The sequence below is a fragment of the Tympanuchus pallidicinctus genome, unplaced genomic scaffold (assembly GCF_026119805.1).
Source record: "Tympanuchus pallidicinctus isolate F22 unplaced genomic scaffold, pur_lepc_1.0 scaffold13, whole genome shotgun sequence".
Taxonomy (NCBI): domain Eukaryota; kingdom Metazoa; phylum Chordata; class Aves; order Galliformes; family Phasianidae; genus Tympanuchus; species Tympanuchus pallidicinctus.
The window spans coordinates 15,088,382-15,151,676 of record NW_026294648.1 but is presented as its reverse complement, the minus strand read 5'-3'; the positions used below and the strand labels follow the sequence as shown (position 1 = coordinate 15,151,676).

The window sequence follows — 63,295 nt, the reverse complement described above, 5'->3', positions numbered from 1 at the left end:
CAACATCCTAAGAAGATGATGCAGCTTTCATCCCCGAATGGATTTCTACACTTATTAGACACTCCTGATAGAAATGCACAAGTAACACACATCCAATTAGTTCATTTAATAGTCTTGTGTGATGAGATTGGCCTAACCGCCTGAGCACAGGATTTTGCACAAATGAAAAAGCAATCCCATAAAACCCAAATTTAGCTATTTGGAAAGAAAATCAGCAATCTTTTGAGAAAACCAATCGCTTTTCACTGTGTAACATAAGCTCACAGTGTGAGGGGGAAAAAAACATTAAAATAAACAACGCCACCACTAAATCTAACAATAATAATACAACCAGCTCAAATTATTCCTTATTACTCGATGATGTTCATTCTCAGGCTCTCCAGCAAGCCTCCCCCTCCAGCTGCCCTACTTGCACAGGTTATAATGTCTGGAGGGGGAATTAATTAACCCAGACCGCTCACTAGCACACACATGAACCTACTATCAAAAAACCTGCCTGGGAATGCTGGCTTTGCAGGCAGCTGTATGCACTGCTGCAGATGGAATCCCTGACGTTCACTTCTAGATTTGAATGGGAATAACCTGACATTTAATTCTGGGACAATAGCAAAATGTCAACATCTGTTGTGACTGTGCAGGACCAGTTGTCAAAGGGGGGCACATCGGCGATACCAGCCTGTCTGGCAGCCATAAAAACACAAATTGCCCTATTTTTCCCTTCTCCATGGCCATGCATCTGCAGATTTAGAAAATGACCATTTCCTTGGGAAATCTACACCTTACTGGGGGGGTTTGCATGTTCACAGGTTCACTCTAGAAAAGCACCGATCACAGCAGTCATTGGGTGTGACATGCTAAAGCCACAGCCCACATCCTGGCCCCACAGCATCCAGGGAGGGATTTTCCGGTTAGCCTTCAGTCTTTGTGCCTTGCCCCAAGGCCGCATTTCCCCTCAAAAGCTTTGCAGTGCCTGCACCAAGCTCACACAGCTCTGCAAGGAGATTTGCTCAGGTTTTCCTTGGATTTGGGGCTGGCATCGAGTCAGACTCCTGGAGCAGCAGCAAAGAGCTGCAGAAAATCAGCATACTGAGCTGGTACCAGGAAACAGAGAGAATGACCCTGCTGTCCCATAAACCAGGAATTATGCAGATGTCTCTTCACTCTGTGCTGGAGGTAGCAATGAGCTGTTTGCAAAGGGACAACTCCCACAAAAGGACAAAGACTTCTTCATGCCCTGGCAAGCAGGATGCATCCCAGAGAGACCATCCCACCACACCTCCTGGCTGCACCGTTCCCAAGATAACTGATAGGGATGTTTTACCTCAGTCATTATAACATTACTGATGTTTTGGAGTTAATAACACCTGTTAAGTTCTTCCCCACCAACAATCACATCCCTCCACCAAAGGATTTGGGCTTTATCTTCTTTTATTTAGCTTGGGCAAAGCTGACTGCAGTGCTGGGGCTGATGCTGCACACATGGGCACCTCTGTCCCCATTCACCGCAGCCTGACTGGTGCCCGGCTGCCCCGAGCGGGAGTGAGGCTGTGCCGGGGACCAACAGCAGCGAGAACACGAGATTTCTGCTGTATTTTATTTAGAAACAGCCTGCCCTCATGTGGCGAATGGAAAATGAGGAGATAGGAAAATTTGGAACAAACTGTGGCATGGGTGTGCTGGGCAGGGGGATCATGAGCACCGGGCAGCTAGCTGCCTTTGGACAAAGTGTCCCATAGCTCCTGTATCTCCAGCACCAAACTTCTCCTCCCACCTCCATAGCTCCCTTCTCTCCAACACCACAAGGCAGAGCCCGTAGATGCCCAGGACGGCACTGTCCCCACAGCAGAGCCATGTCCCTCTGCCCCATCCCCACAGCAGCAGCCTGGGGAAGGCAAAGCGAAGGCAAGCCCTCATCACCAACATCCAAAACAGGGAAAAGCCCTGTTTGTGGTCAGCTGAAAGGCAGAACATTTCTAATGACACTCTCCAAAAGTGAACTGTCTTGGCTTGGAAAACAATTATGCTCCCATCACAGCCAGACTTCTGGGCAGCCTCCTGGGGCAGCATTTGCTTATGGTGATGGGTAATGAAAGCTTTACCCAAAGTCACGACCCAGAAGAGACAGATCCAAGGCGCCTCCTACAGCAGCATTTCCCCACCCAGACAAACCTTTCTACCATCAGTGATGTGAACGAATCTTTCAGAGCAGAGTGCAGAAAGGCAGCAGCAGTGCAGCAGGACAGTGCTGAAGGAGGAGCACTGCAGGGCCACGGTGCAGCTCCAGCGGAATGCTCCAACCTAATCCGGACACAAACAAGGCGTGCCAAAGCACCTCCCACCCTCAAAATTCCAGAACTCTTCAAGGTAACGTACTTACATGTAACACCAAAGCTGCACATCGCTAGCACTGGAACCCCAGGCTTTGGGTGGGACGTGAGCACAGCATACACGGTCTCGATAGGATCCCACGGCCGCAAGCTGAAGCGAGAAATCCTCATGCAAGTCGGGTCGCCGTGGCACTTCGCAACTGCGAGGTACCCACGGAGACTCGGAGGAGCGCTAGAAAATGAAAGCAACAGGACGGGGGAATGTAACAGCGTTAGTCTAGATGGCGCTCACGTCTTTTTTTACAGCGGGAGAAGCGGCACGGCTCAGTCCGGCGCGCTCCGCACGAGGTTTTTCGCAAGCGCTCCGACGGGGCCGTGGGCAGAGCAGCACCGCACCGCACCGCACCGCACCGCGTGCGCTTCGCGAGGCCGCCCCGCTCCGCACTGCGGCACCGCCACGGCCCGGAAAGAGGGGAAAAGATCCATGTTGGCAGTCCTGCAGGCAGCTCCCCACGCAGGTCAGCAGGACTGACCTCCATCAGTGTCACATCCAATCCGAGCGCGGGGACGCGCACTGCTGCACTCCGACCGCTTGTAGGGGTTTGCTTTGGTTCGGTGCCGCCGATTCCCACATGCCATAAAACCCTTTGGCAAAGAAAATGTGAACTTCGCCATCAATGCCTCCAACAGCCCTGTAGTGGTCACCTTCTGATCCATCTGTGCTATCAGAACACTGAGTGCAGAACTGCTGGGATTGCTTTGAACAAAGTAACTTGGGAGCAGGGTTAGGAGAGTGTCCGAGTGTGGCCATGGATGTGGGTGTCCCATACAAACACCCTGAAACCCCAAAAGCAGAAGATTCTTCAAAAGCAAATGGTAGTTGAGAGATATTATGATTTTAACACATTTCCTTTAAGAGAAAAGGCGTGTGCCCATGGGATGCTCTGCTGGATATACACTGAGAAGAGTGGGAATAACTGCTCACATTAAACAGAAAGCACTGTGCAGCTGGAAGGAGGCAGAGCGACATAAACCATTCCTAACTCATATAAATAGTGCTGGCACACTGCTGCTAGCCATCCTCTGGAGCTCCCAGGGCAGAGCTGCCTGCGCCCACAAGAAGCCTCACCCCTGTGCAGGCATCTCCTGCCTATAAACACCACAACCACCACTGGTGCCAGCTCCTCCCAAAATCCCACTCTCAGACATAGCCCCAGTGCGGCTGCAACACCTCCTGTGGGAAAATAATTAAACCTGGTTAAAAAGCAGCATGCCAACACTGTGCTGGCACTCTGACAGCAGCAGCACTTGGTGCTCCACAGAGATTTCTCCACTTTCCTCCCTTGCTGCAAAGAGATTCCCAAGCACCCAGCCCTGCAGCAGGAGACGGGGATTTCCTACAAGAGCCCTCCCTGCCGAGCTCCACCTGGTTGCACCCAAACCCTCTGGAACAGCCTGCCACAAAGAGGAGCTGTGCAGAAGCAGCTCCCAGTGGAGCAGAGCATCCCGCTTCCTCCCATTGCCAGCACTGATTTGCAGCTGTGGAAGCATTCAGCTGCCTCTCAGATCACAGCAATCTGAGCAGCGAGCTCCAATGTACAAAGTGCAACCACTGCACTGTCCAGAACTGATTGAGATGCTCACCAAAAAAAGCACCTCTGCTGTTAATAGAGCCAACTGCAGGCTCCAACAGCAACCATCACCCTTACCCAGCTCATTCACCCACACCACTGAACCACCACTGCCCTGCTCACACCTGGGCAATGCCCTGTGCTCAGGGAACACCTTTTCCTTCTCTTTGTTGGGGATTCCAAGTCCAGCTCCCAGAAGCAGCAGGATGATTACAATGCAGCCACAGATCGGTTCTGGGGTACAACATCACCTTGAAACACCGGCTGTGAGGAAACCCTCACTCTGATGGCAGATACAGAGCAGGGCTGCCCCTCTCCACACCTCCCCACAGCAGCACTGGCTGCTCAGCATTCACATCCCCTCCTGGGCGTCCAAGGCTCATGTGCTCCCAGCCCTCTCTGTCAGGCTGGTGCTACTCCCTCCCTCAGTCACCCCCAATAGCGCACAGCCCCCCTGCTGCCCTGCTCACCTCCAGGCCACCAACATGGCCCTTCCCAATCCCAGGTGTTCTGCTCTGGGAAGGAGGAGCTTCCAACCCACTGGTATTGCCCACTGGGGCAGCTCTGCCACATAGCACAGGTGTGAACAAAGCTTTAACATGACAAAGCACAAAAACCCTGCTTGTGAGTTGTATCAAGCAAATCTCTCCCAGAGACACTCAATAGTTCCTATTAGCAGGTGAAATCCCAAACTCATTTCCCACACCACAACACAGCAGGTTCCAGCAGCCCAGCTGTCCACCTCCAAATGCACTGGAATTGCCCACCCAGCACCACAGCTCAGGCTTGGGTCCCTCCATGCTCACAAAGGGAAAGAGCACCCACTGCTCCAGGACGAGCTGGATTCACTTGAAGTTGAAGATGTTCTGCTGCTGCCCTGAGGACAATAAACATCCCCAGAAAAGTAGCAGCAGCAAGAGCTCTGAGCACCACATTTACCTTCTTCAAATTCAAGGAGGGGGGGAGGCTACTGTAACCCATGAGTGAACAGAAAAGGTCTCCTGTACCTTTGATGCTCCCCTGCTGCAGCCACACTGCACTCAAATACAAGATGAAACACGAGGTTTATGTTACAATGTCTTTATTAAGTCCACCACAGTCATTTCCACGTTATTACAGAAGCTCACCCCGATGGCCTTCCTTGATGTCTTTCAGGTGGCTTTCCTCTTTTTAAATAGCAGATAAACCTCAGGATCCGGGCAGACAAACCCCAGGATCTGGAGCATTCTTCCTTCCCATCCCTTTGGGTCGGCCATTGCACCACGAGAGCTGCCCACTGACAAAGCTGTGTCAGCGGATGAAGGTCTTGCGGTTTACAGATGGATACCGTGCAATTTTTCTCCTACTAAACTAATCAAAATTGCATCGTGATCCACCCGACAACAGCAAAACAAAGCTTACCGTGCTGACAAACACCAAGCAGTGCAGCCTGAAGATCAGTCCTCCTTTCCTCCACAGGCCGGGACAAGTGCAATACTCTACACACAGCTACAAGTAATGCAACAAATCCCCACCCAGGGAGGAACCAGCGCAAGGCATCTTCAGATCTTCACAGCAAGAGGGGAAGAGAGCTTCAAACCCCACTATTCACCACTGATTCACCACCACCACAGTCAGTTTTGCATGGATTTGCACAGCAATTTTAGCAAGCTGGGATGCAAACCTGCAAAACTGACTGTGAGCAGCACCTCTCCAGAAGGCATCTTCACCAGAAGCTGCCCCGAGCCAGGATGCACTTTATCTAACAGTACTGTAAGTGCCCACATTACAGTAGGTCCAATTCCAAGCTACCTGCACTATGAGCACTTTGATACTGCTAGGACACAGCTGCTTCCTGAGCAATTGCCTTCAATGAAACAAAATGAAGTGCTGTGAAATGGCAATCATTGAGCAGAGGGATGGCCGTGTGGCGCTGGGCGCGCAGGCAGCAGCTTGTGCCAGAAGGAGCATTTAGGGCAGTAGATTCTACGCTACGTCACTAACTGCACTAGATGCACCTTAACACAAGGAGCACGAGTAGGGCAGCACCACAACGCTCCCGTCGTGCTCCAGCGCTGCATCGCCGTGGTCATGCCAGAAGTGCTTATACTGCAGTAGGTGCTGAGCTCTACCTGCACTGTAAGCACTTTTGCACAACTCAAGGCCCATCAGCAGAGGGATGCTCCCACAGCAAAGTTGTTCTCTTCGTGGTGTGGCAGTACCTGCAAGAGAGAAGATGAGCATGAACAAATGGTGCATACAGCAGAGGCTTTCCCACTGAAGCCCAAATGCAGAAAGCAGTTCAGAGATTTTACACTGCAGTTTAGCAGCACACCCAGCGAGGAAGAGGAAGAAGAGTTTACAGCCAATTGCCACTTAATTTAAGGTGGAAATGGCCTTTTCCACTGCCTTAGTCACAGTTAAAAGGCACCGCCACAGGCAAGGACCCAGCACATGGGCAGAGCCCTGACCTCTCCCCATAGCCCCAGCTCTGAAGGGAGGGGGATGGGGGGCTGACACTCGACCCCGGGCTCTGCTCTCCAGATGATGCCGCACAAAGCGCCGGTCTCTGCCCATAGCACCACGTGCTGGAGGGAAAGGGGGGGGGGGAGAGATTTTAAATTTCCCTCCAGAACCATTCTGTCACCGAACCGCAAGCAGGACGCGGTGGGAGCCCCCCGCACATGCCACGGAGCGGCGGGCAGCCACGTGCAGGCTGCTCCCCCACCGACACCCGAATCCACGCCGTGTTCCCCCCCCCCACCCCCGGCTCGCCCCGCCACGTGCCGCCCGCCCCGTCCGGGGGCCGCGCGCGCCGCGATTAAAGAGCGAAGGAACAAAGCACTGTGGGAAATGCAGTCCTCCATTCAAAGCCCCAAAAACGCGCCAAGACGCCCAACCGCCCCCCCCACCGCCTCTCCGGCCGCCACCGAGACACCGAGCTCTCCACCGCGCTCCCCACCCCCCGCCCCGAGGAGCGGCTGCGGCTCCCGCCGCCGACTAACGACGAGGGCGGCTCCGCACGGCGGCAGGAGGCCCCTTTGTCCCGGCCCGACGGGGGCACCTCGGCCGCCTCCCGCCCCGCCGCCACCGCTCCCGCCCCCTCCTCCGCCCTCCCCTCCCTTCCCGCTCCCACCGCCCCCTCCCTTGCCTGAGCGCGGAGGAACGGAGCGCAGCGCCCCGACGGCGGAGGCACCGAGCGCGTGGTCCGGCTCCCGCCCGCCCCCTCCGCGCGCGCGCGCGCGCGCGCGCTCTCTCTCTCTCTCTCGTGGCGCGCTCCCCTTTCCGCCCCGCCCCCCTCCGGGTCGGGCACTACAGTTCCCAGCGTCCCCCGCGCGCCGCGCATGCGCTCCACCTCTCCATCCCCCCCCACTCCTCGCCGCCGCCATGTGCTCGCCGCGCGCGCCCCCTCCCCCACGCACCGGCCACGCGGGGGCGGCGCGCGAACCCCTTTCACCCCCAACTCCCCACAACCGTCGGACACGGAGCCGTGCGCCTTGCTGTCGCGTGATGGGTTGGGTCGTCCCCGTAGCGTCCCCTCATCCCCACATCCCGCAACGGGGATCCCCCCTCACCCCCCAAAGTTCCGCTCTCCCCCCGTGGCCCCATCCATTGTTGGAACCGTGTAAGCGCGGGGGGCGCGCAGCGGTACCGAACGGCACCGCCGAGCTGTGCGGCCACGCGGGCGGCCGAGCCCCGCACACTCCTACAGGTGGTGGTGTTGGGGGAGGGGGGGCAGTCACCCCGAGCCCCCCGCACCGCCCCACCCCCAACCCGCGCCGTGCTCAGCGCTGCGGGGCCCCGCGCTGCACCCCGGCCCGAGCGCAGCGATCGCGGTGTAACCCCAGCATGGGAAAAGGGGAGGGAGGGAAAGAGAAAAGCAAGAGAAAAGAAAGAAAGGCAGGAAAAAAAAAAAAAAAAAGAAAAAAAAAAGACGCAAAAAAATTAAAAACGATAAAAAGCAAGGCGTGAGGACGCGAGGGGCAGCGCCGGACCCGCGGTGGGGTTTGGGGAGGGAGAGGAAAAAGGAGCGGAAAAAGGGGAGAGAATGGAAAGATAAACACGGTACCTCGGAGCGCGAGCGGAGCCCTGGAATAAAAAGGGTTTTACGAAAGTGGCGCGAAGACAATATCATGTGATCCCAGCCCAGGGCGGCTCCCTCCGCACCGACCAGCCAAAAAAAGGGAGAGGAATAAAGGGGGAAAAAAGTACATCCGCTCCCCGCGCCATTAGCATAATTAATTGTGTCCTGCAGCTGCAGCCGCCGCTCCCCGGCCCGGCCTCCTCTTCCTCCCCGGTGCGGGCCGAGCCGGGCGGGCTGCGGGGCTGCGTGGTGCTGCCGGCCCGCCTCTGCTCCGCTCCGCTCCACGCGGGGCTGCGCGACCCGGCAGAGCTGAGCCGAACCCGCGGCCTCGGGCTCCACGCGGGGCTCCGCGCTGTGGGGCCGCGCACCCGGGGTCCCCGCGCACGTGGGGCCGCTCCCGCGTTACGGTCCCAACCCCGCGCCGCGGCCACGCGTGGCTCGGGCGCTGCCAACGGAGAGCGCGGCCCCGACGCGGCCGTACGGGGGTGAAAACCCGACGAGGAAGAGGCCCCGGCCCGGCTCGGCCTGCGTGCAGCCCGACCCACGGCTCGCCGCGAGGGCCTGCGTGGGGTTGGAGGTCCGCGTGCGGTTAAGTGGGGCTGCGGGCCGGCCCTGCTTTGTGGCCCGGGACCCCGGCCCTGATTGCGGCCCGCTCCCTGGGGTGAGGGGTCGGTGTGCCTTGGCGGGCGGCCTTCGCAGGAATGCTAAAAATGTGCTAATTGTGCCCTGCCGCGCCTCCCGGATTAGGGGTAGCCGTCATTTAGGAAATAGGAGCGTGGCTCCATCGATAGCGAAGGGCTTCGCCCCGCATCCCCCCGGCCCTTGGGTTCGGTGCGGCGATCCGGTGGTTCCTGGCATCGCCCTGAAGTTGGAACAAAAAGGTCCCCATGGAAACCGGGAGTCATCTATCAGTACCGCGTTCGGTACGCCACGAGAAAGGGGCTTTTGTCCCAACGGTATTTACTACTGCTTAATTTCTTTTTTTTTTTTTTTTTTCTTTACATTCCACAGCCAAGCCCTGCCATGTTTTCGGGCAGAGTTGGGCCACGCCGCCCGGCCTCTCCTCTCCCCATGCGCGTGTGAGTGAGGCCTAAAACAAAGCGGCCGTGTCAAAGTGCTCCTGGTGAGATGGAAGGGCTCCCGGAGGGCACGAGGGTTCTGAGATCCCGCCATGATTTCTTCTAGAAGCCGTGGAAACGTTTGGATCGCTCTTTGCAAACTTTTGTGTCGTGATATCTCTGATGTCGGTCTGAGCGACTGCTGGGTTGGAGCTGCGGGGATGTGTGCTGTCACGCAGTGCTCAGGGATGATCAGCATTCAGATTTACTTTGCCAAAGTACCTTCATGAAGTCCTGAGCTGAGAGTGTAGAAACAGAGCGAAGCACTCAAAATCAGTGTTGATGATTTAGCATGGAGTGTGTGAATGCACCGCCAGTGCCTCTGCAGAAACAGAACGGTGCTTTAATGGGTAATGAAAACTAAAATGTGCCAGAAACTCATGTGTGCACAACAGCGTGGAAAGAGCTCCCCAGTAATGGATGTTTAATGTCTAACTATAAAAAAAAACCAACAACTTACAGAACGAAGCACTGAGCATGTCACAGCACTGAGTAACTTCCTTGCACTGGGAAAAAATCATTCGCTTTGATAATTTTCATTATGTAATATTCTTAGTGTTTTAAAGGGCTTTGTCTGGCTGCAGCATCCGTCTGCCATGTGAGCTTAGCAGAAATGTGGCACTTTGCTGATGGTCTTTTCGAATGCACGTGATTTATAGCCCATAACGTGGTGCTTGTAAAGCACCCTGCTTGTTGGGGTGGGGGTTGTTCCAGGTTAAGGGACTCACTGAGGTGAATTTCCCATATAGGGGCAGAGAGATTTTCCAAACGCCCTCTGAATATATTGTGAAATGACACAACTCACTCTTTTCCTTCTACAGACCTGCAGAAATTTGGATTCTTTTTCCACAACTGAATCATGTGCATGCATACGCGCCAAGAAGGTATTTGTTTCCTTCACTGCACTTCTCAGCACTGCAGATAAATCTGTTGCATCTCATTTGGTTACTGATGCATTTCACACACACACACACCCCTCCCCAACAGCCCTGGCCAAGAATGTCCTCCACTTCTGTTTCCTTCCAGAGTCAGAACTACTGTCCAACCTTTTTCATGCAGGGAAAAGCTCGGTGAGTTGTGCGGAGCTCTCTGCAGGCAGCAAGGGAAAGAAACGACAACCAGAAGCAAGCCAGAGATGGATGGAAGGGATGCATCCTTGTGAAACAGAAAATCGGTTCTCCAAACAAACTGCTGGAACTGAGTGGATGGATGGGGAGATGTCTGACAGATTAACAACATGTAGCTGCTTTCTGAAAACCCTGGGATATCTGAAAACCTCAAGAAGGAGCTCTGCTGGAGTTGCAAAGTGACAGAATGAAGGCAGTACCCAAAATGATGCTGCAGCCACGTCTGGAGGTTGCTTCAGGTGGAGTGCTTTAACTCACTGCAGGTGAACATTGCACAGCTCAGGGTCGTCTTCAAGAGAAACAGAAGATGCAGAGGAGCTGAGAAAAGCGCTTTCATCGCTCAGCACAGATTCACCCTCCCAGTCCCACCTGGAGCAGAACTTTCCCTGCGGTTCCTCCAGCACAGCTCTGTACATCTGTGCAGGATTGGACTTACTGAGGGGTTTGCCTTCATTTCACCCGCTGCCCACTTCAGGATGCTCACATACCTGCAGCCACATCTCCTGCACTGTTGTACTGCATTCCGATGGAAAATACATAGAATGAAAATGATTTTCCTCTCGTGAGGACAGAATAAATAGAAATACTTTCAGATAATGAATAGAAATACTTTCAGAGAATGATGCAAGTTTTTCCTCGGTATCACTGAAAAAATTAACTCAGTTTTGTTTTCTGAATCATTCCTCTGCGTTTGCACTTCTCTGTTATATGGCAACTGAGAACAAACTGAGAATAAAAGTGGAGAGCAATTCTATTACAAAGGATTTCACCTTTCTGTCATTTTCTGTACTAAAACAGATCTGAAACTGATGTCCACCTCTTTAGTTCAATTTTTGTTTGACTTCATTGGAGAAACCTTAATATAGAAAAACAAGAGCTGGATAACCTTCGTTTCTCTGCATTTTGTGTGGGAAATACCCTTACAAAATCAACAAATCCTCTCCTAAATGAGACCAATCTACACATAAAATGGGAAATTATTTGCAATCAGAAACAAACAGCAACGGCATGGAGTTGAGTCTATTTTTCTTTCTTTTACAGTATTGATTGCTGTAATGAATAATGTAACATTTGCTGTGTATCTGATGTGCTGTGAGGGATCACCACAAACTGATGTCTTTTTAAGAGCTTTTTGACAATTTAATACAGGCAGGTTTATTAAAACAAGAATGCAAAGTTAGAGAGCAAAATCTGCTCTGTCTCCTATTTACTTTTGTAGTTCAGTGGATATGTAGAAGTGCTGAATTCTGCATTCAGCTTTCAGCAGGCTGAAATTCAACTTCTGGGCAGCAATTCCATGCAATTTCTATAGGTTTTGATTCTGCCACTTCCTTCCACTTTCACTGACATTGGGGCATTGAAAAAGTTAAAGAAACTCCTCCTTTCACGGCGCTGAGTTCATTGTGTATTTCTTCCAGGTGGGTAAAGTCCTGAAATCTGGAGATAAGTGCTCCAACTGACCCTGAAATCTGGATAGAAGTCGTCTCCCTGACAATGCAGCTACTTGCATGAGCAAATGACCCATGTTGTGTGCACAGGGTAGGGCCCCATACAACGAAGAAATGCTATGTTGAAAGTACTTCCCCTATTAGCTATCTCAGTAACAGCTTTTGAATCTTTTTTTGTATCAAAATCCACTGTTTCAAGATGGAGTTTTGACCACATAGTCAATGTGACTGTGTATGTTCTCCTTCAGGTCCTTACTAGATAAGTTTAGTCCCATTGGATGCACACATCTTCAGGCACACTGCACATCCTTCTGCTGTGTTGGTAAGATGGTGGATTATCCTTTCCCAAACCATTTTATTAAACTCTCTGATTTGAGACTGGCCTTTCTCATCAGATGATGTTTGTTGTATTACAGCTGCTCTCCTTCCAATCCAAAGGGGTATGTTCCTCCCAGAAAGGTTCCCCATTTTGCCAAATATTGCCATTAATTCAATTATTGGGATCTACAACGACCTCTTATGTCACACATATGTTCCCAAATATTCGTCACAAAGCACACTTTTCTATTTTGTAACACTGCACAACTTCTCCCTCTGGGAGCTGCCTCAGAGGCGTTATTTCCTACAGCTGGCAATCAGAACGCACTGTGAGATCTCGTGTCAACCTGTATTTTTGTAAGAACCACTATTGGCATTAGAGCAGGAAAGCATTCCCCACCGTGAGCCCCGTTCCTCAGCACATGCTCAGGCCCTCACCGCTGTGTGCAGAGCTTCTGCAGGCTCAATCAATTTGCAATCCCTGAGAGCTCTCCACCAAACCGAGTTACAAGGGCTGCTCTGTGGCTGCAATCTGTCAGATGCCTGATCCAAGCATGTGTGCCTTCCAGGTGTGGTTCAGCCCTGGGTCCCAGCACTGAGCAGAACTGGGTGCCCGCGCCCATCTCCTCCCTCAGGTCAGTGGAGCAGAATGGTGCTTGTTTAAACTTCTGCACAATGCATAAACTTCAAGTCATTTCTAGATGAGACGTCAATTTCCAAAATACACTTCCTTTGCACCCCCTGACGCTTTAGAAATGAGTCAATAAATTACTGTTTCACTGCAGGTGACGCTTAAAATTAATTCTTTTTTCGAGCCGTTACTCTGTTACTGTAGGATGTGCTACAACATTGGCTGCCTTTTTTCCTGCTCCCCCAGCTCCAAGATCTGAGAGGTAAGGACCATGAGTCGTCCTTCTGTTCCTTCTGTGCCACGTGGTCCCACTGTTGCTCTCTACCCAAGTTTACTCTTGGCTAAAGGCAGCCTGTTCCCCTTTCCTGGGCTGGGCACACTGCTGTGGCTCTGGCAGTGGTTTCTGTTAGACTGCTGCTACAAAGGGGCAGAGGTACAGAGTGGCACACGTGAGGCCATTGGCAGGACTTGAGGAGCACAACAAGAGATATCCGTGATAGAAAGCAGGGTCTGTGGTCATCACATATCTGACTCTTGCCAGCCGGGCTGGGCGGAGAGCACCACAGCACAGCATGTGGAGGAGCCCCAGCACAAAGAAGGGCAAGGTCTGGCTGAGCACGGTGGGATAAGGGGCTTTCCCTGATGAACAGAACACCCAGATTCAGCCCAGCCTGGAAATGAAGCTGAGAGCAGAGTTTGCGTAAGGAAAATCTGAGATGGTCATTTTGTGGAAAAAAAAATTTAAAATAATAATTAAAAAAAAAAAAAAAAACCAACTAAAACTGTTCTAGGAGGGGAGTTCTTCTCTTTATGAGAATGTGGTGGCAGTGTGTGGGTGAGGAGGGGAGCTGACATCCCCCCTGCCAGCAGCTCCAGCAGCAGCGTTCTCTTCCCCCCCCCGCCCCCCCAGCAGCCGGCGTGGCTCTGCCCCCAAGCTGCAAACGGCCGAAATACATCGCTGGGAGTGAAAAGGAAAATATCCCCAAAGCCTTGCGTTAAATACCAGGAGGGAGAGAAGGACGTCGGGCTGAAGCCACGGGGCTGCCACGCATCCCCAGCCGGAGCGCGGGCACCGCACGACGCCGTTAGGAGCGATGAGTTCGCAGCGTCTCAGCGACGCGCGGCCGCTCCGCGACCGGCGCTCAGCGGCGCTGCTCCGCACGCACAGATCGCTGCAGTGCCTCTGCCCTCCCACCGCCCCAATTCCCGCTTGTCAAACCCAGCCCTTTGCTGTTCGTCGGCCCCTTCCCACGTTTGCGCGAGTTTTCCCTCCTGCTGTATAAATGAAACTATTCCTTTTGAAAGCGGTGCTTCTGCGCTACGATTTCGTTGAGCCAAATAGCATCCAGCCCACGGAATCGATGCAGAAGATGGGCAGTTTTTCAGGCTAATTACACCTCTCAGGACAGCACGTTTCGTTAGTGTTTAAGAAGAGTTTACTGCGCATCTGGTCGCGTCCAGTTACTTTCTGGTTAAGCAGGAGCCACACGCAACTGGTTGAGGCAAATTTGCAGTTTACATTTCAGCGCTGTCGGCTTTGCAGAAATAAGTGAAAACATTCAAATTGTGGCCATTCAGCCCTGGAAACAGAAGCATTGCATCGTGCCTTTCATCACATCCCCAGTAATGTCTGTGGGGACAGAAGTCGCAATTACAGCCAGTGTGCAGGAATATCCAGAGGCTGAGAATTTGCACTAAAAGGAGTTGATAAAGAAGTGATCTGTTTTGCAGACAGTGCTCTTACATGTGCCCTTCACTTAACAAAAGCAGAGAAATCATGCATTATTTTCCTTTGCTTTTGATGGGAAGTGCAGACAAGTTGTGCAAGCACCTGGAGCACAAGGGTGGCTTTGGTTGTGTGGGTCACATGAGGAGTGCACACCCATCTTTGCAGGATGAGCCTTTAAAAGTACAGATCAACCATAAATATCGATGGGTACAACTGTCCCTGCTCAATTGACTCCCACGAAATGTGGCATTCGGGAGCAAAAATGCCTTTGTGCCATGAAGAAATAGAGAAGCGTTGACTTCTGCCTCCTGCAGGGCTGAGCTGGTAAAGGTGAGGCTGCTGCCGTGTGGCTCAATGCGAACCCGTCCTCCCAACCACTTTGTCATCACAGCCACGAATGATGGCCACCAAATACTGGCGTTTGGAGGTGTCACAAATATTTTTCTCCTGTAGAACCACTGGAACATACTGAGGAGATTTCAAGACCAAAAAAAAAAAAAAAAAGTAACAAAAAATGAAGGTTGTGCATGAAATGTACTGACACCTGACTTTATATAGCCTTACAGTGGATTAACTGGGGGGAGGGGAGAGCTTGGGAAAAAGCAGAGAAGTGAATGAGATGGGATGCAGAGCATCTCTGTTGAGGGGCTCTGTGCCACAGCACTGGGGTGCAGCCCGGCTCCCCGTGGCCCGAGCTGGGACTCGGCTGCTTTCCTCAGGGCTTTGTTTACCACAGACCTCAACATCCTGCCTTAGGAAGGATCCGTGGCTTATGAGGACGTTCTATTTATCTCACCCTTCTTTTTTGATGGAAATGCCTGAATTTTCTTGGAAACAGGGATTTTATTGTGGATTCCCAGTGCCCCTTGGAGAGGCTTATTTTTCTGGACAATGCTTTTCCTCAGTGTCAGTCCCCTTTTGATTTCCCAGTGGTCACAGGCTCTCAAGGTCGTGCAAAGTGCATCCTTTTGTTACAATAGATCCCGAATTTTGTATTAAAAAGCAGCATAAAAAACCTCTCCTCGAGGCTTTCCAAGTATATTTTTCTGCCATGTGCCTCTCTGGGAGATTTTGGACATCGAAACTCACAAATTGGGAAGACAAAAGTTGAAAAGCAAAGCGCAGGGTGCGTATCTGTGTTTGATTCATCACACAGAGCTGAAACGCCTGTCCTGCAGCAGGATTTTGTGTGCATCTGCCTCAGGGCTCCGCAGATCGCTGCGGCTCTGGGATGGCAGCCTGCAACTGCACATCTTCCCTTTGCACGTTTCTAGGAGCAGATGTTAATGGCAGAAAAGCTCGTGCCAACGGTGCGCATCGGTTCCCAGGCGCTGCTCTGACACAGGGCTGGGTAAAGGCAGCACCCTGCTTTCTCTGCACTGATCTCAAGTGGAATCAGAAGTCTTTGAACAACTCTTCAACAGCAATGTTCGGCTTTCAGCCTGTTCTGTGTAATGATACCTCAACGTCGTGTGAGGATCACACGGAGATGTTTGTATCTCATTTAGATATATTCTACATTGCTGCTTTCCCACATTCTGCAGTCCCCACTGGAAAAAGAGCTGCCAGCTTCAGCAGCACCTTTGCTTAAGTGAGCGGTTGGGATCCTTCTCTTCTTTGCTGGTTTGGCTGTTTTTCTCTTTTTTCAATTTCCTTTCTTTTTCTTTTTCTTTTTCTTTTTCTTTTTCTTTTTCTTTTTCTTTTTCTTTTTCTTTTTCTTTCTCTTTTTCTTTTTCTTTTTCCTTTTCTTTTCCCTTTTTCTTTTCCTCTTTCTTTTTATTTTCCTTTTAAATTTTCTTTTTGTTTTTGTTTTATTTTCATTTTCATTTCTATTTTCTTCTCTTTCTCTTTCTCTTTCTCTTTCTCTTTCTCTTTCTCTTTCTCTTTCTCTTTCTCTTTCTCTTTCTCTTTCTCTTTCTCTTTCTCTTTCTCTTTCTCTTTCTCTTTCTTTTTCTCTTTCTCTTTCTCTTTCTTTCCTTTATTTTTATTTTTTGTTTGCCTTTTTAAATTCTTATTTTCGTTTTATTTTTATTTCCATTTTCATTTACTTTCATTTTTATTTTTTTCTTTTTTCTTTTCTTTTCCTTTTTTTCCCCTTTTTTTCTTTTCCCTTTTCTCTTCCTCTCATTTCTTCTCTTTCACTTTTCCCTTTTTTTTTTCCTTTTTCCTTTTTCTTTTTTTTTTTGCCTGTAACACTTTCAGGTCAGCTCAGAGCTGATTCTCCAATTAAGCCCTTGCAGGCTGCTGCTTTCCAGTAACAACAGAGTTCGGAGGCAACAAATTCACTGAATCCCGCAGCTCTGACAAATCAGGTTCTTTCCCCATCTGCTCCCATTTGCCAGAATCCCCATTTAAATCTCCCTCTCTGATTCCCACAGAGCAGACGAAAGGATTTTCTTTACCCCGGAGTTATTTAATGCGCGAGGAGACGGGGAATCCTTCAAAGATTCTATTTCACCTCGTTTCTTTACGGAGAATATGGAATTTTCCTAGAAACCAAAAGATTCCTTTTCAGCTCAGGTCCCGTATTGAGCCTTTGGATGATGCAAGACGTCGGCATAAACAGCCACACAAAGGAAACTGGGATTTTATTGTGCATTCCTGGTGCTCCTTGAAGAGCTTATTTCTGGGGACAATGGTTTTCCTCCGTGTCACCACCCTTTTGATTTCCCAGTGGTCACAGGGTTCCAGGGTCGTGAAAAGTGCATCCTTTTGTTCCTCCCAGCCTAAAATTCCGTATAAAAGGAGGTGAAAGGACCCTAAAGTTGGTTAAGGCACGGAGGGCGTTTTGTGCAGCAGAACTGCAGGTTGTGTGCTCTGCTAAAATGCAGTTAAGATTAAAGTTTGGAGAGAAGATATCAGTAAACACAGCGTTAAAATACCCAGGCATCAAGAAATATCTGCTCATAAAGGCACAGAATTAATCCTGGAACAATTAAGGATCACCAAACAACGACGCATTATTTTAATATCCAGCTGTAATTTGATTTCCTAGAATTAATTTTCCAGTGTCTTTTTAAAAGAATTTTATTATCATCTTTTCTTCAAGTGAAATCATAGCTTTAAAGGAGCCTTTGCTCTTTGAAAAGCGTTGAAGAAAACTGAATTTCTGTTAGGATTCCTAAAAGCCCAACTTTGGAATTTTTCAAGAAGCAGACATTCACATGAGTTACATTTGTGTTATATTTGTGTAGACCGTTATTAAAGTAAAACTGCTTTGCTAAGTATTGTGTTCAGCTCCCTATGCTTGAATATTCCCACAGCACGGTTCCATCATTGTACACTTTTTGTATGTATTTCCTACACAGCAGAACTCTGATGAGAGTCACAGAGTCATTCAGGTTGGAAAAGCCCTCTAAGATCCCCAAGCCCAACCCCAGCCCACCCCACCGTGCCACCGCCACGTCCCTCGGTGCCACATCCCACAGCTCTGGAGCACCTCCAGCGATGGTGACCCCAGCACTCCCTGGGCAGCCCTGTGCCATTGCAGCACCACTTTCAGAGAAGTTTTTCCTAACATCCAACCTTGAACCTCTTCTGGCACAGCCTGAGGCAGCCCAGCGTCCCTCTGTTTCCCATCTGCACCTTTAGTTGTACCGGGGGGAGGTGGGCAGGGATGCTGACATCTGCATCATCTATTGCTGCTGAGCACCGGAGCCTGTGCTGCAGCACCAGAGTCCTCTGTGCTTTGGGAGTAAGGCTTATTGTGTCATTTAGAGATAGAAAATGAGGTATTCCCCAAAGGAAAATGTTATATTAGAAGTGTATTATCTGTAAGTAAATGTTGGGGTTCCGTGCATTAAAAATGTTCCACACAGCTTGAAATGGACTGATTCAGAAAAGTTTTGTGGCACATCAGGTTGCCTAATGCTTTTATTCTCCCCTTTTAGCCAAATTCCTGTGAAGAAGAGGCATCTGTGATGTGTGTGCGTCAGAATAAAGATATTTTGCTTACGAAAGGTGAGGGTGGGATGCATTTCCCAGCATAAATACTGCTGCTTGTAAATGAATGGGGTTTTGTACAGAGATGTTTACCACAGCCTTTAAGTCTCGCCTGAAAAATAAGGCAGAGTACTTTTGAAGACATCTCACACCCCCCCTGTGCTCCTGTACCCAACCACCCAGCCCCATATCCTCAAGATGCAGTGCCAATGTTCCCAAGGCCAAAAGGAGGGCACTGGTAGCAAATAACCCCTGTGAAGTGTTCCGTGCCCAAAAGATCTCTTTGTTCCTATCGTTCCGATTTCTCATTACCTTAGAAATTAAAGGTGTTTCTAATTGACCAGCACTCAGTGAAACCAATCTCTCTCAGCTTCCAGGATGCTGAAATATTGGCTCCATCCAACACCAGAATGGCGACTCAGCACTGGACCAGTAACACCGATGAACTGTGGTGAATTTCTGTTTTGTTCTGTGCTCTAAGTCAAGGCAATGGAAGAAACTGAGTTGGGAAGCTGATCTCAGGATAGATGTGGAGGTTTGGCTCTTGCTCAACGCAGAAGACCTCCTCAGTGCCCCATGTGAGCTGGAGGTCCTGCACTTCAACAAGGTGCCAGCGCTGCCTTCAGCTGGGGGAATGTCAAGGCTGAAACACCAAATAATATCAGATGCATCAAACATTTCCATGACAGTACACACAAACAGGATGAAGCATCTTCCAAACACAAGAAAGGCACGTATAAAATGCATTTTAAACAATCTAATTCTAAACACTGTGTCTCTAATTAAAGCTTCATATTACACAAACTAACATCCTTTATTATGTGTCTCAGCACTTCCCAAGTCTGATTGCAGAGGATCGGGTTGGGATGCTTCCCAAATCCGAGCTCCTCCTCCGAAGCATTTTCAGTTAAAATTGCATACTCACTTCTGGTAGGAAGTGATAAATGAAGTCCATTAAAAAGAGGAAAAATAATGTAACTAATGAAACATCAATTAGTAGCAGCAGTTGTCACAGTGAGATGTTTTTGCATTGCGTTTCATTATTTCACAGAATCACCCAAAACAAGTTTGGGTTTTGTTTCTGCTGGTGCAGAATCTGTTTTTATGTTTCCAAGTTTCCTCCTCCTCTCCAAAAGGTGAGTCGAGGACTCAGAAACATTTGCATGTCATCCAAGATGGACCCAGGCTGTGACCCAAAGCTGCTGGAGGTTTTGGAGGTGGGACAAGCAATCCTTGTCACTGACACCAAGAGCTTTCATATCCCCTCTTTTTGGCAATAACTCCCAGTGCATCACTTCTTAGCCCCAAACCTGAGAAGATTCTTGCAGAATGCTCAGAGCCAGGCAAGTCACTCTGTATGCTCTATACACCAAATTTCTCAGGAAATTTAGCAGCAATCTTCTGTTCTCTGTGGGCATTCCCAGTACCGTGATGCCTGAGCACCTTCCTGTAGTGCACTGAGCAAGATGATGGCTGTTATCTCCAGCTTTGTGGTGCAGGTAGAGACTGCAATGGGGAAGAGTTAATAAAAGGAAAATGGAAGCAATTGGAAAGTTTACCCACACCTTCATGCAGTGCCATACTTTTCCTCCTCCTCCTTCTGCTCTGTGATTTCATCTGTGGTTTTGGAGTTGATTGCAGGTTTAAGTCCAAAGGGCTGTGTCACGTTCAGCGAAATGCAGAGACTTGCTTTGTGAGGATTCATTTTTTAATGTGGATCTCCCAATGGCTGCATGTGTGTCAGGGATGTGACACCATTCCTGAAGGATGCACATCCAGCTGCAGCCACATGTTCAGGAGCCCCCAGGACATCCAAGATCACCGAATCACAGAGTCACTAAGGTTGGAAAAGATCACAAAGAACATCTTATCCAACCATCACCCACCACATCCCTAATCACATCCCTAAAAGACAATGGGATCAAAGTTGGAGCCGTGCTCCTTCCATGGGACACGTTGGCTGACTGATGCCACTGCTGCCACCACCCCACCACCTTCCTTTGCCCTGCCATCTGGAAGCACAGCTCTTGCACTCCTCCAATCTAATGTAAGGTAGTTATTTCACTGTGTGTTTAGGCATCTAGGGCTGTTTGCAAACACTCACTTCCAGAGTCAGGAAAGGTATTGCTCCTCCAGTGCATCATCTCAGCCCTCTGCCAAAGAGTTCTGACCTCATCGATCTACAGATAGAGCAACTCGAATGCACACTCCTCATTAAGAAAAGTCATTTAATTAGGTAACATACATAGACGTGTTCGGTTAATCCATTTTAGGTGAAAGCTGGGGAGACAAAGGGGTCAATTTCAGCCTGTTGTGCTGATGGGAGCAGTGACTGTGCCTGGTGGGAGAGGCACAGGTGGACATGCAGAGTGGGACAGCCTCAGGCTGCTGGGAACAGCAGACACAGGGTTCCAGAGCAGCACCTGTGGGATGGGCAGTGGCAGCACAGCTCAAGGGAACCCTGTTCAGTGGTTCCATCAGGATAGTGAAATTATTTTTATTAGAATAGACAGCATATTTTCTGGCTGACCTGCGCTTCCAAAGAAGGGTGTTCTTAGTGGAAAATGATAAATACCCCAGACAAAAAGCCCCAGAATGGCTGTCTTTCTCTCCAACAACAGTCTCATGTACTTGGAGCTGGGAAGCAATGTTGCAAATCGTGAAGACAGGCGACTGAACGTCATGCAGTAAGAGGTTCACATTCCCATCACCTGGTTGTTTGCAGTTGGGTTGCTTGTTCTATGTGTTTGTGTTCCTTTTGGGGAAGTTTCACTCAGTTCAGTGCAGTAACTTTGATGGCAGCACCATTCCCTGGTGCAGCTCAAGCTGCTCTGGCTGAAGCACTTCTCTGCTACAAAGAGCAATGTTCCTCTGCCTCTGTCCTGCACAGAGCAGTGCTGTGTGCTCTCCCAGTCTGCCCACAACCTCATTTCGGTTCCCATTTACAAGTCTGCAACCATCGTTTTTTATGGATGGGACTTTTGCTCTGTTACTGGAAAACCTGTCCAATGAAATAAAGGTCTTTGTATGGAAGGATCATCATGCCAAAATACTGACAGATCACAGAATCACAGAATGGCCAGGGTTGGAAGATGCTTTAAAATGCTTTAACAGATGCTTTAAAAACAGTTGCCCAGTTCTGTGCCTGCAGATATTTGGCAAACAGAGTTTTTAGGAAAAGAGAAAATATTGAGGTAGAGAAAGTAGAGGAAGAGGATGAAGAAATGAAAGCTAAGAGAAGGATAAATACACCCACCTGAGTGCTCTTGTCTTCTTTCATTGCATGTGGGTCAAACTGATGTAGATCACCAAGAGTTACTGCTTGTCTGAGAGGTCTGGACTCTCCCTGCTCCCTTCTGTCCTTGTTGTTAGGTGGGAAGAAGAGATCCCGCAGACACGGGGCTGATCTGGATGCCCCACATTCTTGCAAGGCAATGGTGGGATCATCCATCACACAGCATCCCATAAACACCACCACAGAGCCACGGCATGAGGTTCCTGCCATGGTGGTGGGGCTGGCGTTGCTCTTTCCAGCCACACTCAGTGCTGCTCTTTGCTCGGTCATCCCCAGCTTTTGGTTTATCTACACAGATCTCTGTTTCTCAGGGCAGTGATGCAGCTGGGTCGTACTGCTGCCTTACCCAAGCTGCAGGAAACAGTGACTTCCTCTGAGCCCAGGCTGCAGCAGGAAGCCATGAGCTTCTCCTTCCCTGCTCTCCGGTGTCCCCCTTAGTTACCGGTTCAGCTCAGAGGTACTGCACACAAAAGGTAAGAAAGCCCACTGTCGGGGCAAGCCTGCCAGGACTGGCAGCAGTCCCAGTGAAGACGGTGAGAAAAGAGCTCCAGTTCCATTGGCTCAGTGGGCTGAGCAGGCTGACTTCAGCCTCAAGAAATGACTCTGAGCAAGGAGGGATGCAAGATGGCTCAGCTGACACTGGTGGCTGGAAAGCAGAAGTGCTTGTTTTCCCTGCACAGCACACAGAACATCTCAGTGCACGTGAAAATCCAAACCTTCGGTGTTTAATTCAATGCAAATGTGCTGTTTGCTGCTAGCTGGTTGATTTGCTGCACTGGCAGTCTTCAGATTATGAAATCAATGCGTCATGGCTAATTGGTTTTGTAGGTTATCCAGTCCTGAAAACAAACTTGTCCCATAACCCTGTGTCGATACGTATCACCTCATGCTGTTGCTCTTATCGAGCTCTAACATAAACCCAGGTAGAATCTGTTATTTTCTATTATTAACAGTGAGTGTGCTGGGTTTCATCCTCTCAGCTCAGCAGTTCGGTGCCATGGTTCACGCCTGAACCAATGACCCCAAGTAAATGAGGCACTTCACATTTGCCACTTCTGCAGGCTGTGATTCCTGTCCTGATGTAGGTTGCATTTGGAGCTGCCATCTGAATTCCTCCAGAAACGTGGGAAAGCTTCCTCGATTCTGCACAACCAGGCTTCTGATCAGTTTGTGTGCCAAGAAAGGACCATAACTGGAATATCTGGGATCTCGTAAGGTCAGGATTAAAGGGCAATTGCCAGGGTTATCAGAGGCAGCTCATACTGCCCATCTGCATGCTGCCTATGCGTGGCTCTCCAGTAATTCACTGTGGAATCATAGAGTAATAGGATCGTTGGAGCTGCTCACCCAGCCCTGCTCTGCACAGGGACACCTGCAGCCTCGAAGAAATGAGTTTAGAACAAGCACAGCTCATTGTGCTCGGTCCACAGGTGCAAACATTTTTGACACAGGTCTCATGATGCTTACTTTGTTTACAAGTTCAGTTTTGCTTAGTGCCGGAATGAGATAGAAATCTATTTGATTTAAAAACACGTTGTTCTCAAGTGTCCCCTCCACCAAACTAACAGCACACCAACAGCATCAAGGTCGCACCAAGGGCTCAAACACAGCCGAGCTCCTGTCTGTTGTGTGACATTGCCATACCCTCACTGATACGGGACAAACACTGCAGTGTGTGCTCCCCACTGCAGCCGTATAGGAAAACTGCTTAAGAATGGGATTCCGAGATGCAAGGTTTTTTTGCAATAAAAGCAATTAGCGTTCAAATTAAAGTGTAAGCATTTGGTTCTTATCTTCTGTTTTCGTTTGATAGAAAACAGAATAGAGGGGAAAAACCAGGAGGAGTTATTTACTCCTGATTTCAATGCACCACTCAGTTTGAATCATTGACGTTTGAAAAACTGGCTTTAGAGAGGGCAAAGGGGATGGGGGGGGGGGTGGGGGGGTGGTCTGCAGTACGGCAATTACCTGGATTTTAGAAGAGAGATTGAGAAAAGCAGTTCAAGAGGAACAAATGGTTTCCCAAACTCTTTGTTTGGAAGAGGAAGCTAAGTGAGTAGGTGCAAAGATAAACATTTCGGAGGAGGAAACAGGAGGGGATTCTGCCCGCTGCAGAGCTGGTGATGTAGATGTTGGAGCTGAAGGAAGCTGAAAGGAAACAGAGGGGCATTGTGCCCGGAATGCGGGGAATCGGCAGCACGCAGCGCAGCGCTGCCGCAGCTCAAACCCGGACTTTAAAACCTACACGTGGGCTTTGAAAATGCGGAGCGGGAGCGGCTGGCTGCCATGAAGGCAGGGTCAAATGACGTGCTTTGCAACAGATCTCAGCTTCAAGGCTGAAAAGGGGGGTTATACAAAAAATCGGGGAACTTGCAGAGATCTAATGAAGACTTGTTTCAGGCAAGAGAAGGAACTATTTGTTCAAATCCAAAGAGCGCGGATTTACAACAAGACTCCAAGTTGAGTTACAGCAGCCATGTGAGACTGGATGTGAGGCTTGCACCGAAAAGGCGAAAATGAGCTTTAATCGGGAAATAAGGAAAGATTGCAAGTTGTTACGAGGGAACTGAACGTTGAAAAGCCGTTTGGAATAACACATCTTTAGAAACGGTCGGAAACACTTGCGGGCAGCACCGTTAGGCGATGCGCTCAGAGTCCCCGGGGGAATTATCTAATGAAATGATCAGACGGAAGAGCTCCGTTAGGTGCAATTAAAAATAAGAGCACAAAGAGGGAGCTCCGGTGGCGCCAGGAGGGTGCAGTGCCGCTGCCGGCCGGCAGGGGGCGCCGTGAGCACGGAGCGGAGCGGGAGCGCAGGGGCAGCGGGGCCGGCAGGCAGAGCGGCAGGATTTGTCGGGATTTTATTTGCGGAAGAAAGGATTTAGTAATTGTTCATTTGTCTTTTTAAAGAGGTCTCTGTAACAGCTGAGGTTTGGGGAAAAAAAAAGAAAAAAAAAGAAAGAAAGAAAAAAAAAGAAGAAAAAAAGGAAAAGAAAAAGAGAAAGAATAAAAAGAGAAAGTGAAAAAGAGAAAAAAGGAAAAGAGAAAAAGAAAAAAAGGAAAAAATAAAAAGTAAAAAAGTAAAAGAAGGAAAAGGAAGGGGGAAAAAGGGGAAGGGAAGGGAAGGGAAGGGAAGGGAAGGGAAGGGAAGGGAAGGGAAGGGAAGGGAAGGGAAGGGAAGGGAAGGGAAGGGAAGGGAAGGGAAGGGAAGGGAAGGGAAGGGAAGGGAAGGGAAGGGAAGGGAAGGGAAGGGAAGGGAAGGGAAGGGAAAAAAAAAAAAAAGAAAATGAAAAGGAAGAGAAAGAGAAAAGGAAAAGAGAACAGAGAAAAAGAAAGAAAGGAAAGGGGGAAGAGGAAGAGCAAGAAGAGAAAGAAAGAGAAAGAGAAAGAGAAAGAGAAAGAGAAAGAGAAAGAGAAAGAGAAAGAGAAAGAGAAAGAGAAAGAGAAAGAGAAAGAGAAAGAGAAAGAGAAAGAGAAAGAGAAAGAGAAAGAGAAAGAGAAAGAGAAAGAGAAAGAGAAACCAGCATCAGAATCCTGGACTGTAGTGCTGGCCTCAACCATGATGGGGTAAAAGTTCAGTTCCTGAGCGTGGGCTCCCAGGGACGTGACAAGCCTGTGCATCCCCAGTGTGATCATAAAGAGAACACTCGATGTTCTCAGAGGCTCTGGGATTTTGATGGAGGCAGCCGCCTTCCTCAGGTTTCTGCAGGTGCCCCTGAGCACTGCAGCAGGTTCCAGCTGCTGGGGCTCCCTGCTGTACCAACCCAAATTCAGCCCTCGCTTCCCCCACCGCTGCACTCAGAGCTGTGCTTTAACATCTACACTGTGAGCCCTGCAACACTTATTTACACGGGGGGCAAAGAGGAGTGGGATGCGTTTAGAAATGGCTCAGTTCAAAGGTACTGGCTGGACTTGGGCTGTCTGTCAGATCTGAGAGGAGTGAGTGGATTTTCATGGAGGAATTTCATGGAAATTAAATCTCTACTGGAGTGATCCATTCAGCCCCTAATGCTGCAGCCCAGTTTTGTGTCCTGGATGAATGCCCTGCTGAATAGCTTGGTGGGGATGCAAAAAGCCACCTTAAACTAGGGATTTTTTTCTGCTAAATTGACTTCAAAGTAGTAATTAAACAATAGCTAGCTTAAAATATAATCAAGTTATAAGAAGTCGTACAAACCAACTGCCTTACAAGTGGAGGCAATACTTTAGTGGAGAGGGAGAGGTGAATGTGATGTTCAAACTTGCAGCTGGGGAGAGTTAGATGCAGAGAAATAGAAACAAGTGGGAAAAAAAAGGAAAATGAACTGCATAGATCCAAATGTGCCGGGTTTTGTTTTGTTTTATTTTTATCTTATTTCCAGCTGTACGATAGCCAAACTCAGAGCTGAGCGAGTGGCCGAGGAAGGAGAGACTGCAGAAGGGGTTTGGGATGCTTCAAGCAAAAGCAGCTGCTTGAGATGCCGAAGCAGCTTTCTCTGGCCTTTGTCCTGCCACGTGTTTGAAGTTTGTCTTCTCTGCTGCTCTGCATAGAGCTGAGCTCTGCACAGCTCAGTGTTCATCTCTTCGTTTGTAAAGAAAAGCTGTGGCTGTGAGCATCCTTGCTGCCAATCCTCTCCCTTTCCTCCCTCTCCCACAGGTGAGTCTGGGAGCTGGTGGTTTAGAAGCACATTTGTTTTGGAGCTAAAACAAATGGAAACAAATCTTCTCCCTGGTTTATGTGGGGGCTGAGTGTAACATCCTGTAAGATCACCCAGCACACAGACACCCCTTGTTGCAGTCCATTGCTGTATCTCCAACACAAGACTGGTTCTTGCTGGGCAGCAGTCGCTGCAACAGATAAATTTTATCCTAGGATGGGAAAAGAATCTGGAGGCAACACAACGTTGTTTGACAGCTCTTCCTAAGAACTGCAGATGGAAAATCGCTTTGAATGATGCTCAGATGCTTCCATGCTGTTGCCCATGTGTTTGATGGCAACCCGTACAGCCTATGGAGCACTGATACAATTCACTGGGAAGCCCATAGTTTCAGTTCAGAAAAAGGTGCTGCCCTAAAACACGACAGCACTGCCTGTGTTTTGTTTACAGCTTTTCTGCCTCGCCGTTACACATTATTCAGACAGACAACGTTGCTGAAGTGTGAAGTAAATGAGAGCTGTGCAGGGTGAATTATATCAGCTAAGCTCGAGGCCAGCAGCATCTGTCACAAGATCTGGCAACAAGTCAGGCACATCCCATGGCCGTGCAGCAGATCCCAGCGTGGTGATCACGGATCCTTTCCAAATCATCAGGCTTCTTGCTTTTCTCTAGAGGGGAGCGTGGGGCTTTCAGGATGCTACCTGCTGTGGCCAGATTGGTTTCCAAGAGACACTGGCCAGATGTGTAAGGCAAATTTGTCCTGATGTGCTTTAAAAACCAGCCTGATAAAATGCCTGCCCACCCAGCTAGGAGCCTCTCCCAGCTCAGGATGCTGATTTGGTTGAAAACTAAGCACTACCCTCCCATCTCCTCCAGTTAATAAAGATTTGGACAATGGTGCAACTGCACTTCCTCTGGGAGTGAGAAGGACATAAATTCTTTGTGGCAAAGGACATTAACTATGCAGATGCAGGAGTCACCTCCCACATCCCACACACAGGGTTTCCCCCTCTTTTGAGAGAGTTTGAGCAAAACTGCAGACTGTTCTAACAACACACTCTCCATCAATCTGCCAGATTCACTTCTCCAGTGCAGCTATTCCCAGAGCACAGGCCTGAAGGCACTGCTGTACCCACCAGCCCATGTTTGCAGCTGCCTGTCAGACAGTGATTCCTAATGTGGTAGTAAAATTATTAACATTTAACATTTGAGAGGTCTGGATAACAAGTTTATCCTAGTGAAAAGAACATTCCTTTCAGCTGAAAGCTAACAGTCTGCAGCTGTTCCCAACTCCCCACTTCTGAGCTAAGATAATACACAGCATCTCACGCCCAGTGGACTCCACCAAGAGCCCTCTCTCCATTTCTTCACGTTATTTGCCTTCTTGGAACTGCAGTAGTTGAAACAATTGTGGGTTTTTTTCTCAAATACTTGTCTGGTGGATTTTGGTTTGGTTTGGTTTTCCTGAAACTACATATAGGTTGTGTATCTGCAACCACCTGCAGCAGCAGCACTGCAGAGGAGGGGATGCTGTCTGAGCATTCTGGCACTGGGGTAATTCAAGATTCTGTCTGTCTGTTACTACATACTTGCATGCCCACATCTCCAACAGTAACACATCGTGAGGTGACCTCTATTTGTTTGGAAAGTTTAGGAATGGGTACCTTTATATTGCAGCTGTAAAGAACGTATTCTGGACAGTTGCAGCATTTCAAAGATCATTAGAGCGCATTAAATCTGTAGCTGTGAAATCCCTTTCTAGATGGAAAACTGAAGTCTACATGTTAAGATTTATTTATTTTTAAGGAAGTGCTGATGGCTTTAACAATATATTGAATACAGAATGTTTTCTGTAAGCCACAGATGGCTTGAAACAATAGCTCAGTCAACAGCTCCAAGATCCATCCAGTGAACCTCAGTGGTTCAACTCAGATACTTAAGGATGGTTATTCAAGTTACAGTATTATCAGCTACATCTACGTTAGGTGTCTTTTGCAGATTTTTTTTTTACTACTAGAACACAATTAGCTCGAATGTCTTTCACTGATCATTAAATTTATCTTATTGCTAGCCTCAAGTTTGTCTGTCCCCACTGCTGACTGGAAGCACAAACATCTGTTGTGTATTTAAAACAAGAGTGTAGTCTGAGTTAACTATCCCATAAATCAAATCAAGTCTGATTTGCATTAATCCTCTTCAGATGTGTTTTGTTTGTAATGCTCATCTCCTTTTAAGAATCACTTTGTGAATTCTGTGGCAGCACAACCAACTCAGTCCTTTGTGCAATCCATGCCTCCAGAAGACACAACAATAAGGGTAGGGAATCTGGTTATTAAAGTGCAGGTTTCTGTGCATACATCTAAAAAATACTTTTCTCTTAAATAAGTAACTTAGCAAAATATCAGGATGCTACCACAACATGCACTGTATGAGTACCCATGGGCTAAGAATTATTCCAGAGCTTAAAACTGAGCTGCTGTTTGATAGTAAAAGCACAGAAGAGAGTTGCTGTGTGCCTGTGGCTTTTGGCATGAGACCTCAAAGTTTGTTGGATCCCAGTTCCCTATGCACAGGTCTTTGAAGGTCATATTTGCCTACCAGCTGGGCTGTATGGTCAATATTACTCATCACTTTTTAATTACATTGTAATGTCTTCAATAAAAGAACATTTTATTTTTTTTTTTTCCTAGCAAGCTACAAATGATGGTATTTGCAGGATGGGTAGGAAATTCAGCACTCTCTTTTGCCAGGACCCTTTTACCTTCCATTCATCACCACTTTCCTTGCCTTGCTTTGTTATCTCTCCTGAGCCCTCACAATCGTATTCTCTGGATCTGCCAAAGCAACATTGACAGGATTGAAATCTTGTCCTGTAAGCACATTGCCTTTGCAATAAGGTGTAAAGCACTGTCCAAACACAAAGACCGTGGGGACTGGTTGAGAAAGCAGCCAGGGCTTTGCAGAGCTTTTGGAAGCTGTGAGCACTGAAGATGCTGAACGTCTCACCTTGTTCTATTTCAATTACCTCTTGCACATAAAGCAAGACTGCAGGACGAGGTAAGATCTGACCTACCACAGTTGTCTGGACCACACTTCAATCACACAGCAGAAATAAAGCTACTCAGAGGTTATTTTTAGAGGATTCAACCCATTTTTAAAGTGACTTTTCTCAAATAACTCCTTCCCATACATTCTTATAGAGCTCATGCAATGTTTGGGGTTTCTTTCAATCAGGCACTGCTCAGTAGGAAATAAATGAGGTTTTATTTCCCATCATTTAAAGTGAAACAAAAGGCAGCACACTGAAGTCGCTGTAAAATGAACTCCACTACAGCTGGGCTATAGAAAATCAGAAGAATTGATTGCATCTTTGATGTGGGTCTACAAAGCAACGGGATTAATGCTGTGCTGTGAACAAATGACAAGCTCTGTTTTGCAATTCCAGCCCTTTTAGGTTCTCGATTATGACATTTCTCGTCCTCTTGGACCAGAAGAAAGTCAGTCACAGTCTGTGGGCAATGAGGCTGCCAAACACAAGGCACTGAGAAGTTCTGTGGCTCCTGTAGTGCTTAATGCCTGCTGGGCTCCTTGCCAACGTGGTCAAAATATTTTAACAAGGCGAGAATCTCTTTACGTTGTCATTCGGCCACTGCAACTAACACTCAAAACCAAAAAACACTGAAGAGAAAGGAAAGCGCGTTGTGCGCATGCGCCGACAGTCAGCGCGCTGCCGCAGCGTAGCTCCCGCCCGCCTCGTCTCTGCGCACGCGCACGCCGCTTAGCCGCGCGCCCACCGAGCACCGCGCCTGCGCGGCGCAGGCAGCCCGCTCTCCCCCCCACCTCGGCTTCCAACGGCCGCCGGTGAGAGCTGCGCACGCGCAGAGCGCGCCCGCCACTCCCCCTTCCGTTTCCAGGCTCCCTCGGCTCCGGGCCTCGCGGAGGAGCGGGCTGTGGGGGTGCGGCGCCGGGGAGGGGGAGCGGTAGGCGCGCGACGGCGCGCACGCGCAGAAAGCCAGCGTGCTCCCGCCGCGCCTCCTCGCGCGCCAATCGGGCACCGCCCCGCAGCGTCGCGGCGTCGCGGCGTCGCAGCCCGAGCGCGCCGTGCGTGCCGTGCGTGCGTGCGTCCGCTCTTGCGTGCGTGCGTGCTTGCGCTCGGCGGCGGCGGCGGCGCAGCGTAGCGTCCCCTGCCCCGAATGAAAGGGACGGTCCCGGCGAGCGAGCGGCCGTGAGAGACCGGCGGCGACGGGGGGTGGGGGTGTGCCCGAGCGGCTCCTCTCCCCGCCGCCCCACCCGCCGCACGGGTGAGTGACTGCCGACCGGCCGAGGGACCGATTGACTGACTGGGGCGCCGACCGAGCGCCCCGCGCCTCCTCGCCCCTACCCGCCGCTTTTGCCGCCCGCCCCGGGGCGCGCGCGGCGCCTCGGTCCCGTTCCTCCGCCCTGGTCGCCCGCCCCGACCGCCCGCCCCGCCGCCGGGCCGCAGCCGCCCGCCCGCCCCCGGGGGTCCCGGCTCAGTCCCCTCGGGAGGCGATTCCCGGAGCGCTGCCCCCTTCGGTTCCCCCCGAGCCGCCGGCGGCCGCTCGCTCCGCCCGGCCCGGCCCGCGTCCCGCCCCCGTGTTCGCGGGCCGCGCTCCCCTCAAAATGCGCTGAGAAAAAAGGGGGGAATCGGCCCCCCCTCCCTCCCCCGAACCCCCTGGCCCGCCGAGCCCCTCGACCCCGGGCGGAGCCCGCCGCCCCCAGCGCTGGGCCTCGGCTGGGAAGAGCCGCTGCCCGAAGCGGAGCCGGGCCGCTGTGCCCCCCGGAGCGGCGCGGTTCTCGGATCGCCCCTCTGCCCCGTCAGAGCGCTCAAACTTTCCCGTAGCCCGGCCCTGCTGCCTGCGGAGCCTGCCCGCCTCGGCGCGTTCCGTGCCGATCGCGGTTACCTGTTCCCTGCCCATTGTTTGGGCTTCCCGGCGCTGGGCCTGCCTTTCCCCCGTCTCTGGACCCCTATTTTTAGGAAGTTACAGCCGTAAATCCCAGTCCTGCTTTGTGCAGTGCCGGCAAGATGCTGCGAGAGCACAGCTCTGGGTTAAAGCTCTCCATAGGACGTGAGGCTTTGGGCTCTGGGCACTGCAGGCACCTCCAAGTGCCGTCCTGCTGCCGTGCATCGCCCCGTTGTGCCCGGCTGTGCCCCCAGCGATGGGCCATCAGCGTTAGGAAGCACTGAAAGTTTCTTGAACAGAGCTGCATCTCCACTGAGCATCTGGGAAGCACCACATCACTGTGTTCTTTGGCTTTTCCCGAGAGCCCAAATCACTTCATTGTGCCTAATGAATATTTTTTTAAAGCCTTATATATGTTTTGGAGGTTTTCATTGGGTGTCAGGCGTTTTTTTTACGTAGAAATTCCAATCCCGAGTGATTTTTTTAATGTTATTTGTTAATCATGTAGGCCACGCAGCAGAACAATCTCTATACGAGAGAGCATAGCCTACAGATCACGGTCCTTTGCTGTGACTGCAGACAGGAGCCTAATTTCTGTAAGCTTGCAGCTCCTGAAGCGAACTAAGGCAATAAAGAGAGATCAGAATACGGTTTACTTTCTGTTCTTTGGTGCTGATCCACGTCTCTCAAACCGAGAACCTCCTCCCTGCCCGCGCTGTTGAACTTGCACTTTTCTTTTGTGTTCTAAAATCTGTTGCCTCAAACTCAGGAAAAGAATATGCAAGCCTGAAGGTGTGTAAAGCTTGCTTATTTAAAGATAAGGAGAAGATGCTGTTGGGGGAAGCATCGTGTTAAATCCCTTCGTGGATATTAAGAAACACGAATGCAAATGAAGCGAAAATTTTTTGAGTGAAAAATGACTGAACGAGTTTCTTTTTTGTGGTTTCTAGGGTATGTGTAACCTTTAATTTTTATCCCAAGCTTGTGGAAAATGTGTTTGTATGTCGTATCTGTGTTTTGTATCTGTGCTTTGCAGTACGTGTCCCGTGCTGATAGAGATATGTACAATCTGCCCAAGCGGCGCTTCCTGGTGCATCACTTTCTGTGAGCAGCCTGTGGAGCTTTCTCTGACAAAGCTGACAAGCAATATTTCTGTCCAGACTATATTTAAATACTATTCTGAAAGTCTTATTTGTTAGGGTTTTTTTTGTTTGTTTGTTTGCTTGTTTTTTTAACATAGAAAACAAATATGGAGGTGTTTTAATGTGTTTTTTTTCCCCATCTTCTTATGGAATGCAGCTTGATGTTTGACAAACCGGGTTCATCATTTGGGGGTTTAACCCAAGAGATGAAAACCAAACGTGGAGGTCCTGCTTTCAGAATTGTTGCCCTGTCCTATAGCTGAGTGCCTCGTTCATCTTTTTGAGAAAATGGCTGTTTTTAGCTGAGACGGGCTGAGAAGGGCATTTGGGCACAAAGGAGGGTCATTCCAGATGTAGTGGGTTTTGGATTTTGCTGTGAGCCCTAAAAATGGAATTGGAAGCGCTGTGCATCTGTCAGGTGGCAGCAGTGCTGTGTGCCTCCCAGCTCCGGAGGCGCAGAGCTGAGGGCAGCTCTCTGTGCTCAGCCACGGTGCTGGCCTTGGGCTTCTTGTTTCTGGGAAGTGACTGTTATGATTGAACGATGATGAGAGCCCTTTTTGTTTTGTTTTTTACTTTTGTGTGTGTGTATTTTATGAATTATTTGCGTTTTTTAAAATGTGGCTTTGCTGGTGAGGTTGAAGGCTGCCTGTTGTATCTAGCAGTTGTTATTGTGGGAGAAAGTTTGTGTTAGCAAAGCCTGTGCGCGTGTGCAAGGGAAGCTCTAAGTTTCCTTTTAAAAAAGTAAATGTAGCAATATACTGAGAAGCACGGTCAGTACAGCATCAGTATGAGCTGAATACAAGCCAAACAGCCCCAGTGAAGATCTACTGAAGCACAACTTTGTGCGTGTTTTGTTAATCTATTTCTAACCCATCGCTATGTGATTTATGTTGAGCTATTGAACATGACATGAAAGCAAGGCTTTTTTTAAAAAATTATATTATTTCCTACTCATCTTTGGCAGATTTTTTCCTGCTTCCCAGTTTTTTGGTTTTTAATTAAATTAAAAAAAAATAAAAATTAACTGTTTCCTTCCTTCAGAAAGCTTTAATTCTTTTTACTCAAAAAGAGATGACAGAATTGCCTTGTTTTGTTGTGTATTTTTTTTTTTTTTAATTTAGAAGAATGCAGTATAATAATTCCTTTGTGTTTAACACTTGAGGACTCCCCGTTGCCACTGCAGAAGGCTGTGACTGCTTGATCCAGATTGGCACATTTTTTGTGCAGATCAGCAAGATCTGAAATCTATGCGTTCTTCTTGTGAGTGAATCACCAGCAACTAAACTGCTTTCCAGCTACAAAGAGAACGAATGAAGCTGTTGATAAAGCAGCCAAATAGATACAGCACGGATGCTACCCTTGGGTGCACGGATTTCATAGCAAGCATTGCAAGGCAGGCACTTAGAATTCGGTCTGAAAATCTATGGGAGAGGAAGAGTGAGGATCAGAAAGCCTTGTCTTTTAGCAATAATACGTGCCGACAGAAACTTAATAACATTCCTCTGCTTTCAGTTGTACAAGCAGTGAGTGATATTACTATTAGGGGCGTCTGACAGCAGAGAGGAGCTGGCAGGCTTGGCTATGCAAATCTCCACCACCGGTCACGCATTTTCCTGCAGCCAGCCATTGTGGCACTGTCCAGATGTATTGCAAATCTGCTGTTCTCACTGGATTGATTTTTGTCGTTCCCCCCCCTCCCCAAAATATCAAACTAAGCGGCAGCTTTTCATATTTAGATGAGAGTCTGATGCAGACAAAGGCGGTGGAGGAGACTTTTATTGCAGTTGCGACAATACTGACATTAAGACTGCGATCTCCAAAAGGTGTGAAGTCTGAAGAGTGCAGTGTTTTATTTCTTGAAAGGTGCAGAAGCTAATGAGCGCGGGCTGCACAATGCTGGACCAAGAGGCGCGTGCTCTCATGAGGTGTTTTCACTTCTGGACTTCATTAGGAGTTGGGGACCTTAATGATAGATTTTCCCAATACGTTGCTGAGAGTGTGTGAAAATGTTGAGATTCGTGCTGCATTTAATCCTCATTTGTTTTCCTTAGATGAGGAAAAAGAGTTCTGCAGTTACCAATAGCTGGTGTGGTGCTGCTCAATTTGCAGTGGCTGTTGGAAAGGTTTCCCTTGGAGCTGGTCAGGGGAGATCCTTCTAAAATGTTGTTGCTCCCACTGTTTGACCAGCCACAATATATCTGTGCCATACCTAAAATGGTAACGTTTTATCTTCTGATCGCCACCTTCATATGAGGGCAGCTACTCTTCTGCTGCCTGCTTTGAGCTTTCAAACTTAATATGAGCTCAGGGTGTGAAGCTGAGCTCAGTTCTTTGGTTCTGTTTTAGCATGAGTTCAGTGGGATGGGTTTTCTTGCAGGTACAGGCAGTACGTTTCCTACAAATTGCTTTACTGGAATAAATAGAATAGGATTAATTATTCTATTTAGCTATTAACTAACTCCTCCCCCCTTACAATTGCCATTTTTGATTTATTTTCAATGTATTGCTTTTTCCCCAAAGGTTCCTGTGTGTCCATAGTTTTATTTTAATGTTCAAACCTTTTGCTCAAAGAATTAAATCCATTTGCTGCTTCAGTTTCATTCCAAGTAGCCGACTGCTGCCTCAGCCCAGTGCACATTGATTTGGGTGTATTTTAGTAGTGTAAACTGAAAGCTAAAGAGGTGTAGATCAGTTTCAAGCGACCGATCTTGTATTTATAAAACTGTAAGCTAAATTGCTCTGTGTTGATGCTAACATGCTGATTATGCTTTTTTTTCTGTAGCATTGAGAGGATTAAAGTGGCATCCTAAGAGCATTTAAAATCATGACAAGCTCAGTTGGACAGAAAAAAGTCTCGTCAAGACAAAGGAAGTGTGGTTTTTGTAGATCTAATAAAGATAATGAATGTGGACAATTATTGATGTCAGAAAACCAGAAGGTGGCAGCACATCACAAATGTATGGTAAGTAACCCGTAGGAGAAAGGAAATGAATGTCGTGAGCCAGTAGAAGACAACAAACCTATCTTTAGATATTGCTAAAAATCAATCAGCTGTGGCATTGGGGAGATGATTAAGCACTCTAATTTGAAGCTCCGGTGTTTGTCAAATGTGTAAATGTTCTAGGTGATGTAAATACTTACAGTAAGTTTTGTTTCTGTAATTGTAGCTGTTCTCATCTGCGCTGGTATCTTCACACACTGATAATGAGAGTCTTGGTGGATTCTCTATTGAGGATATTCAGAAAGAAATCAAGAGAGGCACTAAACTGGTAAGTCTGTTTTGAGCCCTTGAAAACGAAGGGAGGATTTGCCTACCTCCCAGAGAGTGGACTGTGAAACTGTGCAGTGTTTTATCATATGTTGTTTCTTTGGCTCTGAGGAAATGCACAGCTTACCAAAGGCGATGATGAAGTGGTATTAGAGGGAAAAAAAATCAGTGGATCTGATGGTACTCAGATTGAAATGAAATCTAAATAATGGTTGAAGAATCTTTAAGAAAGCATCAAAAGTAGTTTATTCCAGTCAAGTCTGCTCTCATGTAAATTATTATTTTTACAGTTGTAACTTAATCATGGAGTTGTAGGTTCAGAAACCCTATTTTTACAACCTCTTTTTTTGTCAGAGCAGTTGTGCATTTGTTTTCCAAGCAAATCTAAAACTCATTTTCAGAATATGCCAATTTTTTTTCTTTTAATGGACTGAATATAAGAAATAACATTCCCTATATTTATATTTCAAACTCAACCATTTCTATTTAATATTTTCTGCTAGATTTAACAATGAAACCCACGTTCTGAGGACCTAGTAAGGGCAATATCGTCCCTTTACCATTATTTGGCTTTGATGATAGATTTTAACTACTAAATATACTTTTTTGGATTCCTTTTATACTGACTTAATATAAGTCAGTGCCTGTGGATATCAGTGTTTAGAGGTGCATTGGTACAGCAGTGACTGCAGCTCTACCAAATTCTTCAGAAAAGAGAAGAGAATTGTTCAGAATTAATTCTCCAGCAGCTAGTCATGTATTTTGTTTTTAGAATTTACTGTTTGCTGTTTGAGAAATATCTGATTCTTTTTCAGAATGCTTCTATAGATGATCAATTCACTCCTCAGTTTAAATCACTCTGAGGTATTTACCAGTTTTTGGACTAAGAATAGTCCTAAGTATCTCTGTAGGACCACGATTCTGTAATAGTCTGATATTTCATCTAGTGTCTCATCTCTATCTTTTCCAACACCTACCACTTTATTTGCTCTAATCAGATGAAGCACAAAGCGTTCACGAGTTATTCAGTTCATGATTAGGGACTTGGAAAGAACACAGTAGTAAATAAAAGTGCAGATCACACAGAAACTTTGGCTCTTGGGACTCAATCTTTTTTTAAGGATGTTTGTTTTGATATCATTGGTGCTGTCTTTGTGCCTCTTAATCTCCCTGTGCACATTCACCAACACAGCAGCTGCATATGTTCTTGGAGCACACTTCAATCATATCCATGTTTTCTGCAAGCAGCTGAGCAACTTAAATCGATTTGCAGTTCTGAGATGTTACCTGTGTGGAGGGAACATACAGACTAATTTTGTCTGAACTCGGATGTTCCAGGTAGCTGTGCTTTATCTCTGTCTGCAGCCATCAGAAATCTATAGCTCTGAATCACTCAGGAGGAATTCTTCATCCCCTCCCCACCCCTGACTTGTTAGGAAACTTAAAGTTCAATGCTTATGTTTAGGCAGCCCAACTGTGCTGCTAAGGTCTGCTTTTCCTGTTCTACCCTGTATTTTTATTTGGGAACTCATTGAAGCAAAATTATCTCAGTGTATTGCATTGTGATATGTAATTATTTTGCTAGCCTGTACTAAATGTGTCTGCAAACAGATGTGATGTAAGTTGCCCTCCTTCAGTAGGTGCTGCAGCTGACAACCAGGTATGTGCTGAAGGTTGAGGTGTGTTCATTTTGGAGTGATTAACAGAGAGTATTTCTGTGGTAACAAAGTCCTGTCTGAGAAACCCTTCTAAGTTCAGACCTGGATAGGGCACTCTTAAAACTCATTAATTAGGGAACAGAATGCACTGATGTAATTATTGTTGTCTCTTAGTTATGCATGGGAGGATTTTTTTTAAGAGATCACCTATTTTTCAGCTCATCAGATTTCACATATACTTGATGTAACTTGATTGATTAATCTGTTGGCAGTGGCCATTTGGGCAACAGGATTGGTACCAACTGAATAAATATTATATTACCCTCAGGCTAAATAGGCTAATAATTCAACATAACAACTCCTGTGGTCTGTTTTGTTCATGCATTTATGAGAAGGAAGTTTCCTTTTACACAAATCCGTGTATAAAAATAATGAAGCACAAGCTGAAGTCGATCAAATGAGGTTGATTTTAACCTAGGCTCCTATAAAAAAGCTTTGATCAGCTATTAAAATATTTCAAATTTATGACATAAGATACCATTTCAAATTGGATAAGAACTGGTGTCTGACTGCAAATTGAGTGCTTGCGGAAGAATAAGTAGAGATGACCCAAACATAAGGTGTCACCTCTGTGAAGTACATAATTTTCTACAAAAGTAAATCACTTATTTTTATCATTGGGTTGGTAATTCATATATCCTGATGATTGTACTGTTGCATAAAAGGAACAAATTTTTCCTTACTTTTAAAATAAATGAAGAAAAACAGCTGAAAGCTGGAAGAGTTAGAAAGGAGAGCATAGTACTCAGCAATATGCACTAAAATATTGCTGTCCATGACCTCTTTTGTTCTGTCACCAGGGGTGACACATGGAGTATCAGTCTTCTTTTTAAACTCAGAAGTACTGAGCCAACAGTAACACGAGTTGTGCTTTTGTGTCTTTACAGATGTGTTCCTTATGCCACTGTCCTGGAGCAACCATTGGTTGTGATGTGAAAACATGCCACAAGACATATCACTACTACTGTGCTCTGCATGATAAAGCTCAGATAAGAGAGAAACCCTCACAAGGCATTTACATGTAACTATTCTTTATTTGTTATCTTTCCTTTTGTATTTATATTTCACATTCTTCGTTGTTTGTTTTTGCTTGTTTGTTAAATAAAGAGCAACCAACCAACACTCAGAACTTAACACTGTTGCAGAAATATTCTGATGATGATTGTGGCATTCAGAAAGTGATGTGCTATGAAAGCACTTTTTCACTGAAAGATTTGTATGTCAGTGAGTCTTACAAGTGGGAGAAAAATGTACTGGCATTTAAATATAAAATATAAGTAAATAATCTGTGAATCGTGACTGACTTGACAGTTTTCAACTACTTTGTTTATAGGATTTTATGTCGAAAACACAAGAAAACTACGCATAACTCTGAAGGTAAAATTATTCAATATAAATTTTTCCCATTGTAGAAAGATACTTCGGTTATATTTAATTCTTCTGGAGAATACAAATGTTTTCAGTAAAATTTAGATTTTTTTATTATTTATTTGTTTATTTATTGAGAAATAATGACTTTGGAAGCCTGATTTCTGTATTTTTCTAAAAATTATTGATTAAGGTGGAGAGGAAACCCAAAAACTAAATGGCAGGGTGTTGTGCAGATATACCATGTTCTGATAGAATAAAGGATGGGTAGAAAAAATGCATTCCCTTGTAGGAAGAAGTTGGTTTATATTTGTAGTTCAGTATTCACAGTATCCACATCTGAAATGCGAGGAGCTTGCCAGGTAACAGCTCATCTTTTCTATTGCTAACATTCCTATTTTTTCCACAATATTTTGAGCTATTAGATCCAGTTCTTCAAATAAGAAGAGCCCGATATTAAATAAAAGGGTTTATGATCAGATCACTGACAGATGTGTTTCTGTTCAATTTTGATTTAAAACAAAAAGCTGCATGCATTCATAGCTGCGTGTCTTTGCATAGAAGAGCAGTGAAGTGTGCAAGGGGTGATATGCCACAAAAATTGTCAAACTTTATGGTCTGCTACATTCTGAACTGGTTTTGCAATTTTGTGTTCAGGCCTTTTTTTTTTTCCCCACCTGTTTGTTTTCTGCTGTATCTAATTTGGGTGAGCAAGCATTTCTTAGTTCACCTTTGTGTTGCTTTCAATAGAAATGTCACAGATTGAAGTAGTGAGGAGCTTATTGCTGGGTATTGAGAGCAGACAAAATTTCACAAATTCCATTTCTGTCTGCCAAATGCATACTTAGGATGATGTATTCTTCTGCTCTTATTCTTATGTGCAGCACTAATTGTGAGCTTTGGGTGTTGCATCACTGTTCCTGCAATACTGAAAGCAATAGAAAATTCCAAAGTAAAATTGATTATTTTTTTTTGTCTGCTTAAATATCAGTTTGCTTTTTTTTAAATGCTCTTTGTTCTGATTTTGCCATTGGTGGGTTTAAAAAAGAAAAGCACCATAAATAGCACAGTAATCGTACAATGGGTGTCACAGTTTTGTTTTCCATACAGAATATGGAAGACGTTTGAATCCAAGGAGAGAGATACCATTCTCTTTGTGATATTTAGATGTATTTCGTGTTTAATAATTAAATATTTAAATTTTGTGCTTATGACTAATGGCTCACACTGGAACCTATTGAAAAATACATGGAGCCCGGAGTCACAAGACAGTATTTTTTTCTGCTTGGAGCTCTTTGCAGGACTACAAGTTGTGCAGGATCAGAACTTGGGCTTTTAAAAGTGTTCAGAAATGGTTATCTCCAGTTCTACTGTGTTATTCCCTAACTGCAGAGGCTTTTATGGCTATGCATCTGTCTGAGAAGACATGGGAAAAGTTACTGCAGAGGCATTGTGTTGGGTTTTTTCTTATGTGTTGGTGATGGCAGCTTCTAAAAATCGGACAGATCCATCCAGAAAGAGTCAGACTGAAAGGAAAACCAGGAGTAGTGAACATCATCCTGAGTCCAAGGAGCACAGTGGTATCTTAGCTAGAATTTAACTTTGCTGTAACTTTTTGTGCCTAAAATATTTAGCTCCGTTATGCTTTATGCTTCTAGAAATGTGCAGTTGTACTTCACAGGGGTTCTTTTGTTTTATTTCATATCTGTGCTGGTAGCCCAATGCTCTTTCCCCAGCAGCTCTCTCCTTAGCACATACAGTTCTGGTGCTACACCCATACAAGACTATTAGTAGTAGATTTTATAATGGCACAAGCAGGGGGGGCGTTGTGCTGAACCTCCACTAAATTAAAGAAAGTCAAACTAATTACCTCTACAAGATAGAGAAGTGTATGGGATGGTTTTCAGAGTTTAAGAAGGGACCTTGGAGGCTTTGTTTCTTAATGACCAATTGATGAATTTTGCTCTGTGAGGTGGTAGCTGGAAGATGCAGGATGGCAGTCAGATAAGCTTTGTGTGTGTGCTTTGTTGATTTGTTTCTTGAGAGAAATGTGCATATCAGAGAGGAATTTAAATGTGAAAGAACAGTGGTTTGTGAAGCCAGAAAAGACTTGCACAGAAAAGTGAATAGACCAGCCAGGGATACAAGATGCTAACATAGCACCTTTTTTTTCTCTTGTTTTATGTTTCCTTCCTATGAATCCTTGCTTACAGCAGTTTTTTGTGACAGAGTAGTTGAAGCTCATCAGTATTTATGTCACTCAGGTTTGGGTGCACAGGGACACTTTCTAATGGAAGCTTATTGCTTTGGGATGCTTGGTCAATGTAGAACGTCTGTGTTTTTATCCCTTGCTCTCTGTTCCTGCATTTAATTGTTAGTCTGATTTTTTTTTTTTTATGTCACCTCTGTTGGGGAATGTTGGAAGAGTTTTTAGGATTGTTTGGTTTGATGCAGCGTGGAACAGATTTGGTTTTGGTTTGCTTTTCTCTTCCTGTAGGTTGCACTGCTGCCTAATAGCAGGATTTTTCTGTCCCTACCCTCAAAAGCAATCGCTCCTTTTAGCATCCTAGCTCGAGTCAGAGTTCTGATATACCTTTTCTTAAGATTTTTAGTTCTTCAAATTATTACTTGTTTTTTATTTCCAATTTATTTTAAAAAATAATAATTTTAAAATCTGCTGCTCATTTAATACCTGTTAAAGAAAATTTCCTGAGGCTATTTGGAAGTTCAGATGAAGGACCTACATTGGAATTAAGCTTACCAGGTTAAAACCTAACAGAAAGGACCTCTTAATTATTATTTATTGCTACAATGAAGTTCAAGTGGAGCAGGAATTCATCGGACTCAGTATCTCCCTACTCATCAAGACAAAATTAATGAGCGACAGGAGTTCATTTCCCTTTAATTTTGAGGAGCTGTGAAGTACCTTCTGTTTTTTGGAATATCAAAGTGACAAACGTGGCAGCAAAGCAGCCTGCTTTACATTTGTTATCAGATTCAACACTTGTTAGCTTTGTCTGGTTTATCTGTATAGCCCAGCCTTCAGGTGACACAGGACAGGAAAAATACGTCGCATTTACTCTTCTGCACGTTTCAAGTAATTCATTTGTGCCGTGTTCCCCCTAGCTGGTAAAAGAATAAAAGCGAGGTGCTCTCTTTGTTCGTGGCTGTGAGGCTGATGAAATTGAGGACGCGGCAGAGCAGACCAAGCTGCTGGTTTTGTGTCTGCATGTCGAGATTTTTATCTTGCTGCTTACCAATATAACTGACCTGACCTGCACTCAAATACTTTATTCGTAAGCTAAGCAAGCCTTTTAAGTTTCCAGTGCCTAACAAATTGTGGGAGACTGTGCCAGTGCTTTCAACCTATCCCAGCTCGTTCTTAGTCAAATTGCTGCCCCTTTTGGTACAGTTCGTTTTTTTATAAGAGTAAAGCTTTGGGGCTGTTTATTGGAATTTATTTTGATTTACTAGAAATAATCATCGAAATTTTAAAATTGATGTCTTCTATTCAGTTCCCTGCAGGTGGGGCTGCCCTGGTCCTTCTGTATTTAAAACAAGTTCGGCTGATCCAGACAGTTTAGTATTAATTAAGAGAAGGACATCATTTCATTCTTCTGTTGGATCCGTTCCCTCCTAATGAAGAGCAAGGAAGGCAGCCATGTGACTGCCTGTTGTTAATGTCTAAAACGGACCCTTGGGAGCTGCTGGGTCAGAAAATAATGTCGGTGATTCCTATTGTAGCTGTACACAAAGCCTTGGGGAATTAGGTTTCCATGATAGAAATAAGGACGCGCCATGTCTCAGCACCCTTTTTATCTCATTCTAAAGCTCAAACTGAAATCTGTGCTTATCTTTTTGCATAGTAGGTGTGGTCAGGATAATATTCCTCTGTCTGACCTGGTTAGAAGTTCAGTATCAAACCAATCACTTTTTCAAAGTACAGTTGAAGCCAGAGGCTGGTAGGAGAATCATCGCAGACCTGGTGGCATTGTGACTAGGAAACATTTTGATTCACCTTGGGATGCCTTAATCTTTGTTTCTTCATAGTTGCGTTTTCTTTAACGCTGTTCGTAGCATAAACTTGCCTTCCATTGTAGGTGCCAATGCAGCCAGGTGTAAAAGCTTCTGTAGCATTGCAGTTTGCTGTCCTTTCAGCTCTGCTGGTGGGTGGTTACAGTTTCTTTCTAAGCTCCACTGACTCAGCCTTATTGTCTGTGGTAAGGAGCTGCTCTGAGTATGGCATCAAATGCATGTACAGCATTAGGACGAGAAGGATTGATCCAGATAATAAATTAACCGCATATTCAGTCCATTGTAGACTAATTAGGTATTTTGAGGGAACATCACTGTGGTGCTGTCCTAAATAAAACCACGTAGCTAATGGAAAAGGAAAAAATCAGAAAGTAAGGTAAATGGTTTATTCTGTCTGTGGAGCTGTGCTGTGATGTTTACATTGTAATTCTGCTTCTTACCTAGGCAGGACATTATCCAAATAGAAACTTGGTCAGCTGACTGATGTTTGAAAAGTTCACCAGACCAGTTATTGTAAGCTTTTTGATTATGTAGATAATATATTATCAGTCTGCTGTCTTTTGTCGATAGCTGTTTGCTTGAAAGAACGTTTATGTTTATAAAGGACTATTTTATTCATTTTCTATGTTAAAAGCATTTCATTGAAGAAATAATCTCAAGTTCTTTGTAACATAGGTACTGTTGAGTCAAAAGTAGCTTTTGAACAGGAATCATCAGTTCCTTGAGGAATCTGATACTTTGAAAAATGTGGTGTTGGTGACCTAAGGATTACCTTGTTTTTCTGTGTCACCCCTATTTTCTCGAATTTAGATATGCTTGACATAACACTTGTCCCTTTCCATGTTCAAAAAGAAAATAGAAATTGTACTCAGCATTTAGATACTTGATTTCACATCATTTTCTAATATTAGTGACTGCTACTTCAGGGCGTGTTCACTTCATTCTCTATTTGCTTGCAAATATGGAAGCCTCTGGTTCTTATTAATGCTTAGAGATGTACTCACGTTTATTACTGTCTACTGAGACAATAATGTTTCTAGGTTTTTTGACATTTCAATTAAACATAATTGTTGTCAGACATGATTCGTTCTTTCTCAGCTGTATTTTTAAGGACCTCTTACCTTAATGTGCTAAAATACATTTTTTTCCTTTTTCTGACCTTCTGTTTCTCTTCTAAAAGTCCAGCAAGCTTGATTTTGTTCCCTGTAATTCAGAACTTCTCGTATCACAAATGCTCTGGGAAACTTCCAGAATGTTTTCTTGTTTACATAGCGGCACATTTAAGGTGCTTCTGTATTCTGCCATTTGACTTCTTAGTATGGACAGTCCTACCTGTATGGACAGTCCTACCTGTATGGACAGTCCTACTTGCAGATGTCTTTCTGCAGTCAGTTCTCTTTACCTTCCTTGTACACCCTTAGACCCTTTGCTTCTGGCTCACTTAGTCCATTGTTTAAGATAATGTAGGAGGTACAGAGAGCATCATTAGCCCTTGTTGGACACATTCTCGTTTTCTTTGTTATTTCACAGCCTTTAAGCCATTTAATGCTGTGTGTTAGTTTGCTTTAACCTAGATTTTGGAAAAGGATGATTCCGGGTTTATTTCAAGCTCAAGTAATAAAGAATAGATGAGTGGGATGAGTAGTATCTCCACTTCTTGTCAAGCTTTATTTTAAGCAAAGCATCTTGATCCCTTTTCCCTCTAGTCAGATCAAAAGAGAAATCTTTGACTTTCTCTCTAAAGCTCAGTCTCCATGTTAACAGTTTATCAAGTACAGAAGTTTGTTCATCTTCTTTTTGTGGTACTTTGTACTGCTCATAGATTCCTAAAATGCGAATGTAGGGCTTGCTGTTACTCATCTCTCTGCTCATCTGAGTTTACAGTATCATGTTCTTAGATGCTTTTGAAAACATAAAATATTTCCTCTTGATTTCTAACCCTTTACACCCTCCCTTCTGAGAACACATTGCATATTAAGCTTGTTTTTTCAGACGCGTTGTTCAGGGACTTCTGCAGAAAGCTCATAGGATACCTGCTTTGAAGAGTTCGTATAACCTTGTATTGAGAATATCGTGGTGATTTTAAAAATCAGTGCAGTATTGGGATATGGGATGGGGGCAGTTGGAGAATATTTAGGGAGTCAGGGGATTCAGAGCTTGGGTGATGTCCATCGTGAAACTTCATCTGGTGAGGGAGGAGTTGAACAACTTTTTGTGTTTTCCTTAGTTCAAGCTGACATGAGAAGTTGGAAACACCCAACCATCAGATGCCAGGGAAACTGGGTAAGCTGGCAGTGGGCTTGAGGGGAGGGATAGGGCACGAACCATACTGCTTATTGAAACAGTAAAGGACGTCCGAGGCAGGTGTGTTTTAAAGCTGGTTACAATTTTCTTTGTCCTTGGTACTGTTACACCAGCTCATAGCACTGTTAAAAAGGAGAAACTTTAAAGTTCTGTGGTGTTGCAGAGTGATGTAGTGCAGATGGTCACATTTCAGTGGTGTTAATCCATAGCTCCATGTCACATAGAGACCTGACTCCACAAGGAATTGCACTGACTTGGATCAAGTGTCTGGACTTCAGTGAATTCTCAACATTTAGGGGATTAGTAGTTTTGAGGACAGGAAAGGGATTCTTCTTAGAGGAAAGCTGTGAAATTGTGGTGGATTTTTGTTACTCTGGGAACATCCTTTAAAAATACAGCATGTTTACTTGTTAAATTTTAATATTTTACTTATAGATTAAAAATTGCACTTGAGAACTTACTCTGTGAGGAGGCTGTGGCATTTCTTACATGAAACCGATTTTCCCATTTGCTTGTACTTTTGCAGTTAATGTTCATTTCCAGTTGTGAGAGTGTGAGTATGCAGGGTTCAGAGTATGCTTTAATGCTTAGGAAAAAAAGGTGGACTAAGTGTGTTATGGTTGACAGGATTCTGGATTAAAAAAAATGATGTTGGTTAAGGGACTGCATTCCACTTCATGGAACGCAGTAGCGAAATCTCTGATTTTGGAAGGAATATTTCTAACTTTTTATATGCTGATGTTACTTAAAGGCTCAACAATTTAATGGTCACTTTTGTCTATGACTCTTTTCAACAAGGAGCAACCTGTGCAAAAGACTGACATGTTTTTAATACATGAGGGGGAAGTTCTTGTCTATGATGAGAGACAAGATGGAGTTATTTTCTTTGGAAGAACTTCTCAGGTTGTAGTGAAACTTGCTATGTGCAATCAAGAGGTGGGATATTTAAATAGCACAATGTTGCTTTAAGAATTTAGCAAATAATGTTAAATGAAAAGTAAGTTTAGATGGTAAATTCACTAAATAATCCCTGCCATCACATATTCTTTCCTTTTCAGACTAAAATAAATGGCAGTACTCTTGCAATCTCAGTGTAAAGTAGGATGCATACTGAAGCAGAGGAAAGTTGTAGTAGATGCATTTATGTATTTTAGTTGTCACTTGGGGATATGTCTGTATAGCTGATTGATCTGGAGATTTAAGCCAAAATAATTTGAAGGCTTGTATGAATTTCTTCTCAAATCTTTGCCTCCCTCTAACCACACAACTGCACAGTGCTTTTGGGGAATTACATTTCACTGTAACATGTTGTGATGCATTTGGTTTTCTTTGCTAACAAATGTGCAAGAAGCTGTAGTTACTTCTGCATTTAGCAAGAAATGTGATAGAGCAAGCTGAATAGGATGCACTCGGATGCATCGGTTTTCTGCTGCTAAAATTTTCTGGCTTTGGAATATATTTCAGAGCTTTGACTTCGACCTTTTGTGCGGTTGATTCACTGTTAATCATGAGCTAGAGAAAATGTGATCTGATTTTTATGTGCTAGTCGATAAGAAATAGGAGTTCTGGTGAAGCAGCTCTTAGAGTAAGATGTTCTGTTTATTGAGACTAAGAAATATCAGTGGTAAGTGCCACAGCAATACTTAATGGTAGTATCACAACAGATACATGTCCCATTAATGTATAGTAGAGAGATTCCAGATCTTCTGATGAGGTCTTCCTTCCATTTTCGGGATCATGATGATGTTTGTGGCTTGGATTTTGAGATCTATATAGCAGAGTATATGCGTTTTTCTGCAAGTGAGTTACTGAAATAACTTTGTACTTTGAGCAGAGGTGGGTGTTGCTTATTAGAAGGAAAAACTGTTCCTGTGAGCTGGATTAGTGGAGAAGTTGCTAGCAAGAAGGTAGAGCTGGTTATTAATAGCAGGTGTGGCTTAATTAGATCGTAGTTGAAGCAACCTTGGGAAGTTTGCAGGGTTGATCTGTGTTGACTGTATGCATCTTAAAAATCAGCAGTGCACTGCTGTAATGCCAGACAATTCTGTGTAGCAGTTCAGCACTTGGTCTGGCATTTTCAAAGGAGTTCATCAGACTTCTTTGGTATATCTGTATTCAAAACATGCTTTCTTATATTCTTAATGGTCCATAAACACTCTATGTTGGTGGTTAAATCATCCATGGCTTTCTGTAAACTGGCTTTTTAGGTGTAGATGCAAAAATGTTCTGCAACTAAAATGAAATATTAGATGTGTCTCATAGAGGCAAAATACCTTCCAGTTGTACAACTGGTTAATATTTTAGCCAAAATGTGTGACTTTTTCTTAAATCAAAATACACCAGTTAATAAGGCAAGGAGAGAGGTGTTACTTAGATCTGCTGGCATAAGATCAGGTACAATTTATACTGAATGTGTGCATCTTTAAAAACAAAATTAAAATTGTTTTGCACTATGGATTGACATCTGTTGGTCATATTTTCAGTGAAGATGGAAATAAACACTGAGGCTGTGTGTTGGTCCTGAAAGTAGAATTTGTAAGCAAGGTTAAAGCTTTCTCAAACGTGACACAGCTTTGGATCTTTTTAACATAATGCTCATGATATGAACGTAATACATACATATGAACATAAAAAAAGTGAATGATGTTTCCAGGATCTTGCACGTTTGTAATAAGTGTGAAAAGGTTACTATTTTGATTTCTGACCAAAATAAGGAAAGTACAGGTTGTTGTTTTTTTTGCCTTATCTGCTTTTGGTTCTGGTTCATGTGATATTTTTGAGAACTACAGTTATTATTATTTTTTGATGATGTTTTCTAACTTCTAAAGCAGATTTAGAAGAAAGTATCAACGAACATGAATTGGAGCCTTCACCTCCCAAAGGAAAAAGGAGGGGTCGTAAGGGAAAGCCAAGAAAAACAAATTTAAAAGGGCAATCAGAAGACACTAGATCCACATCTTCACATGGCACAGACGAAATAGAAAGCAGTTCCTATGTAAGCAGTAAATACGCTCAACTTCTTAGAAGAGAGCATTTGTGTGTTTCTTCTTTGTGAATATCATTTTAATTAAAATCTGCATTTGTCTGAGCCTCCAGCTGGTGGCCACAGGCTTTTAAAATTGCAACCTTATTTATAACCCAGCAGTATATTTTAGTAAAATGTTTTTCTTTCAGAGAGACAGGTCTCCCCACAGAAGCAGCCCCAGTGATACAAAACCTAAATGTGGATTCTGTCATGCAGGTGAAGAAGAAAATGAAGCTAGAGGAAAGCTTCATATATTTAATGCCAAAAAGGCTGCAGCACACTATAAGTGCATGGTGAGTAACAGCATTGTTGTTAATCAGTTTATTATGAATGTTATCTGAATTGCTGTTTTGGGTTTTAATACAGTATCTTTACATGTAATTATGCGTGAATATTGTCTTGCTGATGGTCTCTTTAAGCACTGAAGTGTTGTGAAATGTGCAATTCATTTATTTTCACTGCAGGCAATATGGATAAAAGTTGGCTGCGGGCTCAGAGATGGAATTGGTTCAGGGAAGCTCTTTAGCATATTAAAAATGTTCTGCGAGTGTCAAAATGCATGCATGGCATTTAAAGGGAAAAATAATGAACTCCAAGAGTCCACTCCAAAAATTCAGTACAAACACCTTTACTCCACAGGCAAAATCCAGGAAGAATCAATGAACTTAATTTTCTGACAGTGCATCCAGGCTGTGTGACTCAAGCAGGGAGTGGGACGTGGAAGTTCTAGAAAATTCTTGCCTTTAGATGATTGCGTTTGGAAAACTGTCATCTTGCAGGGAATTTGCTAATTTCAGTGCACTTGAGCAAATAGTGCTGTCTTTCACAGAATTAGCTCTATGAATGAAGTAGTGCCTTGTGGGATGGCCTGAGCAGTTTCTGTTTTACTTCGGGATAAATGCAGTGGGCAGTCCATGTATTTGTGGTCTTCCTATAGCCACCTTAACTGAACAGAGAGCTGGTGTTCCCCAGCAGTCTTGGGAAGGGAATGGAATACTCCTGAAATGTGTGGTGATATTTAATGACCCTTCTTGTTTATTCCTCTATATTTTCAGCATTTTTTGTCTACTCCTTTTTCTTTTAAAATACATCTCTCTGAAGTAGCAAATGCAGTTAAAGCAGTCAGGTGGCTCCATCAGACAGGACACTCACCATGCTGATGGTTTTTAGCCTGAGATAACTGTCTGCAGAACGTCCCCTTCTGTGAGTCGTGCACGTAATTTTTTAGCCATGTTTGGTAACCTGAGAATATTTTGGACTTATTTGTTTTACAGTTGTTTTCTTCTGGCACTGTCCAGCTAACAACAACATCAAGGGCAGAGTTTGGTGATTTTGATATCAAAACTGTACTTCAGGAAATCAAGAGAGGAAAAAGAATGGTATGTGTGTGGAGAATGTAGAGAATATATTGCTGATTCTACTGAGGTATATACAGGTCTGCCTACTTCCTTTTGTGAAACAACCTTTTCCATTTACTTCTTCATACAAAATTGAGATGTATTATTACTTCTGGCATAGCTACCCAGATTGGAATCACCTTTACAATTAGTGGTGGTTGGGCTATTTAGGGTTTGTTACGGTGGTGTACATTTGTAAATGAGTATTAGCCTTCCTGTACTGTAAGAGAATAAAAGTAAAGTTGGTAGTAGAGGTCTGTAAAACTACAGATAGGCTTAGAGAATCCATTATTGCAGTGACTTCTTTCCAACTGATTTGATATTTTAATATGTGGAAGTGTTAAGACCTTAGGCAAAATGTCACATGGCATTTTATTAAAATTACAGACTTTCTTAAAAGTGTTAAGAGCTTTGCAGGAGAAAAAAAAAAGGGGGGGGAAAGCAAAACCTAGTAACGTTGTCAGTTGAAAAAAATAGTGTCAAAATACTAACCTAATTGGTAATAAAATAATACTTGGAAATGCAGCAATACTGCAATAAAGCTGTGTGTGGCAGTTTTCGGTGCAGTGGACAGGTAGATCTGAGCGTTCATGTTTTTAGTAGGTTTGTTTTACAATATCTTTGATTCCAACTTCACTGGAAGGATGATGTGCCAGAGAAATTACTGGGCTCCAAAATAGTTGCTGTAAACACGAGGAACACTAAACTGAATGTAAACGGAATGTTAAGAGGTGGAAAGGCTGAGCAATGCCCTTCTTTTCTTCTTCCTAAACAGAAATGCACGCTTTGCAGCCAGCCTGGTGCTACTATTGGGTGTGAAATTAAAGCCTGCATAAAAACGTACCATTACCACTGTGGAGTAGAAGACAAAGCTAAATACATCGAGAATATGTCACGAGGAATTTATAAGTAAGGAGCTGTGTAAATCTTGAGTCTGTAAGCGAGTGAAAATATTGCATGGCACTTCTGCCCAACTTGACGTCAGATGTATTATTTTTAAATAGATCTCTATGTGTCTGTTATTAAAGAACTGTTAACTGTACGAAATATTTCAATTAGGCTGCTGAATTCAAATTTCTGCAGTTCTGTAGTAATGTACAAATTGAGAAAAAACAATGATTGGACTTAAGGTATTTTCCTCCTTAATTAATTGACTCATTCTGTTATGGAAGCCCTGGATAATCTAAGTTAGATTTCTCCATATGGATACGTTTTGTAACTTTACTTTGGCTTTACTTGGATCCCCTGACTTCCATTACTTCCTTGCTGCCGTGGTTGAGTTTCTGATGCCCACAAGAGGGCATTCTGTGAGCAGTGTAGCAGCAGTTTTTCAATACGAGAATTGATCCAAGTTCTGTTGGCTAGTCTTTTCTGCAGCCTTATTTTCTTTCTGTTTAACTGATTCTTGGCTGAAAAACATGACGTGAGTTACCAATTTCCTTGTAGTACTTCTCAAAACTAATTGAGAGCAGAGCATCTCTGATATTTTCAGCAAAAACCCTCACTGTTTCTTTCATTGTGCTAGACTCTATTGTAAAAACCATAGTGGAAATGACGAAAGAGATGAAGAGGATGAAGAAAGAGAAAGCAAAAGCCGTGGGAAATCAGGCACTGACCATAATGACATTCCTCAGCAGCAGCTCAATGGAAACTAGGTATGGAAGTTACCCCTGACAGATCTATTACCGAGACTGAGTCGCAGTATCCATTTAACGTAGTTCATTGCAGTGAAGTATTTAAATCTAGTGTATGCAGATAAGTATTTTTTATTGGCACACTATAGAAAAATGGGGAGGATTTGTTGTTTTTTTTAAATCCAGCTGACTTTGTAACAGTATAAGAAAGGAGGCCCTCATTTCTATTGCTAATGTAGATGTGATATCAGAGCTGCGAAATGCTTTTCTGTACGATTTTAAATTTACCATTCTTTTCATCATTTTTTAAACAGGTTCAAGGGACAGAGTTATAGAACTGGGAATGGCTAAGACATCATAACTACTAATTCTTTTAAATTGTTTTCTAAAATCAGAAAAGGGTTAGTAACTTTTTACTACCCAGCTCTGTTAGAAATTTCATTGAACTGCCTGAAACGTTCATGTGTGTGAGCCTTCAGTAAGTGGCAGAGTTTTACATGTCAATATTATGTAGTTTGTAGTCTGCAGTGTCTGGAAAAAATGAAACACTATATAAATGATATGTAATATGTACAGTGTCAAAAGTTAAGGCAGACATTGAAATGAAGTAAGATCTATATTTCTGGACTGAATAAAAACCTTAAGATTTGGAATGTGTAAGTTGTTTAGTGGATTCATGCAAAGAGGGAAGGTCTTAGCTAGTTTAATTGACAACATGGACAAAAATTGGTGGTGGCAACAAGCTGGTACTTTGTGAATTTTGCATTTTCTTCATATACAAGTTCCAGAGGCTATAATGGGAGAGCCGCTCTCTGTTTTTGCTTGCAAAGCACACAGTAGAAAAGGACTCAGCGTACATCGAAGCACGCTTGAACATTTCAGGTTGTTCCTGTTGTGATTGCTCATTCCACCCAGCATTGTTTGCGGGAGACTTACTTGAGCAGCTGTTGGTTCTGAGCTGTGAGCTTTAGAACTCATGCCAAAGGGCTGTAGTTCATTCTTTCCCCAAGGACCCACTTCTTTCTGTGTCTCTGATTTACAAAGAACACTTCATTAAGTGTGATTAAAACCTTACTATATAAATGCTTGGACTCTGAAGCCCAATTTTTTTTTCTCTTCAGAGAGTTACAACTCTTAACTCACTATGGAATTTAGCCACCATATCTGACGTCCATACCTCAAGTGTTCTGTGTTGTGTGGAACACTTCATGTTTAGTCCAGAATATGCATAGAGGTCCCATATTCTGTAAGAAGAATGAGGAAACAACCTTTTTTTTTGCTAGATTGGTATTTATTTTTTAATCTTATGACCACTATGTGAGAAACTGCTTATCATCCTTATTGTTTTGGTGATTAATTTTTTTTTTCCTCCACTTTCTGTCAACAATCACATCATGGAATTCTTCATTCCAGATTTTGATGTTCCTTTAGGGAATAATCAGATCTAAGTTATACCAAACCTGACAGATCAGTCCTCTGACTGCTTTCAAAATACCTTGTCATTTCTGATGGCTCCAAGCTTCTTCAATTGGTCTGTTAAAGCACATTCTCAGACTGACAAATAAAACCAAAAAGCTGAATCTAGTCCACGTTTGTCTGTTGCTATCACACCACATTGTGTAGGGTTTTGACTTGTTTCACTCTGAACCCCCAACAAAACTCCTGGATTTGAAAGAAGGAAACGAGCAAAATACACTGATTTGACTATAAACTGCTACAATTCTTCTGTGATTGGTATTGCAAAACAGTTCATTTTGTAACATGAGTTTCTGTAGCATTTTTTACTTGTATTTTTAAATAATATAACGTGTGTCATTGTCTTCTTATGCATTCCCTTAATGTCTTGAGGGACTCAATTACTGTATATTAGACTTTCTAACATTTTACCTGTTAGAATTCATTCAATTCTGTTTGCTTTCCTGGAGAATAATACAGTTTTGGAAAGAAATACCGCTGTGTACAGAAAATACTCAGTTACTGCTCTAAACATGATGCCATGGATCATTTTTATTTTGTATTTGTAACTTTCAAAATTAAAAGCGTGACTTGAATTGCAATGACAGATCGATTACTGAAATTGTCTATAAGGTGTTTTGTTTCTTTGAGAATACAAACATTTCTCAGCCACTCAGTTTTAGAAGGCAAAATAACGTCCTTCAGCATTTAAATTACTTGTAGATTTGTGCCTCAGACATGGCCCTCCCATGAAATAAAGGCACTTTGTTTGCATCTACTGTATTTTTGACTAGGGTTGGATGACAGGTGCATGGGGGTAGGTCTGCCAGCATACTGATTGTACTTGAGACTGAGCTCTGATTCATCTTGTGTCCGTTGCTTAGTATAATATTCAGTCCAGTAATTCATCTGTTGTGAAATAAATTTCCCCATTCCATGCCTCTGAGAACAGCACTTTACCTTCGGGTAGCAGAACGGTGGCTGGTTACCTGTTACCTCCTTGTGCTGAGATGGCCTGACTGAATCGTCATTAATCCAAAATTCATGGAAATAATGTTAAAAGCAAAAATCTTTTCTCTTACAAACCTCAAATTTGTCATAACTGACTTCAACTTATGTATGCTGGGTAAAAGTGCCTTACAGTGTAAAAATTGTATTTATACGTTCCCAAGTAGCATTACCTGCTGGGGAGTAATTATGTTGTGGTGTTAATATTTAGAAGAAATGTACCTCAGCAGTGTATTTACTGTACATCTCTTATGTCCTTAATTGTAGTTTTTAAAAGCATGACAATGTATGATAGTATACAACATTTACATCTTTTTTTTTTTTTTTTTTAAGACAAGATACTGCCATTACTGTCTCTTTATGTGTATTTTAGCTTGGAATTTCAGACAGTCTGTCTGAGGGGTTTTTTGTTCGTTTGTTTTGGTAAAGTAATGTAATCTTTGCAAGCATATATTGAAGAATATTCTGGAGCATCTACTGCGTTCCCAGAAATGTTAGAAGTAATGGAAGTGCTCTATAGGTGGAATAGGTATGTTTAAACTAGCTAGGTAAATTAATGCAATCTATTTGTTACTGAGATGGGTTTCGGTTGTTTTTGTTTTGTTTTTTTATAGGCACCTTCTGTTTTTCATCTCACAATCAGAACTCTTGAATTTAACAGAACTTGTCTTACGAAACTGGTCTCACTTTATTTGATTTTTTTTGGCCTTTGGGCATTTCTTTTGCTCACAAGTGTAATCAAGAGTAATGTGTGCTGTTAAAGTCTCCTGGAATCCTCTGGAATGGAGGTTTCTCCCCAACTCACTGTATCTCTATATTAACAGATCTGCGATCGTGCTATACCAAGAAAGGACTGTACCAAGGAAGGACAGGCATCAGAAGGGTATTGTTCAAATTACTTGAGGATACAGCTGGTGTAATGCCAAAGTCCCAAGGCATGATCAAACACCAGAGCAGTAAGCTGTGATATTACTCCATTTCAAAGAAGGGCAAAAGGATGGTTCAGTACCAGCATCTGTGCAGCTAACTAGGATGAAACAGATTAGGTGATCTAAAGCTCTGCTTATTCAGCAGGTGTTGATCCACAGGAGGCTCTGTGATAAAGCTGTGCTAGGAGTTACACCAGATTATTGCTGCCCTCCAGGAGTTAAGTCCATCTCCTACGCTCCACAAAGTCTGATCTTAAGGTACAAAGAGCTGTGCTGATCTGAAATGATAGATTATACTGAACTGGCTCTAAGTGTCTGGTATTCAGTGTACAAGAAATGGAATAAAAGGAAGAGGGCTTGCTTCTTGCTGCAGCCTATTTGAGGAATAGCTTTAGACTGAAGCAGAGTGAGAGATGAAGATGTCATAATGTATTTGAAATATCAGACTTATCTGCCAGGTGATAATCAGTGCATTCCAAAAGTATTAATGTGCTGAATCAGACTGACAAGAAAATGAATCCTCATTAGATGAAATTAATCTGAATGGAACTGAAAGTACGTTGTATCAAATAGTAGCCCTTCTTCCTTGTCACAAGGAAAAGATTCCACTGTATTAGTGATGGAGATTTAAAAAAACAACAACAACACAGCTCTTGATTTATATACTTTTTGAAGCCAATTTCATATATGCATATGTATGCACATTCGTTAGTCAGCAGTGACATCTCAACCCTTAAAAGATCCTGGAGAACTGTTTCTTGTCAAAAAGCACTCAGGTTAGGTTAACATTTGCAGCTTTTGCTCTAGCATACATTTACATTAGGTGTAAAGACAAGGAATGTGTAAAAGAGGGTAAATGCATTCCTATCTACAATGTTATGTATATTTTGTTCCTGTTATATTGGCTTTACTTCCAAAGTTGTAGTTTGCAGTATTAGTTTCTTTTTATTGGTATCCTTGCATATATATATATATATTCAATAAATGAGTTATGAATTTCATATTTGCATGTCTGTCCTTTTTCTGGAAGCGTAACTTTAAAACTGACATTTTAATGCATTGAAAGCAGTATTTCCTATCGAGGTTACAGGCCCATAACATTTTGCTAGAAGAGGAGTGAGAAAACATTCCTACAGTATGGGCTTAGTGATAACTGTGTATTTGTGTTCTGTTCTTACCTTGCATAATGGTTAACCTTTGTATTTACTGCTTGTTAGTAATATGAAGTGGCTGATTCACTAAAGGATGGTTCAGTACCACCCTTGAAGAACTTTCTGAAGGTCTGTATCACATGAATCAGTTTAGACTAAGACTGCAGAAGGTGATAGAATTACATTGTATAAGACCAGATAAACTCAGGATGCACATTGGAATCATAAACGAAGTGTAAGATATTAACAAAACAAAAGATTGCTTGGAAGATGCTGGGTTTGTGCAAATACTCTCACATTCTAGATTCTGTGATTTCCTGGAGTGAGAGAGCAATAAAATTCAGTGATCTTAAAATATCAAGAAATGTAATGGCAAAAACTTTTTTTTTTTTTCAAGAGCTACATGCTTTTATGTTATCACCTTAAACAAGAAATCAATTTAATGAACATAGTGGGTATTTATTGTGACCTGGGAAGTCATGTCTCCAGTCAGCACAGGCTTCTTTGTCATGAAAAAGTTGTCGTAGATCACATCACAAGTTTGATGCTGGGAGCAGTTCTACCACATAGTGCTTGATGTCATGGAAGTAGTCACTGGATACACATCTATTTCATTTTATGTGTGTTTTTTGTTTGTTTGGTTTTTTATTCAGTCAGCTGGGGGATCAGTGAAGGAAGCTGAGGATATTGGTGAGAAGCCGGTCACTGCAATCTTGGTATAATGGCAAAGGAATCCACACAGGAGCACAAGATTTTCATTGACCTTGTACAGTATGGTGCTGGGCAGAGTGGTGAGTTGTCCTCTGCCCCCACTTAAATGAGCTCTACTTAATGTACCATAGGTAAGAGATTTGCAGCATAGGCAAAGTAAGAGGAATCATCTTTATGCCTGGGTCATGTATCCCACATGGTAAATTATTTTCAAGCATTCAATTATTTCAATTATTTTAAAGACAAAAAGGAGATGCGGTAAAGTCTCAAGGCTCAGGTTGTGTCTCTTCTTCCACCCTTCTGTTCAGAACTCTGAGCCAATAATTTAAACTGGAAAGTTAATGGAACAGAGAAACTGCCTGCAGGCCTCTAAAAGAAAGATCAAAATGATTTGAATGTAGCTCTTTCACATCGACATGACAACCTTCTTTGAAGAAAGGAGAAGCAGTAGGTACAGCTTTATTTTAATGACTTTCCATAAGAAATGGGGTCTGTGTGAGGTCAATTTAAAAGTAAAGCTTTGGTAACCTGATTGGAAAACTCCATGCACAGTCAGACTGCAGGAGTGTTGATTAGGATTCTCTGCGCTTTTGCTCTGACTTGATATTCTTTGGTGTTTTCATTAATGACTTGGATGGCATATACTGATTGAATTGTAGGAGCACCTGTAGTCTGAGCTAGCAGTCTTGAGTTAACTTCTGACTGAGTAGAAGGCAATTAGAATTCAAAGTTAACTTAATAAATTCAAGTAACAGCGATTCGATAAGTCCAACAGTGAATTTGAGAAATGCAGATTTTTGTTCTTCCAAAGCAACAGTCAGCTGAGCAATTACAGAATGGCACAGGACAGAGTGCTAGGGCAGCAATGGTACAGAGAAACAGCCTTCGGATTATAGCCGGTCACCAGCTGAGCATGGCAACAGTGTGCTGCCAAAAAAATAAACAAAAATTGTTGTGGAATGTGTGAAGAGAAATGTAGTCTGCAAGATGCGTGACGTGGTCCTTCTTCATATGATAGTAGGAGAGCCTCTCTTGGATATGGTGTCCAGCTGCAGGCACTGCACTTCGTGGAAAATGTGGAGCAACTGGAGATAACTCAGCAGTGAGAGGGATGACAGGATGGAAGATCAGGCTTGTTTCAAGGTGGTGGGAGACATGTCTTCAAATCTGTAGGAGTCAGTTGTAGAGATGGAGGAAGCCAACAGTTCTCACCACTGCAGGTAGGACAAGAAAAACAGATGACACTGCTGCAGGAAGCAATAAGCTTAGACATCAAAATGGGTAATTGGCCTTGACAGCAGGAAGAGTTAAGCTCTGGAATGTTTCCTTGAGGGGTTGTGAATATGTAGAATTTAAAATTTTATAGGAAAAGCTAGTGGGCATCTTTTGGACCTGGTGTGAATGCGGGTCAGAGGTGCTGGGGATAACGCCAACAGAAGTGCCTCCCAGCTTCTATTTTTAATAGTGCCCTCTTACATTTTCACACAGAGGCCTTCTGCAAGGAAGTCAGAACCCCTCTTCTGGAGTTAAACACTGTGCTGGCAAAGGTCCTGAGCTTGACCTCAAAGCTCAGAGTCACGCCTTTCCGTTTTCATCTTTTCAGTTAAAATAGTGCTTGTGGTAGTACTAATATACATGGGGAAACTGACGTGCTCTTGTGGAGTGGCCCATGTCTGCCTGCTTATTACAAACTTCCCAACACCACCCAGCATAAGACATTCTCCCTTTTTTTTACTTGTAATTTTCAGGAGTACTTCAGCACTCCCAAATTCCTGATTGAAAACCTTCAAAGTACATTTCTGTTGCATGAAGTGACAACAGTACTTTGTATAAATGTGTGGGATTACTGTATGCAACTTACTGGTGATTCTTCATTGTGTGCACAAGTGCACTGCAGTCATACTGCAATTGGAGTTACTGATCTTTTATCCAATTATTACAGAATTACGGTGGCTGCAATCTTAAACCTTTACCTGAACTTTTGCCAGAGATGGTCTCTGCATTTAAAATGAGTTCTCTGCTTGTTTCTGTTTGCTGTCAAGCAACATTCAAACTGAGAAGGGACCAACCAGGGTTGGTACTGCCCTGCTTTTTGTACCCTGAACACATGTGTGTGTTTTCACATTACTTACTCCTGTTCAGAAAAGTCCTGCCTAGCAGTGGAGGGCATTACAGAGTCTGGGGGCAGGAGGAGGAAGAATTATACTCCCAAGCCATATACTAAAAATAGGTCATTGCTGTGTGAATAGCTATGTTGAACTTCCTTCTGGCATGGAGCCACGCAACTGCTTTACAGTTTCAAGCCTAGATACCTCTCCGAAACAAAGCAAAGTCATTCATTCTTTTTTACTTAAACTGGCTATTTTTGACTTAAGCCATGGTTAAGACTGGTGCTGGCAGTCCTGAATACTCCAAAGTGCAAAGCAAGGAAGGAGGCCTTTAATGTAACACTGAAATACTCGGGTGACACATCCAAGAAGTGCTTTCCTATAGAGCAAAAATTGCAGTAGCTAAGTTGCAAGCAGTTTTTAAGCTCTCTGAATTGCTGCTCACTAAACACACTAAATCCTGACCTGACAAGCGTGAATTTGAAAGTCAGTTCCTTAAATTAGACTAGCTTAAAAAGAATAAACCTTTTGTACACAGGACTCTGTAGGCAGTTTAACTGAATAATAGAAGTGATTCATTCAGGTCTTGAAGCCTATGATTTTCTTGGTTTCACCATATTTTCCAGAGATTTATTAGTGCCAATTTTGCCCAAAAACAAACTACATTGCGTCCTTCTGTATGTTTTGACAGTGAAGACTGAAGTTTCACTTTAAATATCAAGCTTCCTTCCAGATAAGCTTGAAAAAGCTTCAAGCTTAGTTCTTTCTCTAGCAGGTTCAGATTTTTACCTGCTTGCAGGGAGAGGTCAGACAAAATTCTGTTTCTCTGTCCCTCCTTAGTCTGGGATCTGACAGTCCTTTTGGAAGAGTTTCCATCCTTGTCTTTTGGGGATTTTTGTGGGCAGATTTCTGAAAGAACTTTCCATTGGGTAGAGCAGGATTACTGCACAGATGATAGTACATAGGAATTGCAGATCCCCACAGCTTTTGGTTCATATTGGGACTCAAAAATTCACTAATTTCCCTTTCTAAGGGGAAGTTCTTAAGGCAACTCTTCCACTGAGGTGTCTGACTTCGCCCTTATCTCATTCTGTCTTGCACCCTATACACAAATTGAGATTCAGGGTCTGGTGTTGGTGTGGTCTGGTGTGAACAGCCTTTAATACTTGAAGATCTGAATGACTATTTTGCCAGCATGTGACTTGAGGACTTGCAAAGGGAAGGGGAGTCCTGGTGGGCAGTCACTCCTGGCCTGGCGTGCACTTCACATCTCTGCTTCCCTTACAGTCTGCCCAGAAGTGATTGCTGAGGTACTTGAATGACTACCACAGCCTGCATGGGAGGCAGCAGCTTTGGCATGTGAGCTCTGCCACCTGATGCCTAGCCTGTATTGAGACAGTGCCAGCTGAGTGTAATCCTCAGCTATACAGCCTCCTGTCAGCAGGTTATCTGATTGGATCGCTGCCTTGTGTTCTGATGATCTTCCTCATTTCTTCTCCCCTTTTACTCACTGAGTGCCTAGCAACACAGCTAGTCCTCTGCAGCCATTTAGAAATGTTTGGTGGGAGCTGCAAGAAGGTCCTGCACTTAAGTGTGTACTGAGAGAGATTAACCTGTTCATTCCTTAGAAAGCAACTGAACAACATGAGGAATCCCACATCTCCTCCACTTCCCCATTCCTGACAGCAAGATCTGCCAGCACCAATTCCCTGCCTTTGGGGTCACCCAGCCTCCCCCTCTGACTAACACTGAAACTACAGTACAAAGCTCCCAGTGCATCTGAGGTTCTGCTGCAGAGTTCCCTTGCTTTCTTGCTGGCACAGTTTCATCTAAGCATTAACCAAAAAAAGAAGAAAAAAAAAGGAAAGAGAGAACGTGTTAACTACGTGTTACCTAAAACAAGCTGCTTGACGTGAGCAAGCGTTTCCCATCTCCCAGCGTGCCCTTATTGCCTGTGCACTCCTAGGAGTTTGCTGCATGTGCATATTCCAGTGAGGACATCTGTCCACTCCTGTGCTCCCTGAGACTCCTGTAACATCTCATGTTAAGTAAGCCATCAGTCACATTAATTTAGGTGGAGTTTGCACAGAAAGCTGCTGGTTCTCCCAGTTTCTGGAAAAGACTCTGTTGAGAAAAGTGCTGAAGAGAACATACCCTCTTACCAGCATGGAGAAAAAGTACCTCTCAGCAATGCTGTCTGCATAGTGAAGGGAATAATCTGATTTTCATAACAGGCCTTCATCCTGCTTTGCTTTTGCAGGGACTGGGGATCTCAGGTGGCTGCTTCAGCATGGCGCATACAGCAGAAGGAGATGGGCTGTCTAAGGAACACTGGTAGAACTCCTCAGGTGGCAACAGGGATGCTGCACGTTTGCAGTATACGTCACAGCCCCAAAGGCTGATGAGCAGCCAGCACAGTGCTGCTGTTTGTTAAAACAAATTCCTGTTTTTCTACTTCTGCTGCTTGAAAAGTCAGCAACTTTTCTGCTCTGACTTTGTGAGTCACTCTGAGCTTGACAAGAGCTGTCTTAAACCTAAAGAAGAAGACCTTCCTGGTAGTTACATTGCTGAGAGTTGAACCTTTGTGTCAGGACAGGCTCCAAGAAAACCAGCATCTTTTGAGCAGGGCTCTAGATTTAAGGTTTGCTTTCACCCCCATCCTTGCCACTCCCCATAGATATCCCATGCCTGGAGAGCAGAGGGAGGAGAAAGCCCAGACCTGTGCTGCTGGGAAGGCAGTGGGGGCCCCATGTGCTCTATCATGGAAGTGGGACTCGGGCTACACAAAGCCTCAGGTGCCCCCAGGAGCGTGGGCCATTGGGACCGGGTCACACTCAGGTCAGGCAGCAATAAGCCCACGCCAGCTCCTCAGCAAATGCTTGGTTTCTGCCGTAAGAAACTTGTTTAAGTTTCTGCAGGCCCCTGGGCCAGCTGGATCTTGGCAGCACACTGGCACTCAATAAATCCCTTTGGGCAGGATTTTCACATGTATGTGCAGTGCCCAGAGCAGCTTCTTCACTGTGCTGTGACAGGCACTGTCACGTGTCTGGTGGTGTACTTCTGTGCTGAGCCAGAACCACCAAGATAATTCTTCATGGATGGGTGTGCTTGCAGGTGAAGGCTGGTAAACGCCATGCATGTCAGCTTAGAGGTGACGTTGACTGCACTCAGCGTTTCTGAGGATGGCTGACATTTTGTGAGCGTTCTGTGGTTCGTGTGTCAGCGACCATTCCTTGCACTATTGAACAAAGAGCAAAATCTCTGTCATTTCTTCAAAAACTCCCACAAAGAGCATGAAAGCATTTTTCCTAAGAAGCTCCCAGTGCCTAAGATCTACATGGAAAAGGAAGTTACCTACAGCTCCAGAGGTCAGAGGTTTTGCCTGTTTTCATTTGGTAAGTACATTGTAGTTTGTTAGCTGAGCAGGGAGATAAATCTTGGTAGAGCCATCCAGTCTTGAAACAAGTAGGCAGACACACACTGCTTTCCAAAATCCATGAAGACTGTCGCCTCTCAGATTCGCTTTGACGACCAATTTGTGCAAAAGTCAACAAGACTGAGAACAGTAATATTATTATTTAAGCTGGTATTTTGCAACATAAAATACCTTTCCTAGGGAGGGTATGTCTTTTTTTAGTGTTGTTTTGGTACATCTGGCTTCCTCTCCCATTTGAAACATTAGGCTGGAAAAAGAATGCTGTGCTGTTTAAGTCAGTTGTCAAAGTAGAGAAATTTCTCTGCAGACTAAATTCACATTTTTGTGCTATATAACACTAATGAGATATTCCTTTCTGATTTTCCATTTGATTAAAAATGTTGGTGTTTATCTCAGGATCGGTTTAGCATGCCTTGAATTCTATGTGTTCATGCTGTCTGCACAGGCAAGTTTTGGGTCAAAAGTGTGTCCTGCTGGTCTCAGCTGTTAATCTGTTGAAAAATCATTCTGCTCTTTGCTTTTTTAGGAGGCCTGTCTTCTGTAGAGACACAGATAAATTACACTGATTCCTTCTGAGTCACCTAGCAGCAATGGCAAAGCTAGGAGAAAAAAATGGGAGGGGAAAGAGGACTGATGAATGGGTGGCAATCCAAAGATCACAGAATCACAGAATTGTAGGGGTTGGAAGGGACCTCCAGAGATCATCGAGTCCAACCCCCCTGCCAAAGCAGGTTCCCTACAGCAGGTTTAGATCAGATCAGATTTAAAGTACATACTTCAAGCAGTTCCCAAAAATGAATACTCAGTTATTTTCTTTGGGTATCCCAGCACTGGGGGGAACATGGTTTCACCAAGCCAGGTTTTAATAAATGAGTTAATGAAGTTACACACCACTGTCAGTCACACAGGCTGTGACTTGCCAGGCCTGAGCACCAAGATATTCCTGGATAAAATAATTATGAAATCAGGAATTGAGACAAAACATTATTTGTTACATTATCTCTCCTTCCAGAGCAATCACAGCATTGGCTCTCCAGCCTTTCACATCATCTAGGCAGAAAACATACAGCTTCCAGATACTTCCAAATCCCTTCTCTTCACCCTGCCCTGGAAACATTGATGGCTCCCACATGAACAAACACAAAAAAACTGGTCATCTACTAAATCTGTTGCTGATCTCAGCTAACCAACTTCCTGTAATATCAGCAAATATTTCTGCTTTTGTAAATGTGTGCTTCCCTCCATAATGTGGTGCCAGCAGGATCAGGAATGCTTTGAATCTAGAAATGTGCTGGTTGGCAGGAAGAACAAAGAACGTGCTCACCCAGAAGGGCAAAAAAGGGCTGATGCTTTTGTCCTCTTGGGAGAAAAGGCACAGAACTCAGTGCCAATGGTTTTTGCATGCAATCAGAAAGATG

At 44.5% G+C, this 63,295-nt stretch overlaps 1 protein-coding gene across 4 annotated transcripts; it reads left to right on the top strand.

The window, feature by feature from the left end:
• The first annotated feature begins 30,395 nt into the window (after positions 1 to 30,395).
• Positions 30,396 to 55,472, top strand: PHF6 (PHD finger protein 6). Of its 4 annotated transcripts, none has more exons than XM_052673176.1 (11): positions 30,396 to 30,567; positions 35,113 to 35,292; positions 35,498 to 35,599; positions 38,204 to 38,337; positions 38,650 to 38,693; positions 47,852 to 48,018; positions 48,198 to 48,341; positions 49,323 to 49,427; positions 50,221 to 50,354; positions 50,971 to 51,100; positions 54,367 to 55,472. In XM_052673176.1, exons 2-10 carry the CDS (start codon positions 35,155 to 35,157, stop codon positions 51,098 to 51,100), a joined length of 1,098 nt encoding a protein of 365 aa, XP_052529136.1. In that variant the 5' UTR covers positions 30,396 to 30,567; positions 35,113 to 35,154; the 3' UTR covers positions 54,367 to 55,472. The 4 variants fall into 4 exon arrangements, with proteins under 4 accessions (XP_052529136.1, XP_052529135.1, XP_052529134.1 ...); XM_052673175.1 differs by having other exon boundaries at positions 54,157 to 55,472; XM_052673174.1 differs by having other exon boundaries at positions 30,397 to 30,567; positions 51,394 to 55,472.
• Positions 55,473 to 63,295: the final 7,823 nt, after the last annotated feature.

Excerpts from the sequence above, each read along its gene's own strand:
- PHF6 (XM_052673176.1), top strand. The coding sequence starts at position 35,155 with ATGACAAGCTCAGTTGGACAGAAAAAAGTCTCGTCAAGACAAAGGAAG. Across the intron at positions 35,293-35,497 it reads CAGCACATCACAAATGTATG|CTGTTCTCATCTGCGCTGGT; the intron begins GTAAGTAACCCG and ends CTGTAATTGTAG. Across the intron at positions 38,694-47,851 it reads AACTACGCATAACTCTGAAG|CAGATTTAGAAGAAAGTATC; the intron begins GTAAAATTATTC and ends TAACTTCTAAAG.